This window comes from Lycium barbarum, chromosome 1, assembly GCF_019175385.1.
Source record: "Lycium barbarum isolate Lr01 chromosome 1, ASM1917538v2, whole genome shotgun sequence".
Classification (NCBI taxonomy): Eukaryota; Viridiplantae; Streptophyta; class Magnoliopsida; order Solanales; family Solanaceae; genus Lycium; species Lycium barbarum.
Window position 1 is genome coordinate 161,034,854 of NC_083337.1, and position 70,869 is coordinate 161,105,722.

Consider the following 70,869-nt stretch of genomic DNA (forward strand, 5'->3'; position numbering starts at 1 on the left):
TTTAGCCTTGTTTATCAATTGCATACTAGTCCTGTTCTGTCGAAAAATGCCGATTGAAGTAGTTAAGTTTGATTACTAAAATTTTAGACTAATGATTGATATACACTCTTATCTTGGGAATTTGGCTTGGTGAGAAATATATGGTTCAGCTGTTGTTTAACGGCAGCAGCCCTTTTGTTTGGTATGAATTGGCTTTAAGTTGGAGCTTTAGCCTATTTATAAGCTGATGTTTCATAGTATCGTCAAGATTCATTTCTTTCGTACGCGTTCTAGTGAAATATGTTGAGTTATCATATGATAATTTTATGCTAATCTTTATCTTTCTTTTTACATGTACACCTCGGAGCGCAATGGAGTCTTCATAAAGACTCATTATCCGAACAGTCTCATTTTGAGACTATACGGCATTTGAACTTTGCACGTGTCTTGCTATTCGGCTCTCATTCCCTCGACCTTCATCCGACCAGAGAACAAAGAGAGTGGTTAGCCAAACGGCAGACCATTGAAAACTTTACTCTTATGGTAGTCAAATGTAGCTTTAGTCATCTCATTTTTATTTTTTGATGCTTGTTATGTGTCTGGTGTGACTGACATTTTATCTAGCTGAGTGATTGTGATAATTATTTAACTGCTTATTCTAACCGAGCCTATTTATATTAGGATGTCTCAATTAGCGAATTTAGATCTTAAATTAAACGGAGTTTAATTGTCCTCATAAGTTTGTCATCTGTTAGTTAGAAAGACAGATATGCTTCCAGAGCATCACAAATTTTACACTAGCGATTAGCTTAATCTAAGGAATAAAAGAGCAAACTAATTTAACAGATAACTCTTTCACTTTAGTTTCTTTCCAAACACTTGAAATATATGTTTGTTTAAAACAACATTCGTACAATACACATTAAACTAATAGTCTTTCTATGAAACTTTTAAAATTATTTAATATTAATTTTACAATAGCTTTTTTTCTGATTTTATGAGTCGGCATAACTCATTTTTTCTTCAAATACATGTAAACATTACATATCCTGCATCTTTTAGTTTATTTTTAACTAAACTCTTTTATGCAACTACTATTTTCTATAAGTTTCATTTTAAATAACTTTAACAATACTTACAAGATATTTTCTTAAATATTTAAATATTACATCTACCCTTAGCCTAACTAATCATAAGTCCGGCCGGTTAACCATTGTTAATGGGTCTTAAAGGATGCCTAATACCTTCCCTTTAGACTAATTGAACCCTTACCTAGAATCTTAAGTTTCGCAGACCTTAAACACAGTTAACTTTAAACCTAATAACTTTAATAAACTTTAGGTGTCCTAATTCACCGTAAATAATTAGGTGGCGACTCCTTAACAACAAACACAAAAAATAGGAATCTCCAATACGTCATACTTCTAATTTTAACCTCCGGGTAAAAATGGGGTGTGACAGCTTGGCCACTCCGCTGGGGATTACCTAGGTTCTAAGCATAACGGACTTAGTTTTAAATGGGTTGTGTGTTTATTTTTATTACTTGTTAACTATTTTTACGTGCTATTATTTGTTCGTTTGATATAAACTGTTTGTTTGATATAAACTGTTTATGTGTTACTGCTTTGATAAACTGTCATTCCGTTCATATTTCTTCCACTCCTGGAAAACTCACACATATTCACACACTCAAAACGGCTTCGCGGTTCGCGCCCGTTCACTATTAAATTACCTTTTAGTTGGATCGATCTTGTGGATTTAGTCGATCAGCGGTGCAGTCGACGGCCACGGACTTTCCACTCCCAAGTTGTCCGCTTGGGGGAACCTTGTGTCATAGGAAGCCAACTCTTAGTCAGCCTAAGATAGAGCTAAACCAACACCCTTTATTAAGAGCATACATTTAATGACCTAGGAGGTTTAATACCCTTGGTGTATTAAACTCATTAGATGACTTTACCCAAAACGTCCAAGTGGGTTCATGACCCCGAGTGATACCAATCATACTTTATATGCATGTTTGAAGGATAACTGTGCCTAAATATTGACTATTCGCTCTAATTAATTAAACTTTAGGAAAAGAGGGAATGACTAACATTTCTATGACAGGTATGCATTTGCATCGGAGTACAACAAATGACGAAGATCAAGGGCATCACAAATGGAGCTAGAAGTTAGGCATAGAAATTTTATTTACTTTATTTAGATTAGGAAACACTTTATGTTGTATTCATTTGACATGTAATAAATATTACATTATTTTTTACTTTTGAGAAAATAGAATCTGTTTAATTAATCAAAGCAACGGGATGACATATTATGGCACATTTTATCCTTTAAACAACGTTAGGCCCACCTCTGGCGCAAAGAGGTCACATGCATATTAGGACGTGCTAGTTGTTTTGATATAATCGTTTACATTTGTTTGACAACTTGTTTGACTCTACTTGATAAATTATTCGCTACATGCCTTACTCGACTTTACGTGACCATGACTTTACCTAGATATGTTCATGAGATTAACATCGTTTATACTGTATGTCTATTTTATCTTATTCCCGAACAGAGAGTTGATTCGTGTTGACGCTCGATGGCCGACCATCCTTACATCACGAGGTCAAAGACGTCATCGTTACCTGAACGTAGTTGGGCTGTCCAAGGAAATGAAATTACTATGTCTGATCCGGCCGCATCTGTTCCAACTAGTGTAGAAAACCTCGTGATCGCTAGCGATCCGCCTGAAACTTCCGAACATGGAACTGCTATTCAACGGGATGAACATATCGCCCGCCTGACTCAAGAAATTGAGAATCTACGTGGAGAACTAAATCGGGTTAGGGACTTGACCAATTTATCCATCACACTCCAAAATTCACCTTCTGAACCTAGCAATACTGCACCAGAACCACCTCGTTTCCCATCACTCGAATCCCCAGTTCCTGAGCATTTTCCTCCCCAAAACAATGCACCTACTAACAACAACTTACCTCCGATCACCCCCGCAAATCCACCAAATCTATCATCCGCCTATACTCCTCCGCAAAGTCAACCGCCCACTTACACTAACTATACTTTCCCACAAAGTCAACCACCCACTTACACTAGCTATACTCTTCCACAAAATCAACCACCCACCTACACTACCTATGCTACTCATAATCCACCACCCGTCAACCCCCCAAGTCAATCGCCAGTTCGCACTCCCTATGCTCCTTTACCCACCAACACCAATCCACTACCCACAACCATTCATCTAAACCCACCAAATCAACCACCTATAAACACTACTTATAACACACCACCTCCGGTCCAGAACACCCCCATCGCCCAAACTTATCCAACCCAGCATATACACGGGGCACACTTTGTCACCCCTAATGCACAATATGTTCCTCCAGTATACGCCGTAGAAACACAAGCCTTTACCAATCCAGTAACGGTCAAGTTCCAACCCGAAGTAGATCAGTACGAAGAAATGGAAAAGGATGCAAAGGCAGGGGCAGATAACATGTTGCTAAAAGAGATCCACAGTCTCAAAGAAGCAATGAGAAACCTTCAAGTTGCTAGGGGAACTAAGAGTGTAGAGTATGAAGATCTTTGTGTTCAACCTGACGTCGATTTACCCGTAGGCTACAAACCGCCAAAATTTGATACATTCAATGGAACAGGCGACCCTCATACACACTTAAGGGCTTATTGTGACAAACTGGTTGGAGTGGGCAGAGACCAGAGCATAAGGATGAAGCTCTTCATAAGAAGCTTATCTGGCGAAGCACTTACTTGGTATACACAACAGGATGTCCGTAAATGGCGTGGTTGGAGTGACATGGCGCAAGACTTTATGGACAGGTTCAGTTTTAACACCGATATCACACCAGATAGAGTTTACATGACTAAGTTAACCAGGAAGTCAACTGAGACGTTCCGCGAATATGCGTTACGTTGGAGGTCAGAAGCAGCCAGGGTTCAACCTCCGATGAATGATAGGGAAATGACTGCTACCTTCATTGAATGCCAGGCTGGCATATTTTACGAGAAAATGATAGGTATGATGGGACAAAAATTCACAGAAGTTGTTCGAATGGGAGAAGCCTTGGAAGAAGGAATCAAATCGGGGAAAATTCAGGATCTTATTGCTTTACAAGCAATGAACAAAGCTATACAATCTGGTTCTATCAACGGGGTTAAAAAGAAGAAAGAGGATGTCGCTGCAGTCATGAACGCCCGAGGGCATGAGCCGAGCCAAGCCATTCCATATTTTAACCACCCCAAACAAACTTTCTACCCTTACCACTACCCTGAACCTTACCAAGCTCCACTACCTCCTTACCCCGTTTACAACACCCAAGCAAACTACTACCAACCCCGAGCGCCTCCACATCAAAATCCACGCCCGTATCAACCCAACCAAGCTCCAACTTACCAAAATCGACCACATACTATATCCAGATCCCGTCCAAACTCTGACACCAAAAATACCCGTAATTACACTCAAATCGCTGAACCCTTGGATCAATTGTTCGAAAGAATGAAAGCAGCAGGCATAATACAACCGATCGAAGGAAAAATTCCCGAACCTATCCCAAAATGGTTTGATGGTTCCAAACGCTGTGCATACCACTCTGGAGTTGTTGGGCACGCCACTGAAGATTGCTATGGGCTTAAAAACAAAATCGAAGCCCTGATTAAGGAAGGAGTAAACCAGCTCGCTGAAGCTAAGCCCAATGTGGTCAACAATCCTTTGCCTGCTCACGGAGATGCCAAGATTTGAAGGATTCCATTGCGGAAAGGGACATGTCATCAACTTTTGTCATCCCCGTGAACAATCCAAAGACAGACACACATGAAGATTACTGCTACAACCACTCACAACACCAAGACACTGACAATGTGGGGTGCTGAAGAATTTGACTTGTACTCCGTCTCTGATGCGCCGGTAGTCTTGGTAGACTGAACATGTAGTGATTTTTTTTTTCTTCGAATCATGCTCAAAACTTTTGTTGCTTTGCTTCATCTTTTGGATTGCAAATCTATGAATGCATTTCTAATTTTCCTTAATCATCTACTATTATTTTTCTACTGTAATTATCAAATCCGTCAACCCTACGATTGTGACATGAAATGAACGACTAGACAATATACATCCCGAGAACAGTAACAAAGAAACTAGCGGACAAGACAAGATTTCACTCAAAAGAATTGAAATAGACGATAGGTGATAACATAAGCCTGAAAGCTAGCAAAGGACGACGTTAGTTTGCAACCTTTCCTTTAACAACCACCGTACGAACTGCGTTCCGACCTGATTCCCATGGGGGGATACGTAGGCAGCCCAAATAGGGTTCGGTGGCATCTAGAACAAAAAAAAAAAAAATAATCAAAAATCCTACGTAGTACGAACTACGCTTGACCTGATTCCTCGGTGGATACGTAGGCAGCCTACATAGGGACTCGGTCATACTAGGTTAGATTTTTTCCCATTTGCATGCTTACAGAACTACGCTGACCTGATTCCCATGGCGGGATACGTAGGCAATCCACATCGGGTTCGGTCCCTTTTATTAGAAAATTTTAGACCATTTTATGTATTTACGAACTACGTTCTGACCTGATTCCCTGGAAGGATACGTAGGCAACCTATATAAGGTTCGGTCACACCACAACATAAATTTAACATACCCTTCTGAACCTAAAACTGGGGCATATTTTGAAAATATATAGACAAAAGAACGGTTGGACATCGACAAGATTGAGGCTACCAGATAGGAAGTATTATAGACCAATTACTTTAGAAGTGTCACAATCTGAAGTTGACAGAAATATTTTACAACTTACATACATATATTTACACATATATATTTCCTTATGTACATATACTTACATATATATCTTTCCTTATATATACACTTACATATACACTTTTTAAATGAAACACTTTCTTTCAACCATTTTCACTACTGTTCATCTACCGAGGTTTGAACGGAGGTCACAAGGTCCAAACAAATAAGACGAATGGAGCAGCCAACAACGTCAAGCTTCGAGTCAACACGAATCAACTTCCCCCTCCTAAACTAAGAATTTTTCTTTGAGTGCAGGAACTTAAAATCGCGAGATCAACAGTCAAGTCTATCAATTAGGGCCATTGTGGCCTCGCCTCAAAAGCCATACGGCTTTACTTCCAACCTTATCTTTTAATTTATTTTTTATCAAAATAATTTTATAACGTTATACACCTGTTTTTGTAGGTTGACGAGATTGAAGGCGAATTAAATCAGGATTACGTGTCCTAAATTTGGCCTGTCACGATACCATCAACATCATGAGCCAGACGGCTATTCCACCACTTTACTCTATACTTTATCAATTATTTTATCATATACTTTACCAGCTTTAACCATTTTACTCTGAACTTTGCAGGAATTATTGTCAAGTCCCCGAAGACAACCGGAGACACATCATCAAATCTCTGAAGACAACCGGAGAAGTATCATCAAGTCCCCGAAGACAACCGGAGACGCATCATCAAATCTCTGAAGACAACCGGAGATGCATCATCAAGTCCCGAAGACAACCGGGCATCACTTGGCTATACTGCCTCATATGCATAAGCCAGACGGCTACACATCATCAACTTTAAAGATTTACCTTGAACTTTACAGGAATATCATCAAGTCCCCGAAGACAACCGGAGACACATCATCAAGTCCCCGAAGACAACCGGAGACACAGCATCAAGTCCCCGAAGACAACCGGAGACACAACATCCAGTCCCCGAAGACAACCGGAGACACAACATCAAGTCCCCGAAGACAACCGGAGACACAACATCAAGTCCCCGAAGACAACCGTAGACACAACATCAAGTCCCCGAAGACAACCGGAGACGCAACATCAAGTCCCCGAAGACAACCGGAGACGCATCATCAAGTCCCCGAAGACAACCGGAGACGCATCATTAAGTCCCCGAAGACAACCGGAGACATCGCATGGCTATACGGCCTCACTCGCATAAGCCAAACGGCTATACAATTACTTCACTCCTTACTTCATTTCTTTATTTCATCATCTACTTTACCTACTTTAACGAGTTCACCTTAAATTTCGCAGATATCATTTATCATCGAGTCCCGGAAGACAGCCGGAGGCCTTATCACTATCATCTTCAACTGCAACTAGAGATATTATCACATCCTCAGCATACGCATCATGCATTCATTCAAGTCCCTGAAGACAACCAGACACAACATTGGCCACACAGCTTCATTTTTATTCCCACACTCATATTTACTATCGTTTTACACTCTTTATAATTTTACACTTTCAACTTTATTACTAATTCTGACATGAATTTCAGTTTTGGCAGAAAATACAACCAGCAGAGATTGCAACACAACGTGGAACTTTATCTTACGCAGTGAACTGGGGCAAATTTGCTGAAGAGGAATACCAAACTCACAAGCAAAGGTCGCGAATCTACTCTCGAACTCAATCCGCCTGTGTCCACAAACACGTGATACGTAGGTTAAAATTCTCTTTCACATACTCCGCTAAAACTCTACTAAATCTACTCTTTTCACAATCTCATATTCCTTTCTTCACCCCAGTGTCTCCATAACTCAACACTGGGGCATCTTTGAAGAATTCACATCGTGCCCAGTAGAGTCCTACTTAAAGGTGTGTTGCACGCCACATTTATAATTAGGAGGCTATAAGCATATGTTCCATTCTTGAACATTCTCGTCACCCGTCTACAACCCTTACAAATCGTAAATCCATAAATAACATTCGCTCAACGGGTTCGACCACAATTCCTTTTGCCTTCATAATATTTTTCACCAATTCTCCTAAACCATATCTTATAAATTCATATTCGTTGGTCCAAACAAAATTGGCTACTACGTCAACTTCTTCGCCCGAAGATTCTTACATCATCTCCGGTCGAAGAGGGGCATCTGTTGACACCCAATTTTGTCCCTCCTTTATTTAATCTACTCGGGTTTCTAAATTTGCTGACGAGCTAAATACTTTATTTTTTCACAATATTTTATTGCCACTACTATTAATATCATTACTTTTATTTTCAACATTATGAGCATTACTTCATCACAAATTTTAAACGGTTAGTCATCGTTTCGTTTTCGGGTTTGAACTCGTTAAATTAATTACAAGACAACGCTTTGTTAAATCATTATTTTTTCTATATATTAATTGTCTTCGCATAATATATGTTGTATTAGTTATTAAATTAGAAGCCCAAAAAATAATTAAATAGCGGAGGAAGGATCAATATTTTCAGCCAAATTAATAGCCCAAAATACAAATACAATGTTATTTCCCTACCCAAATAAATAACCCACATTTTTAATACCCAACCCGCCTTTTCAATCCACATTTTAGCCCAAACGAATTATACCCAACCCACATTCTCAATCCATATTTAAAATTAATTGGCCAGCCCAAACGGACCAGCCCAATTTAATTTCTACCCGACCCGGACCAATCCCAATTTTTCCCTAAAAAACCTAAAACCCTCAGCCGCCCCTCATTTTTTATTTTTCTCCTTTCTCTTTCCCTTTCTCCTTCTTCTCCCTCTCTAACCCTAGCCGCCTCTCCCTTTTCCTTCATTCCCGCTCCTCCTCTTCCTTTTCCCTGCCATCTCCACTCATGCTCCTCACATTCTTTTGCCTCCCCCACTCTCCTGTCGCCTTGTTCCCCACTCCCTCTCTTTCATACGCTCCTCTCTCTCTTCTCTTGAACCAAACGAAACCTTATAAATCTGTGGCGAATTGAGGCTCTTAAAAAAGGAGGATCGGGGGGAAAATGAAAAATCTCCCTACAAAAAAAAAACGTAAAGCTTGCACCTTGAAGAACAAGAACAACCGACAATTACTCTATTTTTAGTTCTTCGTTTTAATTACTTTAATCGGGTTCGTTCGAGTTCGAGCATAGATTCACGACCACCGTACCATGTTCACTGTACCTACAACAGGTAAAATCCTTATCCCTATTTCCATTTTTTGTTGATTCGTTGCTGTTAAGACAAGTTCCTACGTAGTACAAAATGTATTGTTTGCAGCCTTTGTTGCTTTCTATTGATTAATACGATTCTGTGAATATGAATACACATGCTAAGTATAAGATACATTTGTTGAAGTTTATTTCCTTTTTCGAATTTGAAGTGTTTGGCTGAAGCTGGAATTTAAAGTTTAGTCTTTTGAATTTTTATCCGAAACGATGTCGATGAGCATGAGTAGTTCCTTGGTTAGATTAGTTTGTTGGTTGGTTTATCTTATATTGGTATGCATAAATATAGGATGGATAGTTCGCCTTTCATGTTTTCTACATCGATTTTGTGTCCCGGGTCTTCAGTTTGTTGAAGTAGTACATAGGCATACTGATGGTTTGCATTTACTCAAAATTTGTATCTCGTTTCTGTTGAGTAGGCTGTTGTTTCATTACTTTGCTTGACTTCCACTGCATTTTTCACCGTCTCTCAGATTTATGGCTTAGTTTTAGGCAGTTTTTAACTAGTTTTATCTCTGTTTGGATTTCTTCCTTGGTGCTCATGTTAAGCCATGTGATCACATCTTAGAGCAATGTTCAGATTAACACTAATAGACAGAGGTCTTTGTTTCTAGTTGATATGTGTCGTTAAGAGGTTTGATATACTTTTTCTGCTAACTGGATGGACACGAGGAAGTCGTCTCGTGTTTTTAATAGTTAGAAGGAAAGCATGCTAAGGCTAAACAACCTTTACTGTCCTGTATGATCACTGAGAAGGTAATTGAACTGAAGTAATCTTCTAAGCAATAAAGAATAGTTCAAGAAACCTAGGAGAGGGCTTACGGGTGAAACACTTATCATGTTCTTAATTTCTATGCTCTTACTCTCTGTTAAGTTGTGACTTCAGTTTGAGAATGATGATGCAACTGTGATTTTTATTTACTGTTTTCTGCATTAGTTCAGTGTCGGTGGAACCATTTGTGCGTTAGGTGATGTTCCTGTTTGAAACTTCATGGTTTCAAAGAGTTTACAGTTTAGTTATATCTCCCCTTTTGCTTTGCCTACAGTTGTTGTTATTATCCCTCTTTGCCCTTCAAAGGAGTATGTGTTTGATTGGTTATTACTGTTTGGTGTCATTAAAGTCTTTTGATATGAATTTCATATGTATGCACTTGTGCATTCCCTCCTGCTCATACCCACATTTTTTTTAAATTGTCTTTGAACTCATCTGTTCTGTATAGTGATTTCTACATGATTTGTCTTGGCTATTTCACTTCTGTTGAATGTGCTAGTTGACCATGATGCAGCCCTATCGTCCTACTCAGTTTGTTGTTTGGTTTGTGTTTTATTTAGAGCTGATTATTCATTTTATGGTTCTTTGGTTTGTCCTTAAATGAGATTAGCCATTTATGGCCTGGACTTTTAGCTGAGATTAAGAGGAAAACAGAGTGTTTAAAGGGTTTATTTGAGTCAGTGTTTAGAACTAAAAGACTGCTGCATTGTTGCTAAATTTAAACTATTGTGTTAGGGCGTGAACCAATTATTTCTGCCTTTAAAATCAGTTATTTGTTGCTGGAAATCTAGGGCAGAACATTGTTATTTGCTGCTTTTTAAACTACATAGTGTTGCCATAGAATTGTTTCCTCTGTTAGTTGTTGTTCTTTCCTTCTTTATGAATCTAAGGAACCACTGATGAGTTGATTTTGTATTACCCACTGTAAATGGAACTGACTTATAAGTTCCAAACTGTTGCGGTTTCCTTGTGTTCTTTCTGAACATAAACTAAATCGCAGCATTCGGAACAGTATGGTGGTGACCTCTTAGTTTTCCTCATTTCTAATCTTTGTTGTCATATTCTTTGGACTGAAGCTGCTGTTTGCATTTTGTTATCTTTACTGCTGCATTTTGAGGATCAGCCATAGCATGTTCAAGCTGTGCAGTCGCCACTTTGATCAGATCCGTCGCGTTATTGCATATTCAATTTTGTGATTCTTATATTGCCAAGTATACCATATTGATTATGTGTATATATATGTATGACCGGTATACTATACACGTTTAGCCTTGTTTATCAATTGCATACTAGTCCTGTTCTGTCGAAAAATGCCGATTGAAGTAGTTAAGTTTGATTACTAAAATTTTAGACTAATGATTGATATACACTCTTATCTTGGGAATTTGGCTTGGTGAGAAATATATGGTTCAGCTGTTGTTTAACGGCAGCAGCCCTTTTGTTTGGTATGAATTGGCTTTAAGTTGGAGCTTTAGCCTATTTATAAGCTGATGTTTCATAGTATCGTCAAGATTCATTTCTTTCGTACGCGTTCTAGTGAAATATGTTGAGTTATCATATGATAATTTTATGCTAATCTTTATCTTTCTTTTTACATGTACACCTCGGAGCGCAATGGAGTCTTCATAAAGACTCATTATCCGAACAGTCTCATTTTGAGACTATACGGCATTTGAACTTTGCACGTGTCTTGCTATTCGGCTCTCATTCCCTCGACCTTCATCCGACCAGAGAACAAAGAGAGTGGTTAGCCAAACGGCAGACCATTGAAAACTTTACTCTTATGGTAGTCAAATGTAGCTTTAGTCATCTCATTTTTATTTTTTGATGCTTGTTATGTGTCTGGTGTGACTGACATTTTATCTAGCTGAGTGATTGTGATAATTATTTAACTGCTTATTCTAACCGAGCCTATTTATATTAGGATGTCTCAATTAGCGAATTTAGATCTTAAATTAAACGGAGTTTAATTGTCCTCATAAGTTTGTCATCTGTTAGTTAGAAAGACAGATATGCTTCCAGAGCATCACAAATTTTACACTAGCGATTAGCTTAATCTAAGGAATAAAAGAGCAAACTAATTTAACAGATAACTCTTTCACTTTAGTTTCTTTCCAAACACTTGAAATATATGTTTGTTTAAAACAACATTCGTACAATACACATTAAACTAATAGTCTTTCTATGAAACTTTTAAAATTATTTAATATTAATTTTACAATAGCTTTTTTTCTGATTTTATGAGTCGGCATAACTCATTTTTTCTTCAAATACATGTAAACATTACATATCCTGCATCTTTTAGTTTATTTTTAACTAAACTCTTTTATGCAACTACTATTTTCTATAAGTTTCATTTTAAATAACTTTAACAATACTTACAAGATATTTTCTTAAATATTTAAATATTACATCTACCCTTAGCCTAACTAATCATAAGTCCGGCCGGTTAACCATTGTTAATGGGTCTTAAAGGATGCCTAATACCTTCCCTTTAGACTAATTGAACCCTTACCTAGAATCTTAAGTTTCGCAGACCTTAAACACAGTTAACTTTAAACCTAATAACTTTAATAAACTTTAGGTGTCCTAATTCACCGTAAATAATTAGGTGGCGACTCCTTAACAACAAACACAAAAAATAGGAATCTCCAATACGTCATACTTCTAATTTTAACCTCCGGGTAAAAATGGGGTGTGACAGGACAAATGAACAGAAACAGTGTTAGAAAAAATATATTCAGAACATAATCGAGCCCACTTAGTTCAAAGTGTGTCCTTAAGGAAATTATTCCCCTCACAGTACTCGAGGTTGATGGAATATCCCCTCCCAGGATAGAACGATTATCTTACCAAAATAGTAGTACTCCAAATTCTGGTAGCGGCGAACCACTCAATGGCAGTATATCACACAGAAAAGAAAACTTTTAAGAAGAGTAGAAGAATAGAGTATTTCAGAAATTTCGTAAGTAATAATCCGAATATTAACTGGAATTTATAGCCATTAACGACCAAATCCAAATCCAAAGCCAAAGCCAAAGCCAAAGCCAAAGCCAAAGCCAAAGCCAAAGTCGAGCGAGCGACGACGACGGCGCGTGGGGTCCTTTCCCCCTCAACCCTTTTAGCAACTAGAGAAGGTGTAATGTAATATGTACACCTCTCTTTTTCTCTTTTTTTCCTATGTGGGACAGATGCTTTAACCAAATCACAAGGAACCTTTTACATTTCCCAAAGCAAAAGGGACCTTTTATATTCCCTTCACTTTTCATCCCATCATTTCTCATTCACCAATATCAAAAAACTCAACAAAATTAAACCTAGGTAGTGTGCAAAGAATCCAAGGTACGAATAACACTTTAAAGAAAGACAAGATTGAAAATAATACATAAGTCTATATAAAAGATGGAAAAACAAAAACAAGCCCGCATAGCAAAAAGATGAGCAAAAGACACCATCCAGAACAACATGCATTGTAGAGTAAGCAAAAAGGCATCATCCAGGAAAACAGAGGGAAGTTCCATTCACAAACATAGGGAATGGGTGCAAAGGCATTTATTCATTTGTGCTGTCCATGAAGACCCTGGTCAAGACACTCTTGCACTGCAGCGAAGTCTTCAGCATCTTCAAAGCCTGGCAAAACAGGAAACAAATACAAAAGGAAGGATTTAATGCCAAAAAAATGGTAGTAAATGTATGCTTCTGCTATAACCGATTAAATCAAACTGAAATATAAAATTCTATAATTAGTCTGAAGCCATATATAGATGTGAAGTAAACAAGATAAGAATTGAACATACAGTTGAAATACACAAGAAAGGAGCAAGCGTAAATACCTCATCCATTCCAAGAGTAACAACTTTCTCTTTAAGTACCCCAACATCTTTAACGGAGAATTCATTGAGCAGAGTGATGCTGGAAATAGTGGACATTGGCTTCACAGACAAGTCATCCAACACCATGTAAGTTACAACCCCCTTCACCAAACCTCCATTTGAAGCTACCTCATTATCCACGGCGGGTGCTACATAGTCCAGAATTTTGTTCATAGTTCTATTGCACGAAGGACAACACGTTCCTGGATTATCAGACATGTAAAGATGCTGAAAGCACTTATAAAACTGTTTGTTAACAGGGGAGCTTGTGTGCAACAACAAAGGACCTGAAGTAGCGTAGGCTGCTGATTTTGGTTTTAAGAGGATGTCCTTGTCCTGATTTGGTTGAATATACGTATCATCTAGATTGTCGAGGCTCTCGTACAAGTTACCCAAGCAGCCAACCATTCCTTTGGTCGTCAGCAGCCTAATGACACTGCCTATTGGCAATGCAAGAATGTGAAATAGGAAATCGATACATTCTTTCCCCGCTTCTGCAAACATGACTCTTTTCCTTTTGGTGTCGATGAGAAGTTTCATTGTTACTTTGGACACTGCCATACTTGTGAAACAGAAGCAAGATGGCTGCAGCAAGAAGAGAAAAGCAAAACGTAAGAAAGAATGAGCTTGTTTGCTGTATATATTAGGGCGGCATATCGGTCGGTTCGGTTCGGGTTTGGAAGTTATCGATTTAATTTATCAGTTATAGATTTGTAGACATGTTAAATCGTTAAAAAATAGTTAAGATATTGGTTAATAGATTATCGGTTAATCGGTTATTATTTATTATCGATTCGGTTATCAGTTTAACCGTTAAAATTTCAAGAACCAAGAACCCATTTCAAAACTGAAAGTAGCTTCAGCTCCTAAGACTATGCTGAACAAAATAATACAATTGAAATATGAAGAACATAAACAAAATTGGACAAACTAAGGTGTGATTTTATCAAACTTGTCACTGCAAACACCAATGCATAAGGAAAATAAGAAACATTATTCACGCATTTACATAACATTAGTTAGCAATAACTTGCCTAGTATCACCAGAGAAATACAAAAATACAAAAATAAGAGTGAGAATTGAAAGCAATGTAGATTGTAGAAGAAGCAAAAGATAGTTTACGTTGGGCTTGCGTCTTGCGAGTTGGAGGAGAAGGGTTTCTGAAGTTGAAATCGCCGCTTGAGAGACTGAGTTTATGAAGTGAAAATCAAGTGAATTTAATCTAGTCAAGTGACTTTATATATGGAAGGGTAAAATTGTAATTAAATAAATATTTATCGGATTATCGGTGTCACACCCCATTTTTAACCCCGGAGGTTAAAGTTAGAAGTACAACATATTGGAGATTCCTGTTTTTGTTTGTTTATGTTAAGGAGTCGCCACCTAATTATTTATGGTGAATTAGGACACCTAAAGTTTATTAAAGTTATGTTTAAAGTTAACTCTGTTTAAGGTCTGCGAAACTTAAGATTCTAGGTAAGGGTTCAATTAGTCTAAAGGGAAGGTATTAGACACCCTTTAAGACCCATTAACAATGGTTAACCGACCGGACTTATGATTAATTAGGCTAAGAGTAAATATAGTATTATAAATGTTTGGGAAATAACCTATAAATATAGCTAAAGTTTTTTAAAGTAAAAGGTAATAATGTTATTAGAAATAAGACATGTAAAAATAATAAGCTGTATAAAAGAATAGGCCTAATGTTACTTTGTAAACACGACTTATAAATGTTGTTGATTTTTAAACGAAAGTGTAATAGTAATGTTTAAAATAATACTTGTAGAAAATGTAGTGATTTAATAAGAGTTTAATTATAAATAAACCAAAAGAAATGGGATGAGTGATGTTTATATATATTTGGAGAAAAATGACTAAAATTTAAAAGAGTTATTTAATAAAAGTTTTAAAGGTTGTTTTAGACAAATATGTATCTCAAGTGTTGAAAAGAAACTAAAATGAAAAAGTTACCTGTTGAAACTAATTTGCTTTTTATTTCTTAGAATAAGCTAACGTTGGTGTAAGATTTGTGACGTTTTAAACTTCTAAAATAGTAAGCATAAATTATGATTCCCCTAGCCAAAAGATGTAGTCATGCTATTTTGAAAATTAATTACTCAAATAAATGTTATAGATACTATAAATAGTTTTAAAAATAGAAGTGAATGTAATTTGTGAATTAACTACCCATTACTAAATTACAACTCTTAATGTTACTAAAGTTTATCTTAATTAACAAGCACAAATGTTAGTCATAAGATACATGTTAAATGCGCACAAAAATAAAAATTGAGGAGTAGATATAATGTAAATGGGTTTGGTTCATTTGGCCTGCTATGATCTGTTTGCAGCTGGGCTTCGGCCCAGCGAATTTAGTATATGGTTGCGGATTCCATGCGGTAGCGGTGTCGTTGAGTCTCAACAATGAGACTCTTCGGCTCCGGTGTGTCATGCAAAAGAAAAGAAAAGAAAAGAAAAGTGGGATTAGCAAAGGGAAAACATAGGCAGTCCAAGTAATAAGAATGACTTCATGTAATAATTGAAATGAACACAAAATTGAGAAAGAATGGAATTGATTCCATGCTTTACACATGTATCGGCCAAATGAAAGTTAGGCAATAAGAAAATGGTCTATGAATGCTCAGCAACAGATTTATGGTCAGCAATCAAACAAAGGGCTGGCATTGCTATTTAACGGACACGTAACAGTAACATCCAAATATACCCTGTGCAACATTCACTGTAATAACCAGACCATATACAACACCATACAAAAAATAAGCACAATCAAAGCCCAGCGAATACAGGATAAGGCGTATGCTAAGAATTTTTTAGCACAGAATCATCACGAATTTGGCTTAAAGAGTGATAAAATAAAATAAAAAAAGGGTCACAAAATGAACTAGGTACTTTTTGATTTTTCGAACAAGGGAAAAAGAAAGATTCTGGGAAAAGGAAACAACCATAGAAGAATAGCCATTACGGGTGATGAACATTAAACAAGCATTAGATCCTAAATCACCAGACCCCACTTGATTTGGGAGAACCCATTTTACTACACTTCGAATTAGGAGCAGACTTATTCAATTGAAGAAATGGATCAAAACTCATACTTAATGCCTAAAGAAATTCCGAATCTAAACAATGGCGCAAAATGCAGGGGAGCAATAACTAAAGGACTGATTTTACTTGAACTTGAAATGATAATGAAGATAAACTAAGTACTAAATGGCGTATGATTTACAAGAAAGAAAATAAAGAAGAAATCCCTGTAAATGAACTATCATTCGACATTCACATACATATCCTAAACGACACAAACTTAATCTAACATAAACTTCAACTAAACAAAGGACACATGAAGAACAAACATCATATTTTGGCACAAACAATATAGGGAAGCTAATTTAGCTAGAGAGGAAATTTACTAAAAACTTGCGATAAGCAGCTAATTATGAAAAAAAAGATCATAATGGGCAGATAAAAATACATGAATGACAAGAAGGTTACAAACAGTAATTCGGTAAATTCAGCAATTCAGAAGACGGTAGCAACTCAGAAAATAGCAGTACAACAACTTAATGATTTTTTATTAAAACAGGGGACTACTCTCAGTCAGCGTGTTACCAGCTCAAGAACGTTTCATTTAACACACATTTTAACATAAAAACCATGATCATAGTTTTAACTTGTATAGAAGATTGCAAATGTTCGGACCATGATCTTTACACTCGCTTTTAACGATTTGAGGAAACGACACCCCGAACATGATTCTTAAAACATAGAAATCCCAGTCAAACACATGCCTCAAAAAAATAGTCGTATATCCAAAATAAAATACTAAAGGCATGATTTCTATTACACATAAAGAAACCAGGGAAACAGTCTTCTCATAGGGCAAGCGTTGAAAAAGCAGACTACAAACCCAACTTCGTATAACTTCCCAAGTTCAGATAGCGCTATAAATTAGTTAAACATAGATCGAGATCAAGAGGGAAAGAGTGGGCAGAATCAAAGATAACTACTTAACAAGCCAACTTCCAAGTATGAAACATTTTGAAGGATTTCAGGACTGGTTTGTTGAGCCTAGAAAGACTGAGATGGGGAAGGGGACTACAGGATATCCACCGAGCATAAATCATTTGTCAATTCCATTTTTTTAACCAACACAGCAAAAAATACAATAAGCTATATCATACAGACAATCCCAACAACTCCTATCACAAAGACGGTCTATGGACCCAATAGTTGAAGCTAGAGCAAGTTCATCGTTGTTTCGAATAAGCAAACAGGCATGTGATAATGCATATTGACCAACTGGATTCGATTACTGCATGCTAATGCTAACACAGATAAATAAACTAAGATAGAACTAACTCATATGCTAACATACATTAAGACCAAAACTAACCAACCAGTTTATATGTTGAATATATATGGAACTTACGAACCTATTCTAAGCAGAATTCATCATACACTTAAACAATAAAACTTAGAATTAACCCTTTATTGCACCTAAGCATTCTCTACTATATGAGTCCATAGGACACTACCCAAATCATAACAGAACCTGCCCTGAATGAACCAGTATAATTCACGCAATCGTCGACAACCAACAACTTAACCATAATAATTAAGCTTGAGGCAGACCCATTGTTCATGTAATCACACTTGTAAGAACAGATACAACAAAACATAACATTCTTTAGTCATACTTATGAACCGTCAAGTGTATCGCAAACGAGATTCAGACCAAATTAGCTTGCACTCAAACAAAAATCAAAATAGCATAATCCGAGCCTAAAATGTGTTGATTAATCTAGGTTAACCAAACAGGCCCCCAGCTAATCAAGATTCGTGATAAATCACACCTAATAGCTAATGAACCAACAAATATCCAATAAGAACAGGATTTCAACTAACAGCACTTCGATTAACAAAATTTCACAAGACGAAAAAACCTAAATAGCATCAGATTGTACCTGTTCGTGGTGCAGTGAAGTGGGGATCGTCGAGGTCTCGAATCCGTACTCGAACTCGAAGAAATCGATTAAAGTAACAAATTTTCCAACCAAGAATTAGAGTAATCGTTGGCTGATCTTTTCCCCCAGTAATCTTGATGGTTAGAACTTGTATTTGTAGGGAATTTTTGGTTCCAGATCTTTTTTTCGATCTCCTTTCCTTTCTCTCCTCTTAACCATTCAACTTCGACCTTCTTTATAGGGTTTTGCTTCGTATTGAATAAAGGGGAGGAGCGTATGAGAGAGAGGAAGCGGGGGACAGGCGTGGGTTTTGGCAGAGGCGTGAGTGTGAAGAGAGAGGAGAGTGGAGAGAACGTGAGAGGGAGAGAGACGAAGGAGAGAGAAAGGGGAGCGGCTGAAGAAGGAGAAAAGAAAAGGAAAGAGAAAGGGAGTAGGGAGTTTAGGGTTTTAATTTAGGTAGTGGGCCCGGTCGGGCAAGGTATGGGCTGGACCGGGTATTGTGGTGTGGGCTGAAAATATGGGTTGTTTATTTGGGTAGGGAAATAATATTGTATTTGTATTTCGGGTCATTAATTTGACTGAAAATTGTTGATCCTTCCTCCTTTATTTAATTATTGTTGGGCTTCTAATTTAATAACTAGTACAATATATACTATGTAAAGACAATAAAGATTTTACAAAGTGTTATCTTGTAATTAATTTAACGATTCCAAACCCGAAAATGAAACGATGACAAACCGTTTAAAATTGGTGATAAAGTAATGCTCATAATGTTGAAAATAAAAGTAGTAATATTAATAGTAGTAGCAATAAAATATTGTGAAAAATAAAGTATTTAGCTCGTCAGTAAATTTAGAAACCCGAGTAAATTAAATAAAAGAGGGACAAAATTGGATGTCAACAATCGGTTTACCCGTTAACAATATTGGCTAAACCGTGATCCGATCCAATAAGTCAATAATCACGGCACCATCCGATATCCGAATCAATAATCCATTAACTTGAATTATTAACCCAATATCTCAATTAATTTGAGTTATTGATTTAACCGTTAATATGCACCGCTCTAATATATATCCATTAGGTCGATTGTTATCCCGCCTCTTGCCCGATTTGTCCCTTCCATGGCAGAGAAAGTGTTTGATAAACTGATCATGAGAGGCGTCATCAGATGGTGCGTGGTGGAGAATGGTTCAGGCGACATCAGGCGGCGATTTGATAGACGTGAGAGAGAACACAGGCGCCAGTAACTTTTACAACTTGTCTGTATAGTACTCTCTTTTAAAATACATGTGGCACCAGGACCGTTTGGCCAGGAGACTTTTTTACGATCCCTTGGAATTTTTTTCATTTTATTTGAAATCAAAATTTGGCATAAAAATTAAAATACAACTCCAACTTCAAAATTTTAAATAAAATAAAAAATATTTAATTTTCATGGCAAAACTTAAATTATAGGAGTACAAATTTTAACAGATACTAAATTATATGATACTCTCTTTCGTCTCATTTTAGGTGTCTTACTTTTTTTTTTTTAAGTCTGTCCCAAATAAATTATCTTTTTCTATATTTAGTAAGTTGATAATTAAAGCATCATGTATGCCAAGTTTGATAACCACAAGATTCAAAGCACATTTTAGTACATTGTACACATTTTTAATTTAAAACTAAAAGATTCAAAAGTCTCTCTTTATTTTTTAAACTTCATGCTCAGTTAAACTAAGACACTTAAATTGGGACGGCGGGAGTAATATAATTTTAAACACATTGATATGATAAAATTTGCAATTTTTAGTATTTTTTGTGTAGTTTTTAAATAAGTAAAAAGGGCAGCCCTGGTTTGATCTCGGTTTAGCAGGCTCTGGGGAGGACCGCATCGATCCTAAGGGGCGTGATATAAACAACCTACCCTAATACAAGTATTAATAGCTGCTTCCAAGACTGAAACTTATGTCCTTTAGGTCACACAGATACAAATTTTTAAATGTTGACGTAATCTAATTTAACTTTAAATATTACTTGTAAAATTGACTCTTAAGAAATAAAAGGTATCACATAAATTGGGACGAAAGGAATATTTTTAAGAATGTGTATCATCTTATAATATTGTACTACTGTATTATAATATTTTCTAAATACACTATTTAAATGAGTAGATTGTATTATTTGTTGTGATTAATAATATTGTTATTGTTTGATTTGATTTCGCATAGCATAATAGTAAATGATAAGTTACGAAATATGTATCATTGCTACAAAAAATTGAAGTCTCATAAACTAATTTAAGATTATTAATTTATGAGAAGATAGGGGAAACATAATTGCAAAATCATTTATATTTTCCTTTTCATTTCAAGAGGAAAGGCGCTACAACTTGTGGAGAGACATTTTTCACTTTATCAAAATCTATCCTTTCAATTTTGGTAACAGATATTTGATAAATTAATTTAACCCAGACCTTTAAAAAATAAAAAATAACTAATGTTATTCATCCAAATATGCATTGGACAAAATGGGGAGAGAAGAAAATGGAGAGGAGCCAGAACAAATTTTAAGAAGGGAAGTGTGCATAGGAGCCCGTAATGGCACCTTAAAGCTCATCCTAATGCTGTGAATTCGAAACAGAAATATAATTTACTATGAACATGATAATTTTGTTTTTGAATATATCAGGAACAAACAAAAGATTACGTCACAAAATAGAGACCAGAGATAAAATTGATTCAATAATGCATAGTTTTGCCTATGATAGTCTGGGACGGCACCGCATCTAAAATTGACCAGGTTATTCTAATCTATCAACGAGTGAATTTCATTCTCCAAGGACGTGATTGAACTTTATAAATTCCACTTCACAGATAAACAATTACAACAATACTGCACCCGAAAAATAAACGAAGCAGAGGACACAATCCAGAGAAAAACCAAGGAAAGTATCCTTCAGTTCCATTCTCAGTCAGGGAATAGCAAAGGTATTTATTCTTTTATATTGTCCATGAATGCACTGGTTAATACACTCTTCGATTGCAGCGAAGACTTCAGCAGCTTCAGGGCCTGTCAAGCAAAGAAATAAACGAAAGGAAGACATTGACAAATTAATGCACGAAAGGAAGATAGTGGAATAGCATTTAACTTACACACACCGACGGTGCAAAAAATCTTAATTTTGACCGTTTGTAGAAGTTTTAAATTTTTCGAAATAAAGTTTAAATTCATGGAAACTATGTAAAAATGCTATAAGTTGCTATAATTAATAATTTAAAATATTCAAAAGACATGTAAAAAAATTACAGTCAAAGAATAACTATTTTGACGTCAAACAAAATGAGACGGATGGAGTACATTGTTAGAACCGAAAAGTAAGGATATGTACAACAGGAAGGTACAAGTTTACATACCTCATCCATGCCCAGAGTAACAACTTTCTCTTCGAGACAACTTACATCCTTGATGCTGAATTCTTTCAGCAGAGTGATGCTTGAAATTACGGACATAGGTTTTACAACTAAATCATCTGACACCATGTAAGTGACAACCCCCTTTACCATACCTCCATGCAATCCAAGCTCATTTTCTCCAGAGGGTGCGACATAATCCAATTTTGTATTCATAGATCGGCCACAAATCGAAGTATACGTGACATTCACTGCAGGGGGTGCGACATATCCCACATTCATATTCATAGTTCCACTGCACGAAGGATTACTCCCACTCACGTACTTGCAGTCATTTTTTCTTAATGTCTCTCTCTTCTTTTTACCTTTTCTGGCTCTTACTTTTGAGCTCGAAGGACAAGGCGTTCGAGGACCATCAGTACTCACATGATCAATAATTTTTACAGCGGATCCCTGAATGTGATGATACGTTAAATTTGTATTGATAGGTTCAGAGGTCGAAGGGCAAGTTGTTCGAGGATCATCAGTGACATAATCGTTATGGTAAGGGCACCTATAAAATTGTCTTTCAATTGCAGGGGAATTTGTAAGAAGAAACAGAGGGATTGAAGAGTCATTCCAGGCTAAAGATTTTGGTTTCAAGAGAATGTCCTTGTTCTGATGTGATTGAATATACTTGGTATCAAGATTCTCAGGGCTCTCATACAAGTTACCTAAGCTGCCAACCATCCCTTTTGTAGTGAGAAGCCTAATGACACTGCCTATTGGCAATGCCAGAATGTGAAACAGGAAATTAACACATTCTTTCCCCGCCTCAGCGAACATAACTCTTCTGCTATTTGTGTCGATTGTCAGCTTCATTGTCACTTTGGATGCTGCCATATTTTTGAAGGAATAAAGCACAATATCTTGTGGCAATGCCGGAGGAATAGTAATTTAGTGCTATATGTACTCCATAGAGCAGTTGCTTCAATTAAAATAGCATTGGGAATTAGAGAAAATTGCAAAATATTTGGAAATTGGAAAGGCATGTTGTAATTGACTGGCCTCGATAATCTGTTTCTTTACTTGGGAAATACTTGGCCAAGTAAATTATGCCACCCTTTGGCCTTCACTATTCATACCAAAAGATTTTATAACCTTCACTGTTCTCAATCATGGTGAATTTCACAAATGATTACATAACTATACGTTTTTGGTACCAAAGTCAGACACTTTTATTTTATCATATAGAAGTCGCGACGCTACCATCGTAATCAAATGGTTACAATACACGGAAATGTAAACTTCTCGTAGGCTTAAATAATTTTTTCGCTGAAGAGGCACATCCTATTTTATTTTTTTCACTTTGTTTTAACAAATGACCTTACGAAAAATAAAGTAGTGGAGGTTTGGAATGGGGGTTATTACTTACTCCTATGCAAGTACGAAGATACGAAATAGTACTCCGTGAAATGTTAGATTGAACAATAAGCCCATTTTTCATGACTAATGAAGAGTAAAACGAGATAAATAGATTCTTGAGACCAATCAGTGTCTAGCATTCAATTTCAGTTACCTTCTTGGAAATGAATCCACCATAAATATATGTTGCACGCTCTCTAATTCCCAATGCTATTTTAAACGCATCCACTGCTCTTTGGAGTATATATAAATTGCACTTATGTTCTTCGACTCTTACAAGCTTAAAATTGTTTTTCTCCCCTGTTAGTACAATATATTTCTTCACAAATATGGCAGAGTCCAAAGTGACAATGAAACTTCTCATCGACTCCAAAAGGAAAAGAGTAATGTTTGCTGAGGCCAACAAGGAATGCATTGATTTCCTATTTCACATTCTGGCATTGCCAATAGGCAGTGTCATTAGGCTTCTCACGACCAAAGGGATGGTTGGCTGTTTGGGTAATCTATACGAGAGCCTCGACAATCTGGATAATACGTATATTCAACCAAATCAGGACAAAGATATCCTCTTGAAACCACAATCAGCAGCCTATGCTACTTCAAGTCCTCTGTTGCTCACTGATTCCCCTGTTATAAGACAGTTTTACAAGTGTCCTTACCATAACTACATGACTGATGATTCTCGAACGGCTTGTCCTCAGCGTTGTGGAAATCTGATGAACATAAAAATGGAATATGTAGCAACTGCTGCGGATAATGCGGTAGCATCTAATGGAGGTTTGGTAAAAGGGGTTGTGACTTACATGGTGTTGGATGACTTGTCTGTGAAGCCTATGTCCACTATTTCAAGCATTACTCTGCTGAATGAATTCTGTGTTCAGGATGTTGGGGTACTTAAAGAGAAAGTTGTTACTCTTGGAATGGATGAGGTATATAAACTCTTATTTCCTGTCTTCGTAACTTAAATTAAATATTATGTCACACACCGAAATGTGGATTTGGAATATCACAAATAGTTTAATCAAAGATCGATTCAACAGTGCAAAATAAAAGATCGATTCTTTGGAATCTTAACTTTCTTGTATGTGAACGGAACAAGATAGGATCAGGCTAATTCCTAAAATGCCATTCTTATAGAATCAGGCTAATTCCTAAAATTCCTTTCTTCTTCATGTTATACTACTGAAAATTGATTAGTTCCTTGTTTCTTGACAGGCTCTCAAGCTGTTGAAGACTTCTCTGCTGTCAAAGAATGTCTTGACCGATGTTTTCATGGCCAGTATTTTAAAAGATTAAATGCCTTTGCTGTTCCACCAGACCGAGAATGAAACTGATTTACATTCCTAGATTTATTCTGGACTGTCCTTTTGCTTTAGTACTCTGTTTGAATGGTAGACTTGTTTGGTTTTCCTTCTATGAATTGGAATTATTAAGTTCTATCTGTTTCTCCTATTTTTTTTGTTTCCTTGGGTGCTATGTATATTACCTATTACCTAAGTTTTTCTGTTTTAAGTTCATTGCATTGGACTGTGTCAGCTTTAACATAAAAAGAAATAAGAAATATTGTGATAACCTAATTTTAAGCACTGTGATTGAACACTGGCAGAAAATTGGGACTTGTTACAAAAGAGTGAAAACACTGATCAGTCTGTATGATTTAGAAATTAGTTTGGCAGGGATTGTAATACTAAAACGGGTTATAAATGCATGAGTTAGGAACACAAAGATTATCTTTTATCAACTTTTTGTTCTGTGCACTAAAACTGGGATGTAACGTGTAAAATTAAAGTATGAGATTAATTTCCTAACCTTAATAAAATTGAAAAGCGTGTTTGATGATGAATCTGAAGAAAAGGTATGTAGTCTAGTACTTATTTTGGTGTTTAATCCATGTATTGTTTTTTCATTTTAGATTAGTTATTCCAAAATAATAAGATACACTAGTTTTTATATTTAATTATAAGTAGATTTGCCACGTAAGATTCAAATACTAAGGAAACACTGGATAAAGCAACAATATTTTATTTCATCTAATACATCAAGCTAAACGAACCCTAAATGCATGAGATTACTCTCTCACAAAACCAAGGCAGGTTTTGTGTAATCCAATCTCGAAGAAAAAGAATTCAATTTTTTTCTACATCTAACTTAGTATTTACAGTCGATTAGAAATTCTAAATAGCAGAGTGAAGCAACTTGGACCTATTCCACCTATGTAACACACTACCATAGACATCATAGTATTTGATCTCTGCCTCTGTTGGTGTCAACTGGACAGACATGAAACCTTGTCCATCATGGAAGAAATGTACATCTTCTCTATTTAATCCTTTCACATCTCCTCTCCATGCCTTTGACCCTGCCCCGCTTACTAAAAATTGCATTGGACTGCAGAGAAAATTAAGATCGTGTTTAAATTTAACTGGTCGAACATACAATAGTTCACTCAAGGTCTATGCATTATTATTGCGTAATATCACAGTAAATAGATCAATTTACAAGATTTGAAATCTATTTTTACCTTTCGGTATCACTAATATGTTCAAGGCAGTGGTCGTGCCCGTTCATGTAAAAATCAACATCGTATGCCTGTAATTTCAAGAAAAAAAATCAAAGTCGAAACTCGACAAGAAATTTTCAATTGTTATTACTGTATAATGGGTGAAAGTTGCTCAATTATGTCTGTCTTCAGTTAATTAGTTTTATGTGTGTGTATATATTTCAGAGTCAAAAGCAATCGGTGCGAATGAAGAGATAAAAGTTACCCTAAGCATAGGAAGAAGGCGATCCACGAGTGGCTGAGTGTCACCATGATGCCCCACACTTCTAATGGCGTGATGACCCAGTACAATCTTCCATCTTGCTGTCGATTCACTCAAGGCCTTTTCAAGTTCCTAATAAAAACAAATAATGTAAATTTTTTAAAATCATCTCGAAAATCTATATATGAGAAATCTAGATAAGAAAATTTGTAAAGTCCAACTTCAACTTACTTTCAATACGTTTGCAGTGTACACATTTGGAGGGATCACACCACGCCAATCATAGGTATGATCTTTAGGGTTCGTGAAATAATCTTGCACGAATGGAGTGGTATCCACCATGAATATTTCAGCAATTTCTTCAAACAACAAAATGGAGAAAACTTTTTTTTGTCAAAATCAGAACTACAAACATACACTATAGCTTAACAGTTAACACATAGAGTTGAAGTAATTATGAAAGAGGAGAAAAGAAAAGATTTTGCACCTGCTTTAACTATGAAAGACCTTAAACAAAGCCATCTGCTATCAAGTTTCCTAAGGTAAGGACTGAGTTGTGCTTCTACATTTCCTCTGTAATCGTGATTGCCTAATACTGCACAAAATAAAATTTTACAAATTTCAGACCAATTCAAATGTCATAATAAAGTCGTAAATGTGTTTATTGGTAAGTATAATATTTGGGAACTTACCACTGTACCATTGTTTTTGCAAGCTCTTTGCTGTGTATATGTCAGTAAATGACTCTACAAAATTTGGATCATATATCCCTGTCAATCCGTTATCATAGAAATTGTCACCCGTTGATAATACAAAATCAATGTCTAGCTTTTCTCCAATTCTTCCCATCTGCATTCAAAAGAAGTTTATTCAGCTGTAAGATTCTTTTTTAGTGGAATATATACACAAAAATTATCAATCAAATGTTAAATTGTATGAGCATCTCGTCTAAAAACTTAATTTTTTAGATGAATTGGTCATACGGTGCAATATAAATATCAAAGCAAATAGAGCCCCAAGTCAAAATTTCACCACAACCTTCATATTTGTCAAATTAAAAGAATTCAACATGCTTGATTCATGAAAAGCATCAAACCACCACATGAGGGAGCGTTGGAGAAGGGTGATTTACACAAATGTCCCTTCTGTAGGCCATTTAAAAGTCGAGCAAATATAGCCTTTGAAACTGACAAAACATTACATTGTCATCTAACGTTTACAAAATTTTCGACAATGCTCTTATATTTTCTCATAAAATTTTCAGTTTATAGAAAAAGGGTTATTTATTAAACAGCTACCCCAAAAAGGGACAATCAACGGATATTTCTTACATTAAGAAGTAATATATATAACAGTTTAAACTTTTGATTGAGTTGGTCACGTGATTCAACGTCATAACTCCAAATAGAATAGACGAAAGCAAGATATATATAAATAATAAAAAAGGTACCTGGTGAGCTACGTGAGATTGATTATAGGTACCCCTTCGTCCCCAGTCACCAACAACCAAGAAGTTAAGAGTACCATCACCTCTAGTGGGGTGATCAAATTTCTTAAGCCTAGTAGATGCACTTGCACTAGATATTACAAAAACAATGACTACCCAAAAACACAGAACCATGGAATCCTTGGAAAATTTAGCCATGGCTCTGTGTTGAGATTTGACAACAGAGGAAATCAAGAAAGAAGCATACAATATGTTACTTCAGTCCCTACCCTTTTTTGTTTTTTTGGGGTTTTTGTGTTTTTTTTTTTCTTCCTTTTTTTGGTATTTGAATTACTAAGTAGATGTAATTTGTTGGAGATAACCTTGATGGATGATGTATATATAGGATAGAAAGTGGGAGTATGAGTGGGAAAGCTACAGAATAGGTATAACAAGGGAATAGGATGAAAAGTTCTTGAAAACCTTATGTTAGACCGAATTTAGAGGCATATATGTTAGGAGATTAAATTTCAAAGAGTAAGATAATAAATCTGATACTAATTCTATACTCAATCGTCCTATTTATAATAATACAAAAACTATTTTGATTATAAACTGAAAAACATATTCCTGTATAACTTTGACTACAACTCCTATTTAGATGTAAATTAAATAAATTAACAAATAAGAAATTCTAAAAAATCTGATTTTCCTACAACTTTAAATTATTATTCAATAACATGTATATATCTTCCACAAATTACATGTAATAAAGTAACTCTCACGTATATATTTTCCATAAAACAATTGTTCAATTGACATGGGAAGAAGTTCTTTATAACATAAATTGGGAAAAGCTGAAACCATAAATATAATCTCCGGTCACCTTAGTGGAAAAATGTGATTGAACTGCAAGAAAAAAAACACCAAGAGCAACCAAGGGGTACATTCGGTATTTTAGAAATTATTAGCTTTGATGGTACAGTACCCAATGCTCTTATTTTCGTACTATTCCTCAACTGGACAAAAAGCCAAATTAAATTTGTTTAATTACCCGTATAGTCTCTTGGACAGGTGTTTAGTTTCGCTGATCTATAATAAGAGACACAGAGGATTATGATTTAACAGAAATTTGCAAGGGATACAATTTCACTTATTTACAGTAAACGATACATATTATAATTAAAATATAAATATTCAAAACCTATATAGAAATATTATACGTCTCAACCTTTTCATATAAATACATAAATATATCTTAAAATATTGATCAAATGCGTATAATTTAATTTCGAAACGAAACATGACAATTATCAATTAAGGAATATACTATATTACTCTCTGTTCAATTTATGTGATATATTTTTTTTCTAGTCTATCCTAAAAAATAATATATTTTTATTTGTGAGATGATTAGCTATGATTTATTTTATACCTCAAATTTTAAAAATCTTTCATTTCTTTCTCACGTTACTGCTGCTTTTTCAAAGCTTGAAGTTATAGCAGTGAAAACGGTTTATTGGAACATTCTACATCAGTCTAGCAAATGCTAAAGCAAAGATATTTCTATGCCTTCCAACAAAATCTCCTGAACCTTCTAGAATATTCAACTCCGTTTCTCTCTGAACCGCATAAATACCAGAAAACTTCACCTCTTCTCTCATCGTATGCACAAACAACTTCAAACTTCGTTAGCTATAATTCTACCCAATACCAATATCTCAAGTTCTCAACAAAGCTCTCAAAATTCACAAATGGATTCTCCATTCTACGGTAACTATTGGTTCCACCCAGCTCACCCTCGCTATTCCTCAAACATGAGAGGAATACCAGTCCAATCAATCCACCATCAGCCTACCGAAATCAAACCGACCACAAAGGTTGTCCGGATTCCTGTCCACTTTGTCGGGTCGGAAAAACCCGAGCCTGACCTGTCCGGTTCAGCGTTAAGGATCCAGAAGGTATTTAGAGGCTATTTGGTGAGAAAAAGCGTGAAGAAAATCATGTCAATAAGAAAAGAAGTGGAAGATATTGAACAGAAGCTTTTATGCAGCGAAAAAGCGGAGTTTATTCGTAAAGACGAAAAGGAAAGGTTACGTGTGAATGAGACGCTTATGTCTCTGCTTTTTAAATTGGATTCCATTCGTGGTGTTGATTACGGTGTTAGAGAGTTGAGAAAGGGTGTGATTAGAAAGGCTATCTATTTGCAAGAGAAAATTGACTCCATTGTATCGACAAATCAAAGTGACATTTATGATCCGAGTGTGGATGTAGACAATCAAGCGGCGGCATCAAATTATACGACAAATGATGTAGAGAGCGAACACAGTGTAGAACAGTCGATTGTGAAGTGCGAAGAGTTGCAGGAGGTAAAGGAGAAATCGACAAATCAAAGTGACGTTTATGATCCGATCGAGCAGAGTATGGATCAAGGGGGACCAAATTATACGACAAATGATGAGAAATCAGCCGTAAAGGAGGAATGTATTGAAGGAGTTGGTGATGATGAGAATGAAACGAGGGAATTAGAGGAGAGTATAAGGAACAGAGAGTTGCTGGAGAAGATGGTAGAAAAGAATGAGAAGATGATGAGAATGATGAATGAATTGTGCCAGAGAAATGAAGTACAAACGAAGATGCTGAATTCGCTGACGCAGAGGGTGGATCAATTAGAGAAGGCTTTCGTATGTGATAGGTTGAAGACTAAGAAGAAGAAGAAGAACAGGCATCCTGCTTAATTAATTCCTCTGCTCTAGCAATTCCTTGATTGTCTCTCTCATTTTCTTTTCTTTCTTTCTTGTGATTTTGAGCATGTACTAGTGAAAAAACAAAGATTTTGGAATGTGAATGTTGTTACAATGGAGTTTCCTTATGTCAGATTCTTTCACCTTTTGCTAAATCTTATGAGATTAGTCTGAGTTTTCTTTTATTTCCGTTTCTGTAATTAACCCCCAGTAATTCTAGACGGTATAAACTTCGAATCTGTAATTTAGAGGTGGAGCCAAGCTGCTTTTCTCGTTCATGTAGCGGCAACTTTATGCTTATTACTAGGTCCATTTCAGGTCGAACAAACACGGAGTTACAATCAATTTTTAATAGTTCAGTTTTAGTTTAGGTTTATTCTGTAAAAAAAAATTCAATAAATAGAAATAAGAATTAATTTGAAATACTAAAGAAGAAATAAGAATAAGGAGTATTTATGTCACGTTACCGAGGATTTCATTATTTCAGTAAATTTTTGATATCCTTATTGAAGTCAAATAAGACTTTTATTTGAAAGAACTTGTATTCACTTATTTTAGTTTTCTGGTTTGGGATTATGCAGGAACTTCTAATATGGAATAGAGAGAAGAATAGGATATATTGTGCATTTGTTCCTCTAATTGCGAAAATGAAGTTGCCTCCTATGCGACCAAAAGTTAGTTAGTAATCCAGTTTGGCTTCAAAATTGCATTCTCAAGTAGTAAATTAATTCGTATTAATTGAATATTATTGATATTCATGAAAACATGAATTCTAGCACTCTCAGCCAACTTTACAAAGTCTCGTAGTTTATGTCCTGAATTACATCAGAGAGAACTGACGACATACTTGAATACATATAGGTGTGATGGCAGAAACCAATTACATGTTCTGTTTTATTGAGCAAACAAGAAAAAGCAAACTCGACTCATATAACACATTACACTACATTGTCTAAACGTTAGAAGGCTCCGATTTAGCTACAACTAGCCTTGAATAATGAGTGGGGCATAGATAGAAAAGCTACTGGTTTTTGTGTTTTCTTTCTACTTCTTCAATGCTCTGAATCTCCTTGTAGTACTTGCAAACACGATAGATACACCTTCAAACATAACGATCACATTGTTTATACATTAAATTACGAAAGAGAGAGACATCTCAAAAGTAAAATCACATATAAAGTTCCAGAATGATTCTGTTGATATACCAGTAGAGAAAGCATGCTGCCAGACATAAGATAGCATTTCTTTGAGCCTTGAAGATCTGCATAACATGAGCACACACACAAAAAGGGGGGGAAAAGCCATAAGCCAGATAACATAACATTGATGCATCAATGTGTCTCTAAGTACTATCTCTGTGCAAGAAAAAGGGGGGAAAAGAAGAAAAGAACAGGGAACAAGTGTACTCATGCACCACACAGTGCATCAGAATATTTCCCCAATTATCCAGAAATGCAAGGTTTTCTTGGCATATGGCTCAGGAAATCAGTCTTCTGGGTAATTAGGTTTTACCTAAGTAAATATTTTGTAGTCTAAATTATCTGATATACTAGACTGATGTTTCCAGATCCAGGAGATTCTACATATCACCGGACTGTCCCTTCAGGGACATTAATATCAGGGCTATTTCTTATTTCCAAAATGTTTACATATCACATGAATTTGATCCATGGTTGGCAGACAAATGAACAATAACAGTGCTAATCTCAAACAAAAAGGAGTCGGCAGATCCCTCGCCCCACTAGCAGCCATTAAATGTTCTCAATCTCACCATAATGGCACCAATGACGTTCTTAAATAAAATAAGAGAACTGCAGCTGGAATACTTTGTTTTCCCCACTTTCATATTTTTAAGAAGTTAACATGTTTGTGCAGGAGTCTTCATCTGATATGCAAGATGTAATGTCAGAAGAAAATACAGAAGACTAGCAAAATGGCGCAATCACTACAAAGGGATAGTCCAAACCTTTCCCAAAATACAGAAACAGTGTGTCGCCTTTAAAAACAGGAACTTTGAAACTTCTTTCTCTCCATCTCCCAAAATTCCAGAAGTCATATGAGAGAGATAGACACATATGACGCTATAGGAAAAAGAGACTAATGAAATCCTTATCGATTTGGCAGTAATGACAATAGAACTAGACAAGTAACAATTGTTTCTTCTGCTGCTTAACTTTTCAAGTGGTACCTTACTGTTGCGAACTCTCCAGTAAAAGTTTCAACAAAAGAATCAAGAAATCTTTCTGATTGGTCTAGAAACAAACATCCTCCCAAACAAAAGGTATGACATACTAGTGTCCGGTGCTTCATTGACAGTCGACTTTGAGTTGAAGGTTTCCTTCCGGCTTGATGCATTAACATTAAGGTATATAAATTGATGAAACAGTATGCACTTTCCCTAATTGAAATAAGTTATAGTCACAACCTTCAGTCCTTAATTTGTTAGGAATTTTACCTTATTTTCTGCTTATTTTACCTATTTGTGGTTTCCTAAGCTATGGAAAACTTCCTTTTCCTAATAGACCTGATATCTTATATGTCAGAGTCAGACTGTCACCAGTTCCTCAGTAGATTGTGCTTACACCTATCTTCAGATCTCGGAAATCTGCACTACAACATCTCTGATAAGCCCATGGCCAGATTACGATGAAACACTTCACTATTCCCATTTTTATGGCATCAGCATCCATCTTGGCTCTATAAGTAACATTCTATACAGCTACCTTACCTTTAGTGCCGTCACCTACTAGAAAGGAAAAAGTGAGACTTATAGAAACTACGGAAGACCAATTTCTCAAATAATCTAATTCCATCACAATGCTCCCTAGACTCTTCTACCCGTTTTGACATGACACGAGTGGTCAATCTGATTTCGATTCCTCGACTATTGGCTATTGCTAAACTCATGCAGCCTAGAAGTAGTAACATACTTTGAACAAGAAGAACGCCTTGAACTGCAGATAATATACTAGAAAAAAAAATCCAATATCCTTTCTAATTTTAACAATGACAACCAAATATCAGTATCATGCTTATTAGCCGTATTGCACACCCGTATTTAGCATTTTAGTTATATCTCCTTAATCCTAAACTTGAAGTCTTCAGCAAATCAGACACTACCAAGTAACACGGGGTTATCAAGCAAATATCAGCTATACTTAGCCATCAAAATTGTAGAGAAAAAAAAGAAGAGAATCATTGTCATCTGCTTCCTCAGGTTTCTTTTCTTTTCTGTTTTAGGAAATCGAAGAGATAGAAGCAATAGGTATCCAATTACTCCACAACAAAGAAAGATAGAATAAATTGATTAATTATCTCAATTACTCCCCCTTCCTTCAATTTAAATGAAACTATATTCATTTAGGAGGGTTCCAATTAGTTTGACATCATTCCATTAATATATTTTTTTTCTATCTACCTTGTCTACTTTTTAACTCATCAAATTCTAATTTTGATGATAAATTTTCTCCTTCAAACTAAATTTTTGACCCTTACCTTAGCATTTCTCTACCTTATAACTAAATCAATAAGTAGTCAAATTAACTCATACACTTTCCAGTCTAATACCATAAATCACATATTTTCTTAACAATACAATAATTCATAAATTCAACACAATTTAAACTCACCCTGTAACATTTACTACTACTCAAAATCGTTCCAGAAGCTTCCATATATATATAGAAAAAAAGAAGAAGGAAATTTACCGACTTGTCGTAGCGGTCTCTCTCAGAAGCAGTGCAAATCTCACCCGTACACATCAAACGATGCTCATTTTTCCAATAAATATCTAAAGGGGAACAAAAAATAACAGAAAAGAAATTCCGTAAGTCCCAATATCACGATTATTAAAAACTAATACCCAAAGTAAAATCATTACCGAGGAGCTGAAAAGCAGAGAAAGGAACAATGAAAAGAGAAGGTTGAAGGGCGAGTGAAATTAGAGAAACAAAACGTGATTTTAGAGCTTTGGGAGATGGTAATGTCAGGAGAATAGCTATGGCTGCTTCTGCTGCTACCACGTATGTCAATATCATCCATTGCAACCCCATTTTGTTACCTTATTTTCCTATTTTTTGGGTCTAAGTTTTGTGTGTGTTTTTCTTTCTTGGTGTCTTCGCTGGTTTAACAGAAACTAACTCTTTCTTAGTTGACAAGGTTGAATAAGGTTCTTTTCTTCTTCGCCCAACACTCGGATCAAGTCATTAATCTACTTTCGAAATGACCAAATTCTCCTTTTTGTCTTTGCATAATCGCATATTTGTTTGAAGTAACCAGTAATTTAAGAACCGTTTGGCCGCAAGAATTATTATTTTTTCCCCGAAATTTTTTCACTTTTTTCAAACATTAGTGTTTGGCCATGAAAATTTTAAATAGAAAAAAAAATACTATTTGCAAAAATTACGGCCAAACACAACTTCTACTTCAACTTCAATTCCAAAATTCCAAAAAAAGTGATTTTTTATTTTATTTCTATAGCCAAACGCTGCATTTTTTAAAGACTTTTTTGGTTCAAAAAGAGTGTCTACTTACAAACCAAGAAAAAATTATTTTTATTTTTTTAGATTTGTCCTTATTAAATGTTAAGTGACTAAATCTCAACACCTATTTAATTAGGGATAATTTAATCAAATTATCTATTTTTATCTTGAAGTTAATACTTTCTTAAGGGTGTGAAAATGAAGTAAACACTTTTTTTAATTCGGAGGGAGTAGTGTTTAGTAGTATGACATAAGTAGGAGTAATATTTACTCTCTCTATCCCAAAAAGATTGTCCTCCTTTCCGTTTTAGTTTGTCCCAAAAAAATTGTCCCCTTTCTATATTTAAAAACAATTTAACTTTATGAGATGATTTACAGTCACACAAATATATAAGGCTTGTTTTAGACCACACATTTCAAAAGTCTTCCTTTATTTCTTAAACTTTGTGTCAAGTCAAAAGAGGACAATCTTTTTGGGACGGAGGGAGTACAATAAAAATATTTTTCATGAGTACATTTTATTTTGTTGGTTGATTGGGAAAAAAAGAGGAACATCACTTTTTCAGTCTCCTAGATTCACCTAATTTGAGTTTCGACCCGCGAAAAATACCACATAAATTAGGACATAGAGAATATTATTCACTCCAGCCTACAACGACGGATTGAATTTCTTGGAGTGATTTGTAATTTGATGCCTGTATTCTTCATATGAATTGGTGTATATTTATGTTTTCTTTTACACCTTTTTTGATAAGGGAATAGAAACACTAGCGGCAAACAGAAAATTACTAGAATTTGAGCTTCTATTTATGGGGGAAAGTAGAACTATTGAAAATCTGATATGTTCTTTTTGCGTCCTACTTTCAAAAAAAATTATTTTAGGCAAGAATTGTGGGAATTGTTTGCTTTAGATGTATCTTTTTCTGGAAAATATCTCAAGAATCGTCATATTTTTCTTTTAAAAAAGTTGCTGATCCAACTTTAATATTTTACTTCTTATGGCTCAATCTATATTTTCTTTTGTATTGTACTACTAGAATGTTGATCCCTATTAGGACGAGAGAAAAATAATGCATCTTATTTAGCATTATACTAGTTAAATTAAAATTCGAAATTAGGACTATCCGGAAACGTATAATATACGACCTTCAAGGCTACAATAACAAATTTAACTACTATATGTTAATTAGCATATCAAAATCTTATCAGTATGACAGTATATGTAACAATTTCGTGACTAAACTTGAATTGCCATAAAGAGAATGATCAAGTCATATTCATATTACACTATAGCAAATAAAATATTACTTGAAATCAAAATCCTTATAAGTCAAAAATCCTTCCTAGTCTTGGAAGAGATATCCACTTGCCATTAGACCATTCTTGATGAAATCTCAACACATGAGGAGGATATGCAATGTCATCGGCAGTTGTAGGGAAGTAGACATAGTACTCTTGTCCTATTTTTCCACTGATAAATCCAAACCACCATCCATCATTGGAAAATACATGAACCATGTCGTACATACGGAAGTTATTTTCCGACATTATTTCATGTTGATGAGGTGGCACAGGGCGGACCTCAGCGGCAGTGACAATATCCTCTAGCGGCGCAGACTCGTCATCAGTCAACAGAGTTTTGAACTTGACTTTGTAATGATAAGCGCCAACGGAAGAAATAATAGTTGCTGTGTAGTAAGAACCTATGAAGCCGTATTCTTGACTTGCCACTTCAACTTCATCACCCTTTTGGAATACTTTTGTTGTTTGTTGTTTCTTGAATGCTATTGATTTTATTGCCTTTGACATCATCGCCATTCTTGATTGGTGGTGTTTCTCTAAGTTATTAGTTGTTGTTACTTTGATTGGGGCCATTGTGACTATACTAGAGATTGATTCAATTGAATGAAAAAGTGAGGAACTATGAAAGCCTTGCAAGTGAATTTATAGGAAGAGAAATTGGTTTCCTTAGATGAATAGGAATGTGAATTGTTTTTCCTATTTTGGTTTCCTTGAATGACTAGGAATAGGAATTTCCAATTATTATTTTCTGATTGTTTTTTTTCTTTCTTTTACTTTCCTAATTTATTATGGACTTGAACTATGGCAAGGGGATAAGCTGTCATGGAGTTCTTCCTACTGGGAATTGGGATGGTTTCTACGAAATTGATGATCTTCACCTTAAAACAAATTACTCCTTCAGTCCCATTTTAACTATCGATGTAGCTATTTTCATATCTATTTAAAACAATAAATATAAGATATAGTTTATTAAGTTACTCATCTTTAATAAAAGTAGATTGATGTTTTCCTCTTAAATATGTGCATTCGTATCGTTCACCCCTAAATTGTTGACTTAGATTAGCAATTGAAATTGTATTCGAAGTCCAAGTGCACGCAGAATATAATGATCAAATTTTATATTCTTGATGCTAAGTTTCTTGCTTATGAATGTAATCAGAGCAATAAGTAAGAAAAACATATTAGAAAGTAATAAGAAAATGGAATCGAGTAAATCTTATTGAGTTGTCTTCGGTGCAAATATGGCATTGTGACAGGAGAATTTATAAGAACTTGAGAGCTTGTGTTACAATTGTGAGTGTAATGCAGTAGTGATGAAAATCAGATGGGTTACAAGCGAGGGAGGGGTAAATTTATAGTATAACCCTAAGTAGCGTTTCTGTATTGTACGCCCCTCATAATGATCATTATATACGTCCAAGTGGTTACATACGTGGCAGAGAAACCACTGAGGTGAATCTCAAATTTTTCGAGAACGGTTGTTGATGAAGCTTATCCTGACTGATCGGTGGTATATTTTCGGTCTAACGGTCTCACCACTTCGAAACTGGACGGACTTCGACTCAGTGCTTGACAGATGTCACTCTTGCTGAGCCGGACTTGATTGGACGTCGACTGTCACTCGTCATCTCTTGACTTGTCCAGCTATCAAACCCATATTTTGATCCATACACTATTATATTAAGGGTATAATTGAAAATAATTGTCAAAGTGACAGTTATTTTGAGATAACCTTTTTGAGCTAGAGTGACCGTTAATTTGGGAGGGAGGAAGTAGTACATAATTATCTTTTCTATAAAGAATCAAAATCCAGAAAAGTAAGCTCCATTCATTATGCGGTTTTTTAGTTGACATGGAGTAAATTTAACACAAATCTCACTGCTTTTGTTGCAGTTGGACCAGTTGAGAATTGGAGGTTGCATACTTAGCGAAGTTGCGTCAAGGGCGAACATATTACTCCCACATCGGCAGTGCAACACATAATCTCCAGCATTATAACCTCCAATTTCACAAGAATGGGAACGACCTTACTTGAACAGGATCTGTTCTATAGGCTTGTGGCTGTCTGACAGACCCACATCTTTTTTCCCCCAACATTTTTAGCCACTTTAGCTTACTGCAGAGAACCTTAAGTCTTTGTTATTTAGTTCTGGCTATTCATAGATTCAGTTGCAATTTGGGAAGCACATTCTTGTAATATACATGTTTAAGAGAATAGACATCTTAAATTGAAAATTTGGGCTTAGGCCTGGTCCCTGGGTAGTAAGGGCTTCTGTGAACTAAGGCCTTCTGTTTTATAGGTGTTTGACAAAATTCTTCAATGAATTAGGCTTTCTTTTATATTTCTAATGCATCTCCCCGTCTTTTCTATTCTATAGTTGGTTGAGAAAATTCTTCCACCAGGTGGGGTCTGGGTTATATGTTTAACAGAATATACATGTTAAATTCAAAATCTGCCCTTGCTTCAAAATGAATCTCATGTTCATTAACCTGTTTGTTTATGTTGAATGTGTTTCAATTCCTTGCTAATTATCAAGGTCATATGCTGCGTATCTCAAAAACATGTTGGCAAATTAATGTTTTACACTTGACTGATCTCAACTAGCACTTCACTAAGGGGTCTCTAAGAAGGTGTGACAAGCAGTTTCAGTTCTACATTTTAGTTCTACATGATCAACACTTACATCTATATGTTTTGCAAACCCTATATGTTTTGATCCCTTAAGTATGGAAGGTGACAATTCTGGAAAAACAGATCATAAGAAAAAGGAAAGAGAGAAAAAATCAAATGGTTGCAACCATTAGAAATCAAAATCTTTATCAGCATATACGACAATTTTGCAACTAAACTTGAATTGGCATAAAGAGAATGATGAAGTCATATTCATATTACTCCACACTAAATCAAACATCTTGAAATCAAAATCAGTATAAGTCAAAAATCTGTCCTTGTCTCGGAGGAAATATCCACTTGCCATTAGACCATTCTTGATGAAATCTCAACATACGAGGAGGAAATGCAATGTTATTCCCAGTTGTAGGGAAGTAGACATAGTACTCTTGTCCAATTTTTCCACTAATAAATCCAAACCACCATCCATCTTTGGAAAATACATCAACCATATCGTACAGACAGAAGTTGTCTCCTCTCATAAATTCATGTTGATGAGGTTGCAGAGGGCGGACCTCGGTGGCAGTGACAACATCCTTTAGCGGGGCATACTCCTCATTAGACAGTGTGTGGTACTTGACTCTATAATGATAAGCGCCAACGGAAGAGATAATAGTAGCTGTGTAGTAAGAACCTATAAAGCCATATTCTTGTCTTGCCACTTCAACTTCATCACCCTTTTGAAATACTTTTGTTGTCTCTTGCTTCTTGAATGCTATTGCTTTTATTGCCTTTGACATCATCTCCATTCTTGATTGGTGGTATTGCTCGTAATTATTTGCTGCTGCGTTAGATGGAGCCATCTACTGGAGATTATTGATTCAATTGAATGAAAAGTGAGGAACTATGAAAGCTTTGCAAGTGAATTTATAGGAACAGAATTTCGTTTCCTTAGATGAATAAGAATGGGAATGTTTTCTTGTGTTCTTTTGGTTTCATTGAATGACTAGGAATAGGAATCTCCAATTATTATTTTTAACACTAGTGAATTTATCCGCGCTTCGCGCGGTCATTAATTTTTTTTTTTAATATAAACATAATATTTATGTTAATATTTTTAATTAAAAAATTAATTTATTCATCGACCAATTTTATCTTTTCTCCTCTTTTCAACATAGATCCAAGAAGTATAGAATCTCAGAATGGAATTTCATTTAGGGTGCTACAAAAAATCATAAGTAAATTTATAAAAAGACCAGATAAGTAATAATATATTTAAATAATATCCCCTTTTCTATGAGAACGAAAACACTTTTAATAAATCACTTCAGGGTTAATTCATAAATTTGATTTATTTACAGTAGATACTTCTATATTTCGATGTATCATAATTATATATTGCTAATACAACTTATTTAAACTTTCATCTAACTAAGAAAAATTCAAGGAATATTTAAAAGTAGAAAAATAAAAAAGTAAAAATTACTAAAGGATAACAGGTGCATAGAGCATTCCAAGTTAACAAAAAATATTATTGATATTTGAATTTGCATAACAATTCTTCGGCGACTACCCATATGTCACATAAGCAGATTAATAGTTTTAACCAAAAGGAAACATAACTAATAGCGGAAAAATGTAAAAGAAGAAGGACAAGAGAAAAAAAATTCACCTCGACATCTTCAAACATAATATCCATCTGCTACACTTCAAAGCTAGCCAAAACCTCATCAAACTATATAAATAATGTCGTCAAAAAATAATAAATAAATAAATAAAATTAATTACCACTGGTAAATTCGAATATAATCTCCTGGAAAAAAAAAGATTTATGTCTTTGAACTTCATTTGTCCTTCAATAGTAAGAACAAACTATTACCCATATGAATCTACATCTTTCACTATCATTCGCATCATTACTGTTCATCTGAATCCATAACTTTTGATACATGGTATATATATATATATATATATATATATGTAAAAACCTACTATAAGAAATCAACAAGTAATATCTTAGCTATAATTTTACAATACAACAAATACAATGCTAAATATCTTAAAAGTTGAAAACATTCTACTTTGGTTGGTGAAATGTTCATGGTGCTACTTCTGCTGTGATGAACGACACATTTGGCTGAATAGGTACTTATATCCAATTTACTTGGTGAATAGTAGCTAGCTATGAATTCTTTATTCTCCATTAAATGGAATGTAAAAACTGAAAGGGTGTGTCCGTTCCATACAGAGAATGTGAAAAGGTTATAATGGTCGGTAAGACTTAAGAGCCATTAATCTTTGCACCATTTCTTTCTTTTAATGTAGTCATGCTATTATATTAAATTATTATTGGTCCGGAAATTGAGTAAAATGCCAAAAAATGGACAAAAAAGATAATTAGCAATGCCGGATATAGAGAGGTGTCACATCACCTTGTCTATGCCTATATATATATATATATATATATATATATATATATATATATATATATATATATTCCTAAGTTATTTGGGACTTGAACTATCAACTATGGCAAGGGGAAAAAACAAGAAACCGTTAATTGCCTTTTCTAATATACCTGGTTAAATATGGAGAGTTACAGAAATGAGATTAATTGTACATTTCTTAATAAGTATATATTTTTCTGTTATGATTCATACTATCGTGTTTCTCTTCAGTAAATTAAGACAATCACCTTCTCGTGCAAAGTCCACGTATCATGAACTTAATTTTATACTATGTCTAGGAAGAATTGTTTTGATGTACATAGTTTAACAGGTATATGATCCCTCTTCTTCATGTATTTCATATTGGCGTTTAATATACGATAGGAGTCTACATCTAACCCCACTACAGTGGTGACTTTTGATCTGAATTAATAATAATAATTAAAAAAAATGTATGCCACAAGAAATTCAACATAAGAAAGATTTGATGAAAATACATTTTTTTTCTCCAATTGTTATTCCAGTTTGTTTATTTTCCAATCTGCTTCTATTAGTAACCCTTTCTTTTCTTTCTTTTTCCTTTGAGTTTCCAATACTTATCCCACAAATCCATCCTTTTTTATATTGAATAAGCATGTAGAAAAGGTCAAGTCATTTACATAAGTTGTAAAGTCAACTACATTCAAGCCACTTGTGATGAAGTTGCTCCTCAACCACTTATAGCTGAGTTTTTTCTTATAATGCTAACTTGGGTGCACCTCGACCATTTATCAGACCAAATACCTACTACCTCTCAGTAGATGTACTAGATAAAGAAATATCCCAAGCTGTTTTGGTTTCTGTTGGGATTTGAAACCTAACCTCCCATAATTTTCACTCATTTCATTGATTGCTAGGTCACACCCTTGAGTTGCAGCTTACTTGTGCATCATTATTGGTGGCCTCGGGGTCCAAACTTAGAATACTATTAATGTCATGTGGTAGTACTATATACTATAGAGTAACATCTAATTTATTGCAAGTTTAGTCGAGAATTCCAGGTAAGGAAGTGTATTAAAGTAGGCCAACACTCCCCCATTATTTCCTTTCCATAAACCTATGAAGAAATTATTTTCCTTTCCTTCTAATAACATTATCTGAAAAACATGGATGTTATGCTTTAAGATACTTCTAATGTATCATATTCTTAATGGAGAAACTAGAGAGCCACCAACCATCCCCCATACCGACTGAAAATTTGAAGTAAACAGCCTAGAAGAACTGGTCAAAGAAGAATAATCAATGCTGTTTACATAACTGCACATCTCAATCAATGACAAAAACCGTGTTAGACGTTGACTTAATCCCAAAAATTCCAAAAGTCAACTGCTGCCATTCTGTCTTTGGATACAGTGCATCCCCTCATAACTTCCTTTTATAACATTTAACATTTCCAAATCAGATTAATAAGATAGGAGAATAGGAGAAAAGTAGAGAAAAAGGCAAGAAGATGGGAAGGGTTAAGTTGAACAATGATCCAACTCCAAGCCTAAAGCACTTTAGTCATCCACATGAATTAGAGTTATGCACCCAACTCCAACATTTAATCCCATGTTCAGGATGCAAACTTCCACCATTAGGCCAAATGTACATATGCAGGCCTTGCAACTTCACTCTTCATTTGAGCTGTGCTAAATTCCCACAGCTGATTACTCACCCCTCTCATCCGAACCACCCTCTAAACCTACTCCCTACATCCAAATACCCCGGTGGCCAATTCGACTGTGATGCTTGCAAGCAACGTGGAAACGGCTTCAGCTACCATTGCAGTCATTGTGAGTTTGATCTCCATGTGATATGTGCATCTAAACCCCTCAAAATCACACACCAATTGCACCAATGCTCGCTCGAACTCACCTTCAAGAATCCTTATGCTAATGCCAAAGGCTTCTCTTGTGATGTATGCCACAAGATTGGAGCCAAGCAGTGGCTTTATAGATGTCCCGCTTGCGAGTTTGATGTTCATTTGGATTGCTTAATTTCTGCCCCTATACAGACAGTTCAAGTACCAGCTTCACAGCCAACTGCCCTCCAACACCACCATTCATTCCCGGGGCCTACTAACCAACTCCAGCAGGCTTCTATGGGTGCACAAGCAAGGCCAAATATATTGATGCATACTGCAAGTACAGGTGCAATAACTAACAACCATCCCCTACAAGGCCAAGTGAGGCCAAACCAGTTGTTTCATAGTGCTAGTACAAGCGCAGTTCCACAGCAACAGTTCCTGCAACCTCCTATAATTCAAGGACAAGTGATGCCCAACCAGTATATGCAGCAGCCTCAAGGGGAAAACAACGGTTTTGGGAATGGTTTGATGAATGCTGCAATTCAAGGACTGGTAGAAGGTGCAGCTCAGCAGGTTGGTCAGACTTTCATGCAGGGGATCATAGGTGGTGGTGACAATAGTGGTGGAAATGAAGGATCATCAATCCTGGGAAGCATTTTTGGTGGCTCGTCCGACACGCAATACTAGAATTGCATATCTTTTTCTTTCCATTTTACTTGTCTGAGTAAACCAGGTTAGATTCGGGGTCAAATATAAAACTCCAGGATCGATTACTCTCTTTGGTGGGGGCTTTTATTTTTGGTCGAAAAGTAGATACATGTTTTTTTGTCTTGGGGCTTGGGTTGTATGCTATTATCACTTTGTCAAAAGCAAAGCCATTGACAAAGTATGCAGTATTGCACAAGTAATAAGTCCTTTTAAGACTGTTTAGATGTTATTGATTCTACTATATCATTGAGATTACTCATTTCATTATTCAGAATGAAGCTTGATTACTGAGAATGGAATGAGGCAAATGTGAAAGATCCACCACCATTTTCCTCTTTGTTAAGATGGATGATCCTAACCCAACATCATCTCAAAGCCAATAGTCAGATGCTTGGGGTTCGTGGTCAGACATATGACTTTATATAAAGATAAACTTCTTTCAATGATAATATTCCATGGAGAGGTTACCACGATCCTAGCAAACAACATTACAATCTGCATAATATTATGTATTCCACATATCACTAACATAAAGACACCTGCATTGAAGAAAAGCAATTGCAGTACAGTGTTAAGGCAACTTAGTTATGAAGAAGCCCGAAATAGCGAGTCAGAGAGGAGTGGGCGGGCATTAGCCATTGACATGTTTGAATCATATCTACGTTACAATCTATCCAGGATAAAGACCCTGTATCCAACTAAAATGGAACGAAGAAGACTGTACAACTATGTATGGAGCATCTTATTTGCATACTAAAGGAGCAATGAACAAAAAGAAACTATACTATTTCAGAAATATAAAATCAACATTTGATAACAACTGCATCGAGGAAACTAAAAAAGGGGATGTATCCCTGTTTCCTTCCCATAAGTTAAGGACAGTTCCATAATCCACAAATAACAGTTATTAACCGCCGCCCAATTTCAATAGCAGCATCAGGCATAAAATTTACTTCATATTTCTAATTTGGTTCTAATTTGGGCATAAGTTTAAGCCAAATTTGCCATTTATTCCCCAATTTGAAACAATTATTTTCTTACTTTTAAAGTGAGAAATGCACACAGATTTGCCTCCAACGTACAATCTTTGTAGCCAGGTTAAATCAACTTTGACGGAGCGGATATTAGTCTTTTCAACAGACTGTCTTTGCTTAGACTTCGGTGAAGTTTTCTTCAGCCCAACCTTGTATTTTACTACTTTTCCTTTCCCATGTAGGTGAGATGGTCCAAATTAGAGGAATCTTCTAGATGATATTTTGTGGTAGCCAATATTCAGGAAAAAAAATTAAGAGAACTTGGCAGAAGCATAAACAGATTTCACCATTCAGGTACAACTTTGATAGGAAGAAAATTGACACCATCCCTAATGATTGAGAACATAGTAAGAATGATCACTTGCAAATTAAGTTGGTCTAATACAAAAACTCAGGAGCAGTTATCGACTATACGTATGGGGAAGCAACCAAATGGGAGGAGAAGCGAGAAAAGAAACTACAACATTTGCCTGCTAATTTAAGTGTCTTTAAATCAGGTAGATTCCTTAGCTTCTTCTGCTGACTCCTCCTCTCGTAGTTTAATCAAAGAGGGGGGTGGTCTAGGGACAATGCTTTTCTTCCATTTCTTGTCAAGCTTCCTTGATCTCCTCCTGTTAATCCCTTCTTCAAGCTCTCTCTCCCTTTTAACTGTAAGCATCCTTGCAATCTAACAGATTGTGTAAATCCACATCAAAGTGAAGTAAAATCAGACCAAGAAGTAAATATATGAAGAAAAGGAGCCTGCAATTTCTAAAGTACACAAAATGGGAAAATGAGCATGATTATACATTCATGAGAGAATGTAATAGTAAGTGGTGGAATCACCCACCCACTGTGAAGTTTGAGCTTTGTGTACAGCTAGGAGTTTTATCTCCAGTCAATTTGATTACAAATGATTGCAATGTATTATCAAAAGTGTTATGTCTACACACACACATAAGAGTTCAAATAGTCTATCAACACAACCACTGGTTATGTGAATAATGCTAAAAAAAAAAAAAAAAAAAAAAAAAAAGGAAAGAACGCAAATGAATATTGGCAGAAGCATTTAAGACAAGTTTTTTAACAACATTGAAAACGCTTTAAGCCGCTGATTGTGGCTATCTGGTCTGGCTGAATGAATCTATAAATAGGCAAATAGTCAATCAACACAAGCACTGGATATTTGGGTAATATTAAAAGAAGAATAGGAAAGAATGCATAATATATATTGACACGTGCATTTAGGACCAGTTTTTGAACAACATCGAAACCCCCTTACGCTGGTTAAGCTGCTGATTGTAGCCATCCGCTCTGGCTGAATCAATCTATTCAGATAAAAGTTCTGGTATTGTCTCACATAAATCATGAATTCATTGTATTGAGTAAATAGACACAATTGCGAATTTACTCACACAAAAAGTTAGACTCACGACAAGATACAGCAGTTTCAGAACATCGTTAAATTCACAGGAACATCTACAGCCAACTAAGTCTTAAAATAGTTAGAGCTCACACAGATAAGGATGAGTAATTGTTACCCTATGAAGTAGTCTAATGCCACAATGCAACTATCACTCAGTATATATCGCACTAATGCCATGAGAACGCGAACAGCTAGTGAAGCTCTACTTCACAGAGTTAATTGTCTAAGACAGTCTTGAGTTTCAGATTCCAAATCCTGTCCTATATCTCTCAACTATGTCCTATATTTGCAGTGCTATTTTCAGTCCTTGCTGCAAGACACAAGGAATACTTGCCATGTTCCCACTTCCTTCTACAACTTAAATGTCACGAATTGGATTTCAATAAAACTCCACACACATCTCAATCCACAAAGATATCTCCGGCAGTGTTCCTAAATTTTGAAATGCTTAAAATTTTCTTCATTTTTAACTCAGATATGCACCTAAATCTAATAATTCGAATGAGGTGACATCGAAACTAGGGAAGTACACAGCTGAAACTTCACAATTACTAGTATCATTTAACAGTGAAATTATCTAACTCCATAGCAAGAACTTGGTATGCAACAGGCGCAAATAAAAAGGAGTAAAATATATATAGAGCAAAATCAGAGAGTACCCTTTTGCGCATTCTGAGAAACTCACTGGACTTAAACTCATTCCTAGCAGACCTTTGAAGACGAAGCATAAAGAGCTCGCCTTTAAGATCAACAATCTCTTCTTGAAGCTCTTCAGTACTTTTAGTTCTTATTTCCTTCAATTCCTCTTCTCTCTTCGACATTTTCACCACCAATGACGAAACGGACGCGTTGGGTGCACGCGCCAGAGTGATTTTAGGAATCCTAATGCCATTGAAGGAGGACTTGGAGATGCTAATCTTGGAAGTGAAGCCTGAAGGTGAGGCAATGGATAGGCTCATCATCCTTTCTAATCTTCTACGGTTGCCTGTTGGGGTCTTCACTTTGGTGGATATAATATGACAACATAGACGAAAATGGTGCCTTTTGTTTTGGAGTAGTTCAAAGTGATCTCTTAAATATACTTTTAGATCATTTTGGTCCTTGTAGTTTGGTAAAGTGAGTATTTTTGTCTCACAAACTCTGAATGTGATTCAACGGGAATTGTGAAAAAGAAAGTTAGAAACACCAGGAAAGTCACGGCAAAACTCCAAAGCAGCAAAACCAAAAATTAAATTAGATATCATAAATGGATGTTCCAATTTATGTGATTTTTTTTCTTTTTTTAGTCAGTTTTAAAAAAGAATGATATATTTATGTGTTTAGTAATGATTTAATTTTAAACTTCTCATTTTATCCTTAATGAGATGATTTATAGCCACACAATTATTTATGACTTGTTTTAGACCATCAGTTTTCAAAAATCTTCATTTTATCTTCTTAAAATTCATTCCGGGTCAAACACCATCAAATAAATTGGGACACTGGGAGTAGCAGAAATTGTACCTCAAAAAGTTATACCATACTCCGTGAATAGACCAAAAAAAAGAGAGAGAGAGAGAGAGAGAACAAAAACTACACCTCCAAATATGAGTTCATGTAAACTCCTTTATTCACAGTTTTCGCCAAAATCTAATAATTAGAGTTTATTAAATATTTGATGAAGATCAAAAGTGTTCACTTTTAACTAGCAAACTTAGGGTTCATTTGGTTGGAAACAAGTAGTTATCCTGGGATTAGTTATTTCACCCTCCCACAGGGATAAAATAACACTACAATCCCGGGATAACTAATCCCGGGATTAGTTATACCGCGGTTTTATCCTAACCAAACATGGGGATAAACTCATCTCAAATATAATCTCGAGATTATTTATGTTGTCCCGTATTTTTTTTTATACGACGGATTATTCGTAAGTTAGTCAAATCAAAGAAAATAAGTTCGTCAAGGTTCAAAATTACTTGAATGAAATACGGTCCAAGCTATCACGACCCGTATTCTTGGACTAGGAACATATGACAAAATATATTTTCTACCCATCCCAATATTTACGTTAGTATGTGTGTAAATTTCCTTAAGATATATTTTTGATTTATTGGTATTTTAATATATGGATCCAAGATTAATGTAGTATGTCCTACGTTCCACTACACATATAGTAAATATGGGATACTTTAATTATTCAAGCATGTCACATTATTCTATTACTTAGGGGACATAATATGACCATATGGTCTTCCACTAAAGACCAAAAACGGTCTTCAAGAAAAGTGTGCACGTGAGGCCTTGAATTGAGTTAAATATTAGGCCAAATATACTTCACATGGAATGGAATTTTGCTGGTCACGTGTAGAGCTTAGGGAGAGCATATATATATATTTTATATGACTCATAAAATCAGCCAAAACCTCATTTCACCTTCAACACATAACTAGAGAGAGAGAGAACAAAAGTCATGGCACTCTCGGCCATGGCTGAGCAAAAATTGAGGCTCCCAAGTGTTGATCAAAAATAAGATTTTCAAGGTAATTCAACCCTTTAGAAGGTCCATAGCAACGTGAAAATGGTCATTAGGGCAGCAAGAACAAGTATTAATTCAATGCACAAATTCTAGCCAAGTTAAGAAGCCAACTTGTTAAGGTAAGGGCTGCTTGTTCTCTACACGTTTTAGTAGGAATGTGGGTATGTTGTGAATGTGTAAATGTGAATTGCATGTATGAAATTATGTGTGTTGATGTTGGAGCATGATAGTAGCCATGGAATTATATGTGTTGATGTTGAAGTATGGTTGTAACTTGGTGAACATGAATTGCATGTATAAAATTATGAATGTTGGTGTTGGAATGCTAATGTGGCCGTAGGGACTGTTTTAGTTGAAATGGGTGGACTGATTTTATTTAGTAATTATGGTTGTTGCTATCATAAATTACATATTAAAAGGATGAAAAGAATTAGAAAGTTAAAGGTGAAGTTGTGTTGATATGAATACAAATTGAATCCATAAAATTATGTGTATTGATGTTGAAGCATGGTTGAAGCCGTGTAGGGACTGTTTTGTGTAGAAGGTGGTGAACTAATTTTACTTGGTATTTTGATTGTTGTTGTCATGAATTTTATGATGGAAATGAAGGTATTTAATGGTTAGAGTTGGAGCTAAAATTGTTTGTGGGTTGTTGTAAGGATTGTAGTGATAATAATGTAGCTTATTTGCGTATGAATTGATGATGTAGTTGTCGTGTGGCTGCTGGTCGTATCTCACTGAAATTATATGAAGAGAAGATATGAAATAATGTGTAAGAATCGTATGTGGTTTTCTTAGTACGTTCGTAAGCGTTTGCAAGAATTTCGAGCATCTTTTGTGTGAAAGTTAGGGGCTGTTTTGGATGTGTCGTTGTTGTTCTTATTGAGCTTGGAAGACTGATGATAATTAAAATTATGCATTGTGTTGTATGTTGGTTGGGCTGTTATAAAGTTGGTTACATGAAAACGTTAAGGTTACGGACTATTAGGAATAACTTGAAGACGTAGTAGTCGTATGTGAATCGTTATTGAATATTGTGAACGTTGGCTGTTTGGAATATTGCGTAAACTGTTTGGAATGTTGTGCGGGCTGTTCGGAGTGATTCTTGCATCTTGTCTTGAATAGCCTCGATATAGTACTTAAACGTATAATTATTGGCGTTAGCTTGACTAGTATGTAATTAGTTTGGGATTTAAGGAAACCGTCGTCTAAATTGTCTAGAAAGGAGTTGCTAACGTTGGGAAACGTTTTGAATCTCCCCGTAGCTTAACCATAATTCTTGACGTCTTAATATAGGTTGAAACTTTGGGCAGCGTATACGAGTTGTGTTACGAATAAACGCCAAAGGTATGTAAAGTTAACACTTCTTTCTTTTTTTGGCATGATCCTTACAAAACGAATAGACGATATGTATATGGTTCCAAAGAAGTTCCTATTCTTAGAGCCACTAGGATGGCTGATGCTTTTGATTCTCAGAATTTGATTTATTATTATTTTGATATGTACATATGATTTCAAAGTTCCATTTTGATAAAATCCACAGGGACATCCGAAGGTACTTGATATGATTATTATTTGAATTTGCAAATGATAGTTCGTTTTGAGTATTCCATTGAGTCTTGATAATGTTTAAAATTGCATATGGTTTCTCACTACTCTGCTCGTGCATGCCTCAATATATCTTTCACCGAGTCCCGGGCCGGGTATGTTATCGTGCACAGTTTCACTGCATTGTTCACCGAGTCCCTCACTAGAGGGTCGGGTACGGTATATATATATATGATGACATGATGACATGATGATGACATGATGATATGATGATATAATGACATGTTATGGCGGCCAGGAGGGCATATGATGACTTTATTCACCGAGTCCCTCACTAGAGGGTCGGGTACGGTATATATGTATATGATATATGATATTGACAAGCATGATTATGTTTCAAAGGCAAGTGTTTTGGTATTCTGAACATTGTACTTGTTTCCTGTACTCCTTATTTCAGATATGCTCCTTTTACTGTATTTCCCGCTTTACATGCTCAGTACATATTCCGTACTGACCCCCTTTCCTCGGGGGCTGCGTTTCATGCCTGCAGGTACAGATACTCGCTTTGGTGAGCCGCCAGCTTAGGACTTCCCTTCTGCTATCTTGGAGAGCTCCGTTGTTCCGGAGCCCAGATTTGGTATAGATCTTTTTTTATCTAAATATATGTATATGTTGTCTAAGGGTACGACGGGGCCCTGTCCCGTCATATTTCACTGTTGAAACTCTTAGAGGTCTGTAGACATGTATGTGGGTCGTGTTCAGATGTGGTCAGTTGTGCCAATATGGTCATTATGGATGTTCTAGCGCTGTAGCAGCCTTGCCGGCTTGCATATATTGTCATGTTGTGGTAGCAGCCTTGTCGGCTTGCGTTTATATATATATAGTTGGGACGTTCCCACCTGTTATGACAGCCTTGTCGGCTTATGTACTGTGTGTTGACACCCAATTTTGTCCCACCTTTCCTCCAAAATACCTATTTTTCGCTTCTAATATTTTGGCAACTTTAAAAAATAATTTGTTGACACCCAATTTTGTCCCGTCTCTCTGCCAAAATACCTATTTTTAAGCTTCTAATATTTTTGGAAAAAAAATAAAAAATATATATTATGTTTACTATAATTATTAGCCTCTTATCAATACCGCCATTGTATCATTCTATCAATTATTATTATTTACCGTATTTTATTATTATTATTATTATTATTCACAATTTTTATCATTTCGGCATTTTACCAGCTTACGCGCACGCATCGCATTTATCTTTGCATAATTAAATAAAAAGTATTTATTTTAGTGCGGATTTTCGAAGAAAAAATAATATATATTATTACACGGCTATCATAACACCATATGATCTTATTACCCGAGTCTAATAATCACACATTTTTTGGTATTAAGTAATATTTTGTCACCTTCGGTATATTCATTAATTAAATGAGTCTTTTATTTAAATTTAGAAGCCAAACTATTTCTTGCACTCGGTCCGTATTTTTGACTTACCGGGCTCCAAATCAAATCCCGATTGACTCCTAATATTTTTTTGGACTAGTCCATATCTCTTATCTCAATTTTTAGAATAATTCGTGTTTTAATTTATTAGCCTATTGTTTTAATACCCAGTCTAAAATTGACCCGGTCCACTCGTGGACCGGGTCCGATCCATTTTGTCATTTGAATAAGGGAACCCTTTTAGGGTTCCCCTTCATTTGCCCCACTTTCTTCCGCCGCTCCCTCCTCACCTCCTCTCTTCGTCTCCCTCCCCATTTTCATCGTCATCTCCACCATCGCACCTCTTCTCTCCTCCCATCTCCGCCATCTCCATCTATCTCTCCGTCGCCTCCATCACCTACACCCATACCTCCTCTGTTCCCCACGTTACCCCTGACACCCCACGTTACCTCCATTATTCCTACACCCACTGCTCACCTGCCATCTCCCACGCTCACCTCCACTCTTCACTGCCGTTCCACTTCATTGTGTCGCCTCCACCATACCTCTGACACTCCCACACCTTCTTGTTCCCCACGCTCCTCTTCTCCCTCGATTCCCTTTATCATTTTCTTTTCAACCCAAAAACCCTATAAAATGGGGTTGAATAGTCTCAGATCAGGGGGGGATTTTTCGGGTTCATGAAATGACCCTCAGGAAACGGAGAAAAATTGGAACTAAGTAGGAGTCGCACAAAATCCCTTTAAAAGTTAAGTCCGTTAGCCGCCTATAATCCCCTAAAATACGAGTTCGATTAACAGTTTTTATCTTGTTTTGTTATCAAGTCAAAATATCAAATCAATCTTGTTTTCTGTCGATTACTGTGGTGTTTCTGCGAATCCGAACATCGCGAGCTCGAATTTGGTAGTGTTCGAGTGTAGATCGAAGACTCGAAGCCTCACTTCGCTGCACCCGAAGCAGGTAATTCTCCACCCCTTCTTTTATTATGTATTTTGCATTAGTTGGTTGCCTTGTTTATTCTGGTTTAATATTCCGTGATTTCAGGCATGCTAGTTTTAGTTAAGTTGATTTAGTTTGACAGATAAGCCTGCTTCTGTGTTGGTTTGTTTGTGCGATTAAGCATGTTTGAGTATGGTAATGCAGTCTAGTGTGTTTAAGTATGTGAGCTGCTTTTCCTTTAGTGGATTTCAGTTTTAACGGTTTAACGTGTGGTCGTGTGTTTATATGCTAAGTTCGATTCATGTTTAGTTAGACACGCTTCCGCATCAGTTGTTTTACTTTATGCTGTTAAGCCATGTTCTGTGCAGTTTAGTCGACTGCTTTCGTGTGTTGTTGTTCATACTGTTTATGCTATATGTTTATTCCTGTGTTAGAGTAAGCTTGATTAGGATAATTATGTTTATTTTGGTCAGAGTCACAGTAATAGGCGTTATCGGGATTAAGTTATGTTACTTGTTTAGTTGTAATTATAGTAGTAAGCATGATTAGTGGTTAAATGCTTGTATGCCTATGTTGCTTGGCTAAGATTTATTGTTTAGATGCTCATATAATGAGCATGATTGGGGTAAAGACATGCCAATACGATTGTGTTGTTTGATTAAAATCATAAGAAATGTTATTAATAAGCTTGACTATGAGTCCTTAGAATGTTATTTAATCCAATGTTTTCACTAAATGTCCATTTAAGTGGCCTATCCGCTGATTAATTGGACTATGTTTGGTTTAAAGCACTTGCTAGTTTCCATAAGCATGTCTGATCTCCAGATGACAATGTTCGAACGTGTTTAGATGTGCTGTGGGATTGGCCCTCTATTAATATAGTTGGTAACTCAAAAGCGATGTTTATCTTAGAGTGTTCGAGTCCTGCTCCTTTACTCAAAAAATGAATGCTCATATGCTGAACTTAAAAAACAGAGGACTAGTTTTGATTCGGTCTGTTTAGTATGGGTCTGTTCCAGAATTGTGTATGCTCACGGAAGCGAATGTGAATGATGTTTTACTTCTGTTTGGAACTATAAGTTGTTGCTTGTTCTCGGGTCATGGTGTCTCCTTTGGTTGTCTAATTTGAAGGCAGCATGCTGATTACAATATAAGTTGTTTTGTTGGCATTGCGGCTGAGTAATTTAGTCTCTGCTGAAATCTCAACTAGCCTCGACATGCTTACTGCTTAAGAATGCTGAAATAAAAAATGAGGATGTAGAGCTAGAGTATGTCTGTCCATTCAACTAGCCCCCTTATTTTAAGAGATAAAGAAAATCTGTTATAGGCGTTGTTGCCTTCCTAATTGTTAATACTAAGTCTTCAAGTTGGCATCAAAGTTCTGTGGTTCGGTATTCCAAAGTCGCAGAGTGTGTATAAAAGGATTATTAAATGAAACTTGTAGCATCTGTGAATCTATTCTGGGAAATTTACGACACATGTTGAGGTTCTATTTTGGTCAAATTTGATGAATACATGCTGCGTGAACCCCCTCGGAACCTGTTCAATTCTTGAAGGAGTTGCTGTGCTTAAATGTAGAAGTCCATTGTGTTGGTTAAGTTACATATCAGTTAGTTCCTATCTATATTTGTAAGAGGTCTTTAATAGTTAATTTCTTCTTAGCAGATATATTTTAACTCCACGCTTTTGAATTGCCAAATTGTTTTGAATAACATTCGAATATGTATCTGTGTTTAATGGAGCCTATTGTATCATGCTTTGTGTTTTTTTTTTACTGTGATACCATGACTCATATTCTATTAATAAAACTAGCTGTACGATGCATCTTTATCAACTCAATGACTCATATTTCCACTATTCCTTTATGTTCTAGAGATTATATTTGTAGCTTTAATTTAGTTGCTTAGCCTCATTTTCTCTTATTGTCTGAAGTTGTGTCTGGTGTGAAAATTAGTCTTAGTGTGTTAAATGTGCTTTAGTTTCCAATTGGTTGAATAGACGAAAATGTATATTTATTTTTATCATCCTTCGGCATGCTATTAGACTTACAAGTGTATTTCTAATCTTTATTTCTCTTTTTATGCATGACCATCGCACATGAGTCCGAAGGATTCATCTTCTTCCGCATTCGGAGTCGGGCAAAAAGCCCAACAAAACCATCTCCGCCCAGCCCAATCCGCAGCAAAAACCCAAAAGAACGAAAAAAATGGAAATTCTGGGCCAAAGCCCAATAGCGTGGACAGTTCCCAGCAGTAAAAAAAATGGGCTGGCCCATTCGATATTTATTTACCTCTTTTATTTTATTTTGTGCATTTAATTTGTATTATGCAACTAACTTTTGTTTGTTTTGTTTTCTTAGTCTAGATAAATCCTAATGAATTAGTAGGTTTAGTTTTAGCAACGGGTAGTTAGTTTAGGGAAAACTAACAATCAATTCCATAAGTTTTATCCTCTTCTTTTCATGTTAAAACTATTTATAAGGTCTAACATTTATTTCATTTGGAATAATTTATTTGTAAATGGCATGACTATATATTTTAGGTAAAAGGAATCATGTGTTATTCTTACTATCACATACCTTTTAAAATGACACTAATACGCAAATATAAACTCAAGTATGTTTCATAAACATTATTTTCAAGATTCATCCAATTATACATATTTTTTAGCCAAGCATAATTAAATAAAAAGATAAAGAAAATTCATCTTCTTTTGCATTCTATTTATAAAATAAGTTTTAGATTTTCTACACTACTACTCATATAATGTAATTTTATTCTAAGTTTAAATTGGCTAGGTCTTCTCTTAAAAATTTCTATTTATATGCGAATCATTATATTTTGCAAGTCTCATTTTTAAAAAAAATAACATTATTAGTTAAAGCTTAGCAATATTTATAGTTTACTTTAAATAACATTCAAAATCTCTTTTTGTGCAAATTATCTTACGAATCTTGTTCTAAAAATAGCATTTTATTTAAAGCCTTATCATATTTCTAAATTTTATTTTAAACAGTGTTATTATATTTTAAAGCCTTAGTAACTTTACAAGACATTTTCTTAAAATTTAAGCACCTTATTTAACTCTAATTAATTAACTTAAGTTTGGTCGGATAACCGTAGTTAACGGATTCTAAAGGATGCCTAACCCCTTCCCTTTAGGATAATATAGAGCCCTTACCTAGAATCATATTGGTTAAGCAGACTATTAATTGAGGTTTAGTTTTAACTTTGCCTTAGTTAATCTCTAGGTGTCCTAATTCACCGTTAAATTAATTAGGTGGCGACTCCTTAAAACAAAAATAAATAGGAATCACCAATACGTCATACTCTTAAATCAAACCCGGTTAAAATGGGGTGTGACAGCTTGGCGACTCCGCTGGGGACTTTAGGCTCTAACCATAACAACTTAGGTTAATAAATAATTTGTGCGATATTTTGTTTGTTTTATTTTATTTTGCCTGTATTGTAGTTTTATATGATTTCAAGTATTATTGTTCCATTCCTTATATGCATTTTTTTGTTCTATGTAATATGTATATTATTGTTTTCCTTAAATTGGCATTCCGTTCATATTTTCTCCACTCCTGGAAAATTCACACATATTCACACACTTAAAGCGGCTTCGCAGTTTGCGCCCGTGCACTACTAAATTACCCCTTTAGTTGGATTTGTCTTGTGGATTTAGTCGATCGGCGGTGCAGTCGACGGCCACAGACTTTCCACTTCCAAGTTGTCCGCTTGGGGGAGCCTTGTGTCATAGGAAAACCATTCTTAGTCTACCTAGGTAGAGCGAAAACCAAAACCTTGTAAGGACATGCATCATTTTAAACCTAGGAAGCTTAATACCCTTGGTGTATTAAGTTCATTAGTCAACCTTACCAAATGTCCAAATGAGTCTATGACTCTAAGTGACACTACTCACTATCTATGTGCATTATTTGAAGGACAAATATGTGGAATATGTGGACCTAATACTCTATAGATAAATATTTCAAGGAAACTGACATTTTGTTGCAGGTTGCCGTGGAGCATTAATTAATGCCGGAGGTTGAAGACAACCAAAGGAAATTAGTGAAGTTGAAGTATTAGATATCTTAGGTTGATTTTGAGATGTATTATTGGCATGTAATAATTTTTATTCTTGCAAATTACTTTTAGGAGGAGTTGTGGAATGATACATAAAAGACATGTTTGTCCTTCAAATATTCGTTAGGCCTACCTCTGGCATAAAGAGGTCCCTTGCATTATAAAACGCGATGTATTATGTGCAATAATGTGTTTATATGCAATAATATTATCCTTACCGTATACTGACTCATTTTCCTTTTCTTTTTCTTGTTTTTATCTTTTTTCTTTTTAAACTTATTTTCAAAACAAAAAAGGTTGACTTGTGCTAAAAGGGAACTGGCGGAGCATCCATATTTCACACGGTCTAAAGCCAAGAAATCAGATTCTGACTCATCACTAATCACCTGGTTAACTAAAAGGACGCGTTCTAAAATGGAGCAAAGTTTGATCAATGCAACCACTTCATCTGAGTCATCTCTTAGTTTACCAATCACGAGTGATCCCACATCCTCTAATGAACCAGAAACACATTTGGAGACCATTGCTCGTCTGGAGCGACGAGTTGCCGAACTAAGTCATATGGTACTTCATAACCGGTCATTTTCTCAAACACCGCCACATATGACTCCGTCCCAGGGAGTTCGTCAAACTTTGCCTGTGCCACATCCATTCCCAAATTTGGACGAATTTAACCAAGCAAATTATTTCACCACTTCTCAGCCAGTTCGTTCCGAACACCTCACTCAAAATGCTCCCTTTTTATTTACAACCACCTCTTCAAAAGCTCAATTCATACCGCCAGCACATGACACACATCAAGTTCCGCCGGTGTATACTTATACCACAGCTCCACCCATGACACAGATTCAAGGACAATGTCGCACAGATGTTGATCATTATGTCGAAGTTGAAAATGAGGCACGGTCAGTTAATGATGAAATGATAAATAGAAAGCTCAAAAGTTTGGAAGATGCCATGAGAAGTTTGCGTGGACTTGGTAGTAACCAAAGCGTGAGATATGAAGAATTATGTGCATTTCCTGAGGTAGAATTGCCACCAGGTTACAAGATTCCAAAATTTGAGAAGTTTGATGGGTCGGGGAACCCTTTCTTCCATTTGAAGGTCTATTGTGAAAAGTTGATTGGTGTGGGGAAGAATGAAGGGATAAGAGTCAAACTATTCAATCAGAGTTTGAGTGGAAAAGCCTTGGAGTGGTATTCTAAGCAAGATACAACCAAATGGCGTACTTGGGATGATTTGGCAAATGCTTTTGTGGATCACTACAAGTTTCATGTTGAGATCGCTCCTGACAGAATCTCAATTACAAAATTGAAGAAGAAGTTCACCGAATCATTTCGAGAATATGCTATACGGTGGAGGGAAGAAGCATCTAGGGTACACCCACCCATGGAGGAGACAGAAATGGTTACTTTCTTCATTCAAGCACTAGAACCGGAATACTATGAACGTTTGGTGACAATGAGTGGAAAAACTTTTGCAGAAGTGATCAAAGCTGGGGACATGATCGAAGATGGCATTAAGACAGGGAGAATAACAAGTCTAGCAGCTTTGCAGTCTACCAGTAGGGCTATACAAACAGGTACTCTCGGAAATGGAAAGAAAAAAGAGAAAGAAGCAGCATCGGTGATGGCCTTGGGAAACACATCATACCGCCATCAACGACCACCGCGATACCAGCCTAACGCTCACCACTCACAATATTTCCAATATTCTCCACATCCCTACGACCAAGCTTTGTCATCTTACCAACCTCAATCACCACAAATATCCTACCCTGTTTACAACACACAACCAGCATATCGAGCTCCACGACCACCAACATATCTAGCTCCACCATCACAAACTCATCATCCAAACAATGCATCTGCACCTCGTCCAAATAAACCGTTTCGCAATTTCACACCATTGGGAGAACCACTGAGCATTGTTTTCGAAAGACTGCAAGCTTCAGGCTTAGTATATCCCGTGGAAGGTAGAATTCCAGATCCATTACCCAGAAGCTTTGATCCCACTAAAACATGTGCATATCATTCGGGGGTAAAAGGCCATTCCACTGATCGTTGTTACGCATTGAAGCATAAGGTTGAGGATCTTATTGAAGCAAAACAGATCACGGTCAAACCACCAACACCAAATGTGGTTAACAATCCACTCCCGACCCATGATGGGGCCACGATAAATATGATTGGAATAGATGAAAATGTTGACGACCCAGCCGAATTTATAGTGCCTGTGGATCGTGTGGAGGATCATGATTTTGTAGCCGTTGCTTCTCCGGCTGTAGTGATAAGAGGTTGTGTTCCTGTCGAGATATTAGGAGCTTCATCAACGCCTGTGGAAGTAGTTCAAGCACCAAATCAGTTACCAGTGCTCGATACAAAAGCCGTACCATGGAATTATCAACAAACTGTGATGGAATGTCGAGGAAAGGACACGATCACTGACAAGGTTAAGACATCAGGAATGACAAGGTCTGGAAGATGCTATTCTCCAGAAGAGCTAGTTAGATTGGGGCAAGTTAAGGAAGCCAATGTACCTCCCAAAAGGGTCGTGACTGAAACCGAAGCGGAAGAATTTTTGAGGAAGATCAAGGCTAGTGAGTACTCAGTTGTGGATCAGTTGAAAAAGACCAATGCTCAAATTCCTATTCTCTCTTTGCTTTTGAGTTCAGATATGCACAGGAATGCACTGTTGAGGATTTTGAATGAAGCATATGTTCCAAGCGAAACAACTAGTGAGGCGTTAGCTGGGATGATTGAGCGCGTGCTTGACAGTCATCGAATCAGCTTCGATAATGAAGAATTGCCGCCGGAAGGATGCATGCATAACAAAGCACTCCATATAACTGTCAAGTGTCGTAACATGTTTGTGGCTAAGGTATTAGTTGATGGGGGTTCTGGACTCAACATCTGTCCATTAACAAGTCTGAAGAAGATCGGATATAATGTTAGCGAGCTCAAGACCAGTGATATGAATATTCGAGCATTTGATGGGGCTCCAAGGCGTCCTATTGGGGAAATAGAGTTGAAAGTGTTGATTGGCCCTGTTGAATTCATTATGGACTTTCAAGTACTTGATATTTCCACGTCATACAATATGCTGTTAGGTAGGCCGTGGATTCATCTGGCTGGGGCTGTACCATCTACTTTGCACCAAACTGTCAAATTCGAGTGGGATCAACAACAAATATGTATACATGGAGAAGGAGACACGTCTTTCTATATAGAGCAATCCACTCCATTCATCGAGGCAGAAGGAGGTTTCGACGGAGCAGCTTACCACGCTTGGGAGGTTGTGAATGTCACTAAGGAGAGTGAAGTATGTCAAACTCAAGAGTTCAAAAGATCATGTGCCGCAATTATGGTTGCAAAAGAAATGGTGAGAAATGGGTACCAACCTGGATTTGGGCTAGGGAAAACACTAAATGGGCGAGTTGAGCCAGTCGTTCTCCCTACGCAACAGTTTACATTCGGTTTGGGATATGAGCCAACTGAGGAAGAAGTGAAGAAAGCACGAAAGAATAAAAGGAAGGAGATTGCATTGCCAAAACCTATTCCTACCATTGATCAAACTTTCTCAAAACCTTCAGATCTGATTGTTGAAGTTGCCTATGATGATATCGTGGAGGGAGTCAAGAACCTGTTCGTGGAAGATGAAAATGATCATGCTGCGATAATCAAAGACTTTGCTGAAATATTGACTTTATAGGCTGCTGAGCCAGGACCTGAGTTGCAAAATTGAACTTCTATCTTAGCCCCGGTTCGTCGGGAGTTTCAGTTTTTAAGTTTAAATTTCCTTTTGTAGTAGGCCGGAGGCATCAACTAGAACATTTAGTTCCTTTTGTCATGTTGCCTCTATGTTTTGTTACGGCCTTTTTAAATTAAGATTTCTGTCATTTTGTTTGTAACGAACTACGTTTGGCCTGACTTCCTGTTGGATACGTAGGCAGCCCACATCGGGTTCGGCCACGCTTTTCAAATCATTTCAGTATCTTTGTTTGTGGAACGAACTACGTTTGGCCTGACTTCCTGTTGGATACGTAGGCAGCCCACATCGGGTTCGGCCACTTTTTTTCAAAATATTTCAGTGTTTTGTTGTATGGGTGGAACTACGTGTGGCCTGATTTCCTTTTGGATACGTAGGCAACCCATATCGGGTTCGGCCCCCCCTTTATTAAAAAAAAAACAAAAAAATTCAAAAGTCTTTATTTTTACCACGAACTACGTCTGGCCTGATTCCTTTGGGATACGTAGGCAACCCGAGGCGGGTTCGGCCCTTCTATCTTAAAATTTTTATCTTCAGTTTGTCCAAACATTTTGGTTCCTATAAAATACATAAGGATTTTTATACAAGACTTGGTCTTCCCACCGCTTAAATTCATGTGTCTTAGTATCTTGAAACTGGGACAAATTTTTGAAATCGGTCAAATCACTTTCAAAAAAAAATTTTCATTACAATTTTCTCACTTTTCGATCGTTTAGAACCAAGCGTTCCCAGGACTTGAAACTGGGACAAATTTCAAAGTCGGTCAAATCACTTTCGAAAACTTTCATTATAAGTTCTTATTTTTCAATTGTCCAGAATCAAGCATCTCTAAGACTGAAACTGGGACAAATTTTTAGAAGTAGCATAAAAGTGGTTTTAAACAAAAGTCCATCCATATTTCTAAAATGTGAGTAAATTCAAAAATCGAGTCTTCTTAATCATGTTACATATTAGAGCCACTAAGTATTTCCTTTCAAAGTCATCCAAATCTCATTACTTTTATTTTCAAAATACATTTTTTATAACTGAAACTCCCCGACAAAGCAAGATATGTGGTGAGACATCGAAGAACGTGGACGCGACCAAGACAAAAGTCAATTCAAGGGCCAAGTTCCCCGACATGCACAAGTCAACCAATTTTATTTTAAACTCACAATTTTTCTTTGTTGAGACAGGTCCAATTAACATGAACACGGTGCATGTATTAAATTATGGGCGTGATCAAAAGTTAACTTTCTTCAAAATGCAAATACTCTTCAGCGTGGATGCAAAGGTAGCTTATGCCGAACGGTGGGCGTCGTTCCACTCATCACGAAATTTCAATTGCAACAGTGGACACAAGTTCATCTTCTCAACCAAGGGCTGTAAGTATAATTCTTTCAGACCCAACTATTTATTCTTATCACTAACAATTGTTTTAGCTCGTGACATTCATTGATGGATCGAATACATATAATCATGGACACTGACCTTGATCACCTGTTATTGGTTAGAATTCCTCAATTTCGACATCATTTCATACATATTCAAATCATTATCAAATTCTTTTAAAATGAGGTATTTTAATAAGATAGCAAGATCTAAATATTGCATCGTATATCAAATTGTGGGGTTAATTATAGATTTAATTTCCGTCACAACGGGACATGGATTAAGATGTGGATATCTTTTTACAATACTATTTCTAAAGTGGACATGGATTTACATTTACATTGTGGATGCGAGCATGGAAGTGGGAGTAGAATTATATTACAAAAATATACATATAATTGTAGAAAGTGGATACAGATTTATGTTTCGAAAGTAAAAGTGAATTTATTTTTGCGTCGTATAATGCAGACGTGAAAGTAGATGTAAATTTACTGTTGTACCGTATAATACGGACGTCAAAGTCGACGTGGATTTATATTTTGTACCGTGAAATGCGGACGTAGATTTATATTTTGAACTGTGAAAGTGGACTTGGATTTATTTTTCTGCACCCTGAAAGTGGATGTGGATTTACATTTTTGCACCATGGGAAGTGGACATGATATAGGCACCCACCTTAAAATGCGGGTATTTCCAAATTCAAATTAGGCACCCACCTTAGAATGCGGGTATGTCAATTTTCAATTTTAGGCACCCACCTTAGAATGCGGGTATGTCAATTTCAATCCAGGCACCCACCTTAGAATGCGGGTATGTCAATTTCAATCCAGGCACCCACCTTAGAATGCGGGTATTTCAATGTTCAATTCAGGCACCCACCTTAGAATGCGGGTATTTCAATGTTCAAATTAGGCACCCACCTTAGAATGCGGGTATGTCAATTTCAATCCAGGCACCCACCTTAGAATGCGGGTATTTCAATGTTCAATTCAGGCACCCACCTTAGAATGCGGGTATTTCAATGATCAACTTTAGGCACCCACCTTAGAATGCGGGTATGTCAATCTTCAATTTAGGCACCCACCTTAGAATGCGGGTATTTCAATGTTCAGTTCAGGCACCCACCTCCGAATGCGGGTATATTATATTTCAAGTTCAGGCACCCACCTCCGAATGCGGGTATCTCATATTTCAAGTTCAGGCACCCACCTCCGAATGCGGGTATCTTATATTTCAAGTTCAGGCGCCCACCTCCGAATGCGGGTATCTTATATTTCAAGTTCAGGCACCCACCTCCGAATGCGGGTATCTTATATTTCAGTTCCGGCATCCACCTCCGAATGTGGATTCAACTTTCGAAACAGGGGCTGCAAGTGTAACTTCTCCAACCCTGTCTTATTTACATATATTTCTTTATTGCTAACAATTGTTTTTAGCTGGTGGCTTTTGACAACATCAAAGTTGGCATCACACATCAAATCGTGGAACTATTTCTTCGGCAGCGAACTGGGGCAAGTTGTCGGGAAGGATAATCAAACTTCCCGACACGGGTCAAAGATCTACCTCGAACACTCGTCTCTAATTGCAAGTATTCTCTTGCGTTCCAGCAATTCAATTTTCAGAATTCTAAAGTTTCTATCACAATACCCAGTGTTATCATAATTCAGCACTGGGACAATATTTTGCAAGTTTTGCGCCAATTGGGGTTCAAATGTCGTAATTATCCCAGAACTACACTCGACCTGATTCTCGTAAAGCCCGAGATATGTATGCAACTCAGAGACCGGAGTCCGGTCATAATCCTCTCAAGTTTCCTTTAGCCGGGACAAAATAGGCTACTAAGTCAACGTCTTTGCCCGACAACTCTTTTCATCATTACCGGGCAAAGAGGGACAAGTTGTTGACACCCAATTTTGTCCCGTCTCTCTGCCAAAATACCTATTTTTAAGCTTCTAATATTTTTGGAAAAAAAATAAAAAATATATATTATGTTTACTATAATTATTAGCCTCTTATCAATACCGCCATTGTATCATTCTATCAATTATTATTATTTACCGTATTTTATTATTATTATTATTATTATTCACAATTTTTATCATTTCGGCATTTTACCAGCTTACGCGCACGCATCGCATTTATCTTTGCATAATTAAATAAAAAGTATTTATTTTAGTGCGGATTTTCGAAGAAAAAATAATATATATTATTACACGGCTATCATAACACCATATGATCTTATTACCCGAGTCTAATAATCACACATTTTTTGGTATTAAGTAATATTTTGTCACCTTCGGTATATTCATTAATTAAATGAGTCTTTTATTTAAATTTAGAAGCCAAACTATTTCTTGCACTCGGTCCGTATTTTTGACTTACCGGGCTCCAAATCAAATCCCGATTGACTCCTAATATTTTTTTGGACTAGTCCATATCTCTTATCTCAATTTTTAGAATAATTCGTGTTTTAATTTATTAGCCTATTGTTTTAATACCCAGTCTAAAATTGACCCGGTCCACTCGTGGACCGGGTCCGATCCATTTTGTCATTTGAATAAGGGAACCCTTTTAGGGTTCCCCTTCATTTGCCCCACTTTCTTCCGCCGCTCCCTCCTCACCTCCTCTCTTCGTCTCCCTCCCCATTTTCATCGTCATCTCCACCATCGCACCTCTTCTCTCCTCCCATCTCCGCCATCTCCATCTATCTCTCCGTCGCCTCCATCACCTACACCCATACCTCCTCTGTTCCCCACGTTACCCCTGACACCCCACGTTACCTCCATTATTCCTACACCCACTGCTCACCTGCCATCTCCCACGCTCACCTCCACTCTTCACTGCCGTTCCACTTCATTGTGTCGCCTCCACCATACCTCTGACACTCCCACACCTTCTTGTTCCCCACGCTCCTCTTCTCCCTCGATTCCCTTTATCATTTTCTTTTCAACCCAAAAACCCTATAAAATGGGGTTGAATAGTCTCAGATCAGGGGGGGATTTTTCGGGTTCATGAAATGACCCTCAGGAAACGGAGAAAAATTGGAACTAAGTAGGAGTCGCACAAAATCCCTTTAAAAGTTAAGTCCGTTAGCCGCCTATAATCCCCTAAAATACGAGTTCGATTAACAGTTTTTATCTTGTTTTGTTATCAAGTCAAAATATCAAATCAATCTTGTTTTCTGTCGATTACTGTGGTGTTTCTGCGAATCCGAACATCGCGAGCTCGAATTTGGTAGTGTTCGAGTGTAGATCGAAGACTCGAAGCCTCACTTCGCTGCACCCGAAGCAGGTAATTCTCCACCCCTTCTTTTATTATGTATTTTGCATTAGTTGGTTGCCTTGTTTATTCTGGTTTAATATTCCGTGATTTCAGGCATGCTAGTTTTAGTTAAGTTGATTTAGTTTGACAGATAAGCCTGCTTCTGTGTTGGTTTGTTTGTGCGATTAAGCATGTTTGAGTATGGTAATGCAGTCTAGTGTGTTTAAGTATGTGAGCTGCTTTTCCTTTAGTGGATTTCAGTTTTAACGGTTTAACGTGTGGTCGTGTGTTTATATGCTAAGTTCGATTCATGTTTAGTTAGACACGCTTCCGCATCAGTTGTTTTACTTTATGCTGTTAAGCCATGTTCTGTGCAGTTTAGTCGACTGCTTTCGTGTGTTGTTGTTCATACTGTTTATGCTATATGTTTATTCCTGTGTTAGAGTAAGCTTGATTAGGATAATTATGTTTATTTTGGTCAGAGTCACAGTAATAGGCGTTATCGGGATTAAGTTATGTTACTTGTTTAGTTGTAATTATAGTAGTAAGCATGATTAGTGGTTAAATGCTTGTATGCCTATGTTGCTTGGCTAAGATTTATTGTTTAGATGCTCATATAATGAGCATGATTGGGGTAAAGACATGCCAATACGATTGTGTTGTTTGATTAAAATCATAAGAAATGTTATTAATAAGCTTGACTATGAGTCCTTAGAATGTTATTTAATCCAATGTTTTCACTAAATGTCCATTTAAGTGGCCTATCCGCTGATTAATTGGACTATGTTTGGTTTAAAGCACTTGCTAGTTTCCATAAGCATGTCTGATCTCCAGATGACAATGTTCGAACGTGTTTAGATGTGCTGTGGGATTGGCCCTCTATTAATATAGTTGGTAACTCAAAAGCGATGTTTATCTTAGAGTGTTCGAGTCCTGCTCCTTTACTCAAAAAATGAATGCTCATATGCTGAACTTAAAAAACAGAGGACTAGTTTTGATTCGGTCTGTTTAGTATGGGTCTGTTCCAGAATTGTGTATGCTCACGGAAGCGAATGTGAATGATGTTTTACTTCTGTTTGGAACTATAAGTTGTTGCTTGTTCTCGGGTCATGGTGTCTCCTTTGGTTGTCTAATTTGAAGGCAGCATGCTGATTACAATATAAGTTGTTTTGTTGGCATTGCGGCTGAGTAATTTAGTCTCTGCTGAAATCTCAACTAGCCTCGACATGCTTACTGCTTAAGAATGCTGAAATAAAAAATGAGGATGTAGAGCTAGAGTATGTCTGTCCATTCAACTAGCCCCCTTATTTTAAGAGATAAAGAAAATCTGTTATAGGCGTTGTTGCCTTCCTAATTGTTAATACTAAGTCTTCAAGTTGGCATCAAAGTTCTGTGGTTCGGTATTCCAAAGTCGCAGAGTGTGTATAAAAGGATTATTAAATGAAACTTGTAGCATCTGTGAATCTATTCTGGGAAATTTACGACACATGTTGAGGTTCTATTTTGGTCAAATTTGATGAATACATGCTGCGTGAACCCCCTCGGAACCTGTTCAATTCTTGAAGGAGTTGCTGTGCTTAAATGTAGAAGTCCATTGTGTTGGTTAAGTTACATATCAGTTAGTTCCTATCTATATTTGTAAGAGGTCTTTAATAGTTAATTTCTTCTTAGCAGATATATTTTAACTCCACGCTTTTGAATTGCCAAATTGTTTTGAATAACATTCGAATATGTATCTGTGTTTAATGGAGCCTATTGTATCATGCTTTGTGTTTTTTTTTTACTGTGATACCATGACTCATATTCTATTAATAAAACTAGCTGTACGATGCATCTTTATCAACTCAATGACTCATATTTCCACTATTCCTTTATGTTCTAGAGATTATATTTGTAGCTTTAATTTAGTTGCTTAGCCTCATTTTCTCTTATTGTCTGAAGTTGTGTCTGGTGTGAAAATTAGTCTTAGTGTGTTAAATGTGCTTTAGTTTCCAATTGGTTGAATAGACGAAAATGTATATTTATTTTTATCATCCTTCGGCATGCTATTAGACTTACAAGTGTATTTCTAATCTTTATTTCTCTTTTTATGCATGACCATCGCACATGAGTCCGAAGGATTCATCTTCTTCCGCATTCGGAGTCGGGCAAAAAGCCCAACAAAACCATCTCCGCCCAGCCCAATCCGCAGCAAAAACCCAAAAGAACGAAAAAAATGGAAATTCTGGGCCAAAGCCCAATAGCGTGGACAGTTCCCAGCAGTAAAAAAAATGGGCTGGCCCATTCGATATTTATTTACCTCTTTTATTTTATTTTGTGCATTTAATTTGTATTATGCAACTAACTTTTGTTTGTTTTGTTTTCTTAGTCTAGATAAATCCTAATGAATTAGTAGGTTTAGTTTTAGCAACGGGTAGTTAGTTTAGGGAAAACTAACAATCAATTCCATAAGTTTTATCCTCTTCTTTTCATGTTAAAACTATTTATAAGGTCTAACATTTATTTCATTTGGAATAATTTATTTGTAAATGGCATGACTATATATTTTAGGTAAAAGGAATCATGTGTTATTCTTACTATCACATACCTTTTAAAATGACACTAATACGCAAATATAAACTCAAGTATGTTTCATAAACATTATTTTCAAGATTCATCCAATTATACATATTTTTTAGCCAAGCATAATTAAATAAAAAGATAAAGAAAATTCATCTTCTTTTGCATTCTATTTATAAAATAAGTTTTAGATTTTCTACACTACTACTCATATAATGTAATTTTATTCTAAGTTTAAATTGGCTAGGTCTTCTCTTAAAAATTTCTATTTATATGCGAATCATTATATTTTGCAAGTCTCATTTTTAAAAAAAATAACATTATTAGTTAAAGCTTAGCAATATTTATAGTTTACTTTAAATAACATTCAAAATCTCTTTTTGTGCAAATTATCTTACGAATCTTGTTCTAAAAATAGCATTTTATTTAAAGCCTTATCATATTTCTAAATTTTATTTTAAACAGTGTTATTATATTTTAAAGCCTTAGTAACTTTACAAGACATTTTCTTAAAATTTAAGCACCTTATTTAACTCTAATTAATTAACTTAAGTTTGGTCGGATAACCGTAGTTAACGGATTCTAAAGGATGCCTAACCCCTTCCCTTTAGGATAATATAGAGCCCTTACCTAGAATCATATTGGTTAAGCAGACTATTAATTGAGGTTTAGTTTTAACTTTGCCTTAGTTAATCTCTAGGTGTCCTAATTCACCGTTAAATTAATTAGGTGGCGACTCCTTAAAACAAAAATAAATAGGAATCACCAATACGTCATACTCTTAAATCAAACCCGGTTAAAATGGGGTGTGACAGCTTGGCGACTCCGCTGGGGACTTTAGGCTCTAACCATAACAACTTAGGTTAATAAATAATTTGTGCGATATTTTGTTTGTTTTATTTTATTTTGCCTGTATTGTAGTTTTATATGATTTCAAGTATTATTGTTCCATTCCTTATATGCATTTTTTTGTTCTATGTAATATGTATATTATTGTTTTCCTTAAATTGGCATTCCGTTCATATTTTCTCCACTCCTGGAAAATTCACACATATTCACACACTTAAAGCGGCTTCGCAGTTTGCGCCCGTGCACTACTAAATTACCCCTTTAGTTGGATTTGTCTTGTGGATTTAGTCGATCGGCGGTGCAGTCGACGGCCACAGACTTTCCACTTCCAAGTTGTCCGCTTGGGGGAGCCTTGTGTCATAGGAAAACCATTCTTAGTCTACCTAGGTAGAGCGAAAACCAAAACCTTGTAAGGACATGCATCATTTTAAACCTAGGAAGCTTAATACCCTTGGTGTATTAAGTTCATTAGTCAACCTTACCAAATGTCCAAATGAGTCTATGACTCTAAGTGACACTACTCACTATCTATGTGCATTATTTGAAGGACAAATATGTGGAATATGTGGACCTAATACTCTATAGATAAATATTTCAAGGAAACTGACATTTTGTTGCAGGTTGCCGTGGAGCATTAATTAATGCCGGAGGTTGAAGACAACCAAAGGAAATTAGTGAAGTTGAAGTATTAGATATCTTAGGTTGATTTTGAGATGTATTATTGGCATGTAATAATTTTTATTCTTGCAAATTACTTTTAGGAGGAGTTGTGGAATGATACATAAAAGACATGTTTGTCCTTCAAATATTCGTTAGGCCTACCTCTGGCATAAAGAGGTCCCTTGCATTATAAAACGCGATGTATTATGTGCAATAATGTGTTTATATGCAATAATATTATCCTTACCGTATACTGACTCATTTTCCTTTTCTTTTTCTTGTTTTTATCTTTTTTCTTTTTAAACTTATTTTCAAAACAAAAAAGGTTGACTTGTGCTAAAAGGGAACTGGCGGAGCATCCATATTTCACACGGTCTAAAGCCAAGAAATCAGATTCTGACTCATCACTAATCACCTGGTTAACTAAAAGGACGCGTTCTAAAATGGAGCAAAGTTTGATCAATGCAACCACTTCATCTGAGTCATCTCTTAGTTTACCAATCACGAGTGATCCCACATCCTCTAATGAACCAGAAACACATTTGGAGACCATTGCTCGTCTGGAGCGACGAGTTGCCGAACTAAGTCATATGGTACTTCATAACCGGTCATTTTCTCAAACACCGCCACATATGACTCCGTCCCAGGGAGTTCGTCAAACTTTGCCTGTGCCACATCCATTCCCAAATTTGGACGAATTTAACCAAGCAAATTATTTCACCACTTCTCAGCCAGTTCGTTCCGAACACCTCACTCAAAATGCTCCCTTTTTATTTACAACCACCTCTTCAAAAGCTCAATTCATACCGCCAGCACATGACACACATCAAGTTCCGCCGGTGTATACTTATACCACAGCTCCACCCATGACACAGATTCAAGGACAATGTCGCACAGATGTTGATCATTATGTCGAAGTTGAAAATGAGGCACGGTCAGTTAATGATGAAATGATAAATAGAAAGCTCAAAAGTTTGGAAGATGCCATGAGAAGTTTGCGTGGACTTGGTAGTAACCAAAGCGTGAGATATGAAGAATTATGTGCATTTCCTGAGGTAGAATTGCCACCAGGTTACAAGATTCCAAAATTTGAGAAGTTTGATGGGTCGGGGAACCCTTTCTTCCATTTGAAGGTCTATTGTGAAAAGTTGATTGGTGTGGGGAAGAATGAAGGGATAAGAGTCAAACTATTCAATCAGAGTTTGAGTGGAAAAGCCTTGGAGTGGTATTCTAAGCAAGATACAACCAAATGGCGTACTTGGGATGATTTGGCAAATGCTTTTGTGGATCACTACAAGTTTCATGTTGAGATCGCTCCTGACAGAATCTCAATTACAAAATTGAAGAAGAAGTTCACCGAATCATTTCGAGAATATGCTATACGGTGGAGGGAAGAAGCATCTAGGGTACACCCACCCATGGAGGAGACAGAAATGGTTACTTTCTTCATTCAAGCACTAGAACCGGAATACTATGAACGTTTGGTGACAATGAGTGGAAAAACTTTTGCAGAAGTGATCAAAGCTGGGGACATGATCGAAGATGGCATTAAGACAGGGAGAATAACAAGTCTAGCAGCTTTGCAGTCTACCAGTAGGGCTATACAAACAGGTACTCTCGGAAATGGAAAGAAAAAAGAGAAAGAAGCAGCATCGGTGATGGCCTTGGGAAACACATCATACCGC

At 36.2% G+C, this 70,869-nt stretch overlaps 9 protein-coding genes and 1 long non-coding RNA gene across 11 annotated transcripts; 4 read left to right on the plus strand and 6 right to left on the minus strand.

The window, feature by feature from the left end:
* Nucleotides 1–13,324: 13,324 nt before the first annotated feature.
* Nucleotides 13,325–22,904, minus strand: LOC132617148 (uncharacterized). The gene is made up of 4 exons (XM_060332087.1): nucleotides 22,026–22,904; nucleotides 21,643–21,681; nucleotides 13,606–14,229; nucleotides 13,325–13,402 (listed from the first exon to the last, which is right to left on the minus strand). The coding sequence occupies exons 1-4, from the start codon at nucleotides 22,902–22,904 to the stop codon at nucleotides 13,325–13,327; spliced, it is 1,620 nt and encodes a 539-aa protein (XP_060188070.1).
* An 851-nt stretch (nucleotides 22,905–23,755) lies between these two features.
* LOC132617151 (uncharacterized) lies at nucleotides 23,756–24,722 on the plus strand. The gene is made up of 2 exons (XM_060332095.1): nucleotides 23,756–24,355; nucleotides 24,642–24,722. Exons 1-2 carry the CDS (start codon nucleotides 23,756–23,758, stop codon nucleotides 24,720–24,722), a joined length of 681 nt encoding a protein of 226 aa, XP_060188078.1.
* Nucleotides 24,723–25,432: 710 nt separating this feature from the next.
* LOC132602411 (purple acid phosphatase 17-like) lies at nucleotides 25,433–27,991 on the minus strand. The gene is made up of 7 exons (XM_060315272.1): nucleotides 27,639–27,991; nucleotides 26,881–27,037; nucleotides 26,676–26,783; nucleotides 26,420–26,547; nucleotides 26,192–26,320; nucleotides 25,948–26,015; nucleotides 25,433–25,814 (listed from the first exon to the last, which is right to left on the minus strand). The coding sequence occupies exons 1-7, from the start codon at nucleotides 27,831–27,833 to the stop codon at nucleotides 25,601–25,603; spliced, it is 999 nt and encodes a 332-aa protein (XP_060171255.1). The 5' UTR covers nucleotides 27,834–27,991; the 3' UTR covers nucleotides 25,433–25,600.
* A 1,251-nt stretch (nucleotides 27,992–29,242) lies between these two features.
* On the plus strand, nucleotides 29,243–30,486 carry LOC132602399 (uncharacterized). The gene has a single exon (XM_060315266.1). The coding sequence runs from the start codon at nucleotides 29,282–29,284 to the stop codon at nucleotides 30,350–30,352; it is 1,071 nt and encodes a 356-aa protein (XP_060171249.1). The 5' UTR covers nucleotides 29,243–29,281; the 3' UTR covers nucleotides 30,353–30,486.
* Nucleotides 30,487–31,075: 589 nt separating this feature from the next.
* LOC132602423 (uncharacterized) lies at nucleotides 31,076–34,548 on the minus strand. 2 transcript variants are annotated; one of them, XM_060315279.1, is made up of 4 exons: nucleotides 34,239–34,536; nucleotides 34,066–34,148; nucleotides 31,564–31,619; nucleotides 31,076–31,458 (listed from the first exon to the last, which is right to left on the minus strand). In XM_060315279.1, exons 1-4 carry the CDS (start codon nucleotides 34,408–34,410, stop codon nucleotides 31,380–31,382), a joined length of 390 nt encoding a protein of 129 aa, XP_060171262.1. In that variant the 5' UTR covers nucleotides 34,411–34,536; the 3' UTR covers nucleotides 31,076–31,379. The 2 variants fall into 2 exon arrangements, with proteins under 2 accessions (XP_060171262.1, XP_060171267.1); XM_060315284.1 differs by having other exon boundaries at nucleotides 31,373–31,458; nucleotides 34,070–34,148; nucleotides 34,239–34,548.
* A 1,614-nt stretch (nucleotides 34,549–36,162) lies between these two features.
* Nucleotides 36,163–36,657, minus strand: LOC132617156 (protein AGENET DOMAIN (AGD)-CONTAINING P1-like). Its single transcript, XM_060332106.1, has one exon. The coding sequence runs from the start codon at nucleotides 36,655–36,657 to the stop codon at nucleotides 36,163–36,165; it is 495 nt and encodes a 164-aa protein (XP_060188089.1).
* A 2,409-nt stretch (nucleotides 36,658–39,066) lies between these two features.
* Nucleotides 39,067–39,615, minus strand: LOC132617164 (protein AGENET DOMAIN (AGD)-CONTAINING P1-like). Its single transcript, XM_060332113.1, has one exon. The coding sequence runs from the start codon at nucleotides 39,613–39,615 to the stop codon at nucleotides 39,067–39,069; it is 549 nt and encodes a 182-aa protein (XP_060188096.1).
* A 3,010-nt stretch (nucleotides 39,616–42,625) lies between these two features.
* LOC132625939 (uncharacterized) lies at nucleotides 42,626–43,985 on the plus strand. Its single transcript, XM_060340601.1, has one exon. It carries the CDS (start codon nucleotides 42,689–42,691, stop codon nucleotides 43,712–43,714), a length of 1,026 nt encoding a protein of 341 aa, XP_060196584.1. The 5' UTR covers nucleotides 42,626–42,688; the 3' UTR covers nucleotides 43,715–43,985.
* A 1,114-nt stretch (nucleotides 43,986–45,099) lies between these two features.
* LOC132602439 (large ribosomal subunit protein uL29c-like) lies at nucleotides 45,100–47,169 on the minus strand. The gene is made up of 2 exons (XM_060315293.1): nucleotides 46,834–47,169; nucleotides 45,100–45,436 (listed from the first exon to the last, which is right to left on the minus strand). The coding sequence occupies exons 1-2, from the start codon at nucleotides 47,134–47,136 to the stop codon at nucleotides 45,263–45,265; spliced, it is 477 nt and encodes a 158-aa protein (XP_060171276.1). The 5' UTR covers nucleotides 47,137–47,169; the 3' UTR covers nucleotides 45,100–45,262.
* Nucleotides 47,170–48,588: 1,419 nt separating this feature from the next.
* LOC132625943 (uncharacterized) lies at nucleotides 48,589–51,144 on the plus strand. The gene is made up of 3 exons (XR_009577049.1): nucleotides 48,589–48,811; nucleotides 49,989–50,039; nucleotides 50,791–51,144. It is a non-coding gene; the product is annotated as an uncharacterized LOC132625943 (long non-coding RNA).
* Nucleotides 51,145–70,869: the final 19,725 nt, after the last annotated feature.

What these genes read in the sequence shown, in the direction of transcription:
- LOC132602399 (XM_060315266.1), top strand. Translation starts at nt 29,282, where the DNA reads ATGCACAAACAACTTCAAACTTCGTTAGCTATAATTCTACCCAATACC.
- LOC132602439 (XM_060315293.1), bottom strand. Translation starts at nt 47,136, where the DNA reads ATGATGAGCCTATCCATTGCCTCACCTTCAGGCTTCACTTCCAAGATT. An exon ending in TTCTCAGAATGCGCAAAAGG is followed by an intron (nt 45,437 to 46,833) that starts GTACTCTCTGAT and finishes ACAATCTGTTAG; the next exon opens with ATTGCAAGGATGCTTACAGT.
- LOC132602423 (XM_060315279.1), bottom strand. Translation starts at nt 34,410, where the DNA reads ATGGGGTTGCAATGGATGATATTGACATACGTGGTAGCAGCAGAAGCA. An exon ending in GAGACCGCTACGACAAGTCG is followed by an intron (nt 31,620 to 34,065) that starts GTAAATTTCCTT and finishes CATGTTATGCAG; the next exon opens with ATCTTCAAGGCTCAAAGAAA. An exon ending in GCAGCATGCTTTCTCTACTG is followed by an intron (nt 31,459 to 31,563) that starts GTATATCAACAG and finishes TTATGTTTGAAG; the next exon opens with GTGTATCTATCGTGTTTGCA.
- LOC132625939 (XM_060340601.1), top strand. Translation starts at nt 42,689, where the DNA reads ATGGGAAGGGTTAAGTTGAACAATGATCCAACTCCAAGCCTAAAGCAC.
- LOC132617156 (XM_060332106.1), bottom strand. Translation starts at nt 36,657, where the DNA reads ATGGCGATGATGTCAAAGGCAATAAAATCAATAGCATTCAAGAAACAA.
- LOC132617164 (XM_060332113.1), bottom strand. Translation starts at nt 39,615, where the DNA reads ATGGCTCCATCTAACGCAGCAGCAAATAATTACGAGCAATACCACCAA.
- LOC132602411 (XM_060315272.1), bottom strand. Translation starts at nt 27,833, where the DNA reads ATGGCTAAATTTTCCAAGGATTCCATGGTTCTGTGTTTTTGGGTAGTC. An exon ending in GTCTTTCATAGTTAAAGCAG is followed by an intron (nt 26,548 to 26,675) that starts GTGCAAAATCTT and finishes TGTTGTTTGAAG; the next exon opens with AAATTGCTGAAATATTCATG. An exon ending in GCCTTCTTCCTATGCTTAGG is followed by an intron (nt 26,016 to 26,191) that starts GTAACTTTTATC and finishes TTGAAATTACAG; the next exon opens with GCATACGATGTTGATTTTTA.
- LOC132617148 (XM_060332087.1), bottom strand. Translation starts at nt 22,904, where the DNA reads ATGGCAGCATCCAAAGTGACAATGAAGCTGACAATCGACACAAATAGC. An exon ending in CTTCGCTGCAATCGAAGAGT is followed by an intron (nt 14,230 to 21,642) that starts GTATTAACCAGT and finishes TTCTTGCTGCAG; the next exon opens with CCATCTTGCTTCTGTTTCAC. An exon ending in TTACTCTTGGAATGGATGAG is followed by an intron (nt 13,403 to 13,605) that starts GTATTTACGCTT and finishes CTGTTTTGCCAG; the next exon opens with GCTTTGAAGATGCTGAAGAC.
- LOC132617151 (XM_060332095.1), top strand. Translation starts at nt 23,756, where the DNA reads ATGGCAGAGTCCAAAGTGACAATGAAACTTCTCATCGACTCCAAAAGG. An exon ending in TTACTCTTGGAATGGATGAG is followed by an intron (nt 24,356 to 24,641) that starts GTATATAAACTC and finishes GTTTCTTGACAG; the next exon opens with GCTCTCAAGCTGTTGAAGAC.